The sequence below is a fragment of the Clarias gariepinus genome, chromosome 14 (assembly GCF_024256425.1).
Source record: "Clarias gariepinus isolate MV-2021 ecotype Netherlands chromosome 14, CGAR_prim_01v2, whole genome shotgun sequence".
In the NCBI taxonomy this organism is placed as follows: Eukaryota; Metazoa; Chordata; class Actinopteri; order Siluriformes; family Clariidae; genus Clarias; species Clarias gariepinus.
In genome coordinates this window covers 2,131,383-2,195,824 of record NC_071113.1, presented here as the reverse complement: position 1 = coordinate 2,195,824, position 64,442 = coordinate 2,131,383, and the positions used below count along the sequence as shown (strand labels likewise).

General features: G+C 44.3%; 2 protein-coding genes across 2 annotated transcripts in view; both read right to left on the bottom strand.

Moving 5' to 3' along the window:
- Nucleotides 1–6,858: 6,858 nt before the first annotated feature.
- Nucleotides 6,859–46,584, bottom strand: LOC128540902 (sulfotransferase 1 family member D1-like). Its single transcript, XM_053510895.1, has 7 exons — nt 46,395–46,584; nt 10,901–11,029; nt 10,683–10,780; nt 7,737–7,863; nt 7,565–7,659; nt 7,073–7,253; nt 6,859–6,971 (listed from the first exon to the last, which is right to left on the bottom strand). The coding sequence occupies exons 1-7, from the start codon at nt 46,582–46,584 to the stop codon at nt 6,859–6,861; spliced, it is 933 nt and encodes a 310-aa protein (XP_053366870.1).
- Nucleotides 46,585–58,321: 11,737 nt separating this feature from the next.
- LOC128540899 (uncharacterized) overlaps nt 58,322–64,442 on the bottom strand; it is an 8,228-nt gene continuing 2,107 nt past the window's right edge. The window contains exon 2 of the mRNA XM_053510892.1: nt 58,322–60,382. Coding sequence (XP_053366867.1) covers nt 58,767–60,044 — 1,278 coding nt within the window. The 5' untranslated portion in view covers nt 60,045–60,382 and the 3' untranslated portion in view covers nt 58,322–58,766. The remainder of the gene's footprint in view (nt 60,383–64,442) is intronic.

Here is a 64,442-nt window from a genome sequence, read left to right as displayed (position 1 = left end):
TTAAGCCAGCAACTGGTTTATTCTTTATTCTCTGGTTTCTCGGCAGCCTGCAAAATGTTTTAAATATTACTGTTATTAAAAATGTAGTTTTCGGAGATTTGAGCTTTAGGAAATCCCCCGGCGCTCTGCGCATAACACCGGGCCAAACGCAGCTTCGAAAAGAAATTCTAAACGTGGGCTATTGTTGTTTACTTACAATATTTGTTAATTTAATTTAAATGAGGTTTGGGCTCGGGATTTTGATTTGGTATATGTAACGGGTTTGAGCCTATTTGCACGGGCGGCACCATGAAGCACGGACACGAGGCGAGATCTTACAGGAAAAGGGATCATTTATTTAGGCAAAATAGAGAAGGAAAGGGTTAAAGGAGGGAGAAGGGAAAGAAAGGGGAAGGGATGAAGTGCACGAGCAGGTCCTCGGGCTGTGCCATGCTGGCATGCGGGCACACAGCTGGCAAAAGGTGGCGGTGGGCGGAGTGGCAGAACGTAGCACGCGGAGGCAGCGCGCCTGCACAGAGTGAAGGCGCCGCAAGAGCGCGAGGATCAAAGGGCGGAATTCCAGTGTCCTGTTTAAAGTCTCTGGGCCGCGGCACATCGCCCCCGCTCACATGCCACTCTGTCCTGCTCCACCGCATCACGTACTTCCCGGACTCAACTCCACGCTTTGCTTTTATAATGCAAAGCAAGCCCGAGATCCTAACGTTAATTATCGCCAGCCGGCCCGAATAGGCGGCTTCGTCCCTTTACATACCTGCCGCCTATCTAGAGAGCCTACGGAGTGAGCGAGGGGCGATAGTAGATTTGGGGGCACGCCCATCATAGGCGCACGCCGTGACATATCGTGATCCTCGTCTTTAACCTCCTACTGTACGTAGTCTAAACAGCGCTTAGACGCATGGATTAAGTTTAAAAGAAAATGCGTTGGATAAAAACAGCAAGGAGACTAACTCTGACCATTTTAATAATTAATCAACAAATTAGTGATTTCTTTGGTTTCGGCTGTAGTGATGCAGGTAATCCTGTATTCTCGTCATCTCCGCAGCAGTGAATGCGCATATAAATTACTTTCCAAATGTATTTTTTTAAATAAGTTTAAAAGGAGACATTTCAGTTTCTATAAGTGTATATTTTTTTCACGTCTGTGGGGCGAGTATACACGGAGTTTCGGTTAATTTTGTGACGCGCTCAAGTTTACCGAAAACAATACAGAACAGCGCTCCCTGTTTACTTTAATTATTTTACAAAATCATTCGATTTTTTCATTACTGTGACGCCTAAAAATAGATGCAGGATTATTTTATATAGTCTAAATAAAACTGCTTTTCTAAACGTGGGCTATTCTCTTTAATTTACTACATAGTCTTATCAGTGCACAACCGCAGGCATAAAGTTTTTCTGAGTGCGGATTAATTTTGTTCTCCAAAATAATATTTATGCAGGGGCTCTTTTGAGGTTTGTGAGCTTGTTCTTTTACTGTGTGTGCTTTACAATGGCAGGCAACATTCAAATGCAAATTATTCAGCCCTCCCCAGGTGTGAATCAGGGCCGGTTCTAGACAGGCACACATGGGGGCAGTGAGAAATGTGAAGGGGGCATCATGTGTACAGTACACATCATGTTCGAACACTTGTATTTGCTGACACAAAGATTTGTTTAATTCCCACTAGATGGCGCTTGGGTATTATAATGTCACATTTGATTTTATTATTCAGTTATTGTTTGTTTGAACAATATACAAGAACTTTGGTCTTTTATTTATTTTATTCCCATCTTGCATTTTGTATGCCACTTCCTGTTTTGTTATCGGCATAAAAAGACGAGCGTTTGTGTTGCGTGCACGTGTCGAATGTTTTTCCTGATGAATGTAAGCCATCCAACTGAGGAACTTTAAGGTAAACGCCCTCTCTTAGCTCACAAGCAGGCAAAAGTGTTCTACGGTGTCAATGAAAATAGTAAGAAAATAGTAATAATAGAAATCTGTAAAAAGAACCCCAGCCTTCGCGTTGTGGCTAAGGGCGGCATAACTGTTTTTTCCCTGTGCTTATAGTAACAGTACTGTCCAACAGTATTGTCTCAAAAACGTTTAACCTAAAGTAAGACTTACTGTAACACACTAACTAGAATATTTACAAAACTGAAATGTTGTCTTATGAATAATAAAACAACTAGGTTAAATCAGATGGGCCATAGAACAGATCATATTATGTTTTATATTTTTTTGTTTTTTTTATAGTAAAAAAAATCTCTCCAATCCACTCTAAAACAACAGTCTCCTATTTTCCTGTGCATGCGCTGCTGCCTGTGAATTCCGCATCAGCGGAGCAGCAACCTGACGGACTCTTACACCACGTTTAAATAAGAGCCATGATGCGCATCATGTGCATTCAAGTCACGCCCCAAATCAGAAAACCTACAACACAAAAGAGGAACAAAAAGAGAAACCAAAATCCTAACACACACCTCCCTTAAAAAAAATTATAACCTGCGTACATATTAAGGTAGGATAAACTCACATCAAATTGAAGAATACATCCAGTTACTCCACCACAGGGGCACGTGACAAGATGTCCGTTAAAACATTTTCAACTCCTTTAATGTGTTTAATCATCAAATTATACGGCTCTTTTTTAGTACAAGGAGTAGGGAAATCCTCTATCGCGCTCACTTTGGCGCTCAAAGGGCGCATCCTACCCTGACCTACCTCTTTTCCCAAGTAAGAGACTGTTGCCCGTGCAAAGTCACATTTCGGCAAGTTTACAGTCAAATTCTCCTCCACTAGACGCCTAAATAAATCCCATACCCGGGCCACGTGTTGATCCCAGCTAATTATAACATCGTCTAAATAAACCGCACAGCCTTCTAAACCAGAAACTAGATGATTTATTAATCTCTGAAACATAGCTGGAGCATTGCGCAAACCGAAGCTTGTAATGGAATAAGAGTATAACCCTGAAGAAGTTACGAAAGGAGTGATTTCCTGTGCACGAGGTGTCAAAGGCAACTGCCAGTATCCTTTAAGTAAGTAAAATTTACTGATACCTTGCGGAGCCTACCTAATCAACGCAATCCTCCATTCTCAGGAGGGGAAAAGCGACAGATTTGGTGATTTTGTTAATTTTTCGATAGTCTGTACAAAACATACGTTCCATCGGATTTTCTGACCAATAAACACACCGAGGGCCAACTCGAGCAAGATGGTTTTGCGATGTTATTCCCCAGCATATACTGAATCTTAGACTCCAACTTCGAACGTTTTTCAAAAGAGACACAATAAAAGCGCTGGAAGCATCAGCCACATCCACGAATACACGCAGCGGAGACATGAGGGAAATTTAATACCGTATTGTGTAGTGTCCCTTTTTCGGCGGATTTTTTTGAGACCGCAGATCATTTTATCAACTTGTAATATATTACTTTTGTGAGTATATAAACATGTGCTTTTTCAACATTTAAAAATTTAGATTTAAGGGGGCAAGACATTTATCTGAGTCTTGCCCCTGTGTAGAGCCGGCCTCCTTACTGGAATAGAAGAAATGGAGATTTTCCTTATCATAACATAAATTGTATTGGTTGTAATCACTCTATACACAATCATTTTCTTTGGTATCCTTATAAAATATTAAAAAGAAAAAAATTTGATTCCATTTGTATTTTTTATCTCTAAAAGAGCATAAAATCACAGGTTGTGTATAGAGTGATTAAAAACAACACAAGGCATGTTATGATGAGGAAACTTTCCATTCCAACGATTAAAAAGCGGTAACAAAGTCAATGTCCAAGCACAACCTCTCGCCGGCGTGCTTTTCTCTGACTACGCTGTGTTCCCGGGGGTGGGGCTAAGAAACACACATCTCAATATATTCATTTAACCCCCTTTAATTTGGGGTAAAGTGACTGATGTGCCTAACTTTTTTTAGCAGAGCTTCTGATTCACTGAATAATCCATGGCTCAACACACACACAAACACACACACCAAACACACACACCAAAACGCAAAGAAAGCAGACCATATACATCTAAACTGAGTCGTTTACATAAGTCACTGATCAATAACTCATGATACATACATTTAAACAATTTATTCATACAGATGTACCTGTTTTACATGGAAAGTTAGTGGCTTGTTACTAAATGATTTACTCCGATAAAGAGCCGTATAAGAACAGTGGCAGCTGGCACACCTAAAAATAAATGCAGAGTGCACCGGCTGAAGTAGAGTAATGACTATGAATCCGTCGGGGAAACCAGCAAAGAAATTCTCTCTAACTATTTTAATAATATATTTATATTATAATTGATGAATTAGTGATTTCTTTGGTTTTTTGAACTGTGCTGATGGTGATCATGTCATCTCATCTCCGCACCAGTGGACGCGCCTATAATTCACTTTTCACACGAATTACATAATCTAAGAATTAGTTTTTCATTAGTTTATATAAAAGCAATTTATATAATGTATAATAGTTTTTGCACATTAATCTGACAATGTTTTAATTTTATGGTGATTTAGTTTCATTTATTTCAGGTAATAAATCTACTCCAAATGCAAAGAACACAAAATATAAGATGACAAGACCCTACACGCGTAGCTTTTCTAATTACACATAATAAAATCTAAATGCTCAGTGTGTTAACGTTTATGTTGCTTAAATTCGATCCTAAAAATGTTTAATCAAATTTAAATTATAAATTTGTACTGTAATGTTACTACTATGAGTTTGTTAATTACAATGTTTCCCTTGATTTCATGTGCAACTACGTGCGGATCTAGACGAGCTGCGGCTCATTAATCCTGAAGAGAATCAACTAAGGCCTGAGGCGTCAGTCTGTAGTTTTATAGCGCCACTCAGCGGTAAAAACCAGCAAATGCACAAACCCAAATGCACTTGCCGTGCGCCGCGATGGTAAAAGTCACATACCGCTTGTCCACCTACTGTAAGTCTCCTGGGATAGGCCCCAGGCCCCCTGTGACACTGTAGAGTGTAAACGAATGGGTAATTGAGTGAGTATCACAATGTATGTCTGCAGAACACCTTTCAGTCACACGGGGAAGCTAGTTAGTTTTCTACCTGGCCATGGTTTCTTTCATAACTCTGTCCATAGAACACTCTGTCCACATAACTCTGGGTAGAAGATGTAGAAGTTTGTTAACTCCATATTTAAATGCATCCCGTCACATCCCACCACCCACTCACTTACTGAAGCGAGTGAGTGAGTGAGTGGGTGATATTACTGCGGGCTTGTATTTCAAAATACACATAATTCAAAGCAGATTCCCCTATGAGAAATAATGGAAACTAAAATTATTCGTTGAATAATAATAACATGAATTTATTAATACAAAATATAAAGTAAAAAAATTAAACAAACTAACCTGAGAACTAATCGCTAATTATGCTCGAGTGAGCACACACTAACAGAATCACTGCTGTAAACTAAAAATAAAACAAATTAATCGCGACGTGTGTGAAGGCGAAAGGAGTACACGCATGCACAGATGTTGATTATACCAGTGAAAGACAAGCACTAAGACCGAGTAGAGCAGACGATTACCCACGGCTTCCGAGGCTAGTCATTCTAATAAGCTGCACACTGTAAACCCTAATGTTGTCTTTACTTATACAATCAAGTAATGTTGACTAAACATTACTTAAAATTTTGCATTTTGGACCCATCACTTAAAAATATAAGTTCATTTAACTTATTTACCATCAAAATGCATAAACTTAAGATTTCAAGTCTTGTGAGCTCAAAATCATGATTAATCCTTTGGGGGAAAAAACATTTTCAAAACGTCAATTTTCACCAATGTGAATGTGGCGTGGGCGGGGCGGCGGCTGACGACCAGCATGCTTTGCGGGGATGTCGGTGTGTTCACCATGTTGGGGAAGGGTGTTTGGGTTAGTGGCTTCGGCTCTGTTTGTGTGCATGGGCAACGGGTGACGTGTGCTCCGGTTCATGCTGAGGCTGAATTGGATGGTGGTTCCTGTGTCAATGTGCTGCTCATGCCGTACATGCTGTGTGCCTAATAAAGTACTCTCCAACATTCTTTCCGGCGGAAAATTGTGGCATTTTGTCAATAAAAAAAATCTAAGCTTAAAAATGCTGTTCATTGTTTTATTTCAGTTCGGTGTGCACAAAGCTTGCAGTCAAATATAAGAACATTGTTTAACAGGTTTAAGTTACATTTTCATGTTGAGTTAACTTAAATATATAAGTACATTTAAAAAATGTATACCAAGTGAACGCAATTTTTTAAGTACATTAAATAAGTGCTAAGTTTGTTGAACTAAATGATTTAAGTACAGTCTACAAAACCGCCAAGTTAAATAAACTTAAATATGCAAGTTTTGGAAGATTCCATTACTCAATTAAATTGAGGCAACGAGTTTACTCAATCAAATTAGTCCAATTAACTTATTAGGGTTTTCAGTGCAGCAGAAAAAGCTCTTGGTCTTCCTTACTTGGGACGGTCCTAGTGAGAGCCAGTTTCATAATATTTTTTGATGGTTTTGATAACTGTATTTGGAGATAGATTTAAAATTCAAGATTTTTTCAGATTGAATGACCTTCATTTCTTAAAAATGTACAGTAGTTGTAGTACCACTGATTTATTGACTCACTACCCACACTTCCTCTACACAAGACAACTGACAACTAAAGCACATTAAGGCAAGAAATATCACAAATTAAATCCTGACAAGGCTTACTTGTGAGTTGAAAACCAGTCCAAGTGACTTATGAATCTAATGAGAGACACCATTATTTTGCAAAGCTGTCATCAAAGCTACTGTAAATAAAGCTATATTGGACAATCTTAAAATCAACCATCTGATGATTTTTTTTAATGACTTCATTTATATACTGGTGCGGAAGGGTATGTCAACCTCGGCCATTTGTCTGGCATAGTCCTCATCAAACATCTGGGACTGAGCAGGGGTGAAGTAATTGGCCCAGTCTCCCACCTCCCCTGTGGAAAATAAACACATTAATTTAAGACCGACTTTGACAGGACCATGAGAAATTTTATATTCATAAATAATATTAAGACCTATAAGCACAAATCCAGACCTTTTCTCATAAAAGGAGAGACGGAGTGGTCAAATATGACTTTTGGAATAGATGTGTAGTTGGCCATTGGATTTTCCTTCATGACATTAAAAGATGTCAGCTCCACAATCTTGTCAATGATGTCATCAGAAAGCAACAGGCCCAAGTATTGCATGATCCTCACTATTTCCCGACGAGGGTTCTGAATTTGAAATAAAAACCGAAAAACAATGCTAAGCTGTGAAAGCTACGCTGGACATAATCCTGCTATGTACTGCTGCTGCTGCTGATGATGACAGAATGGTCCCACACTGTTGTTATTATTCATAGAATATATTTGAATAATTTTTGGAACATTATGCTCTTTTTGGGATTAAACTTAGTGTATGAATGTTATTCTTTCATAGTTTTAAACTGTTAGCCATTAGGCCACATTGTCACCTGTTCTACATGAAAATTGTACATGAAATCAGTTGTTAAGAGACTTATTATATTAATTATATTATATTGTACCTCTTTCATGTCCTCAAAGAAAATGTAAAGGATATTCCTCTCCTCTCTTTCTTTCCAGTAACCTTTCACATGGTCGTACCAAGAACCCCAGTGCACTGTGGACATAGGTAGTAGTTAAGAACCTTATTTTAAGTAATTAATTATGGGTCATTTAAATTATTATACACCTTACATTTTCCCTCCATGAACTTATGGAAATATTCTTCCCAAGAACCTGGTTCTGGATGAATTAAATTCATTTGGTCAAAGTGGTAGTAGCTGACCAGGTTGTCTTTAGCATTTCGAGCCACATAAATAACCTGAAAAAAACAAGAGAAAGATTCTGGTAAATAATAATTTCATCACTCTGGCAGACTTTGACTTCTTCTATGATGTAAAATGGTTAAATGGATTAGATGCCACCTCTAAGATATCTTTTTTTTTTATTTAATTTGTTGGCTGGGTTATTTGTGTTTTGTAATTTCATTCTGCTTTGTGCCTTGGTGTCTATAGTTGAATGACAATAAAATGATATTTTAATAAACAAAAGAATGTATAGTATGTATGCTTCCAAGCCACAGGCTGAATAATGGTAAATTACAGCCTTACAAATGTGCCTGCTGATAACACCAAAAGCTCAAATAACAAATAGATAGAATATAATAAGCCTTTCGACCATGCTCTCGTCTCACGCTGCAGTAACTCATCTGCACATTGATTCCTCTCATTCTGCTTCACATGGTGATACACTTAGTTTGCATTAATCTTCAACCATATTGTTCAACCATACTATACTGGGATCAGCTACTCCCATTTTTCCTTTTTACAGTCACAGAAACCCCTCAGGCCTCTACCACCTCTACCAACTTACTAGTTTCAAGCTTCTTTTCCGAAGGAGTCCCTGTGGTCTGCTGGATGTACCAAGAAAAGCCTGGGAATAGCAGCCTTTCCCTTACTTTTCTGTAATAGAGTACATCCTAGATATGCAAGCTAAAATGAGCCGCCATCATGCCATTAAAACAGAGATGGCCAAAATAGAGGTGGGATCATGAAAAAGTTCAATAGCCCCTGGTCCTGCCGGATCATTGTAGCCCACCCATCATTGGGTGCACAAATAGTCTTCCGTAAGTCCACAATGCTGCAGCCAGAATCTTAACTAGAATGAGCATGACCCTGTCCCCTACATGGTACTTAGGGGCCTTGGTACAATAACCGTCTGTCTGTTTCTTGTACAAGCTGGCGGATTGTAGCAGGGTACGTCTTGCCCATAACCATGTTCATTTGCAGTGGCGGGCAAAGTGTTGGGCTGAGGGAACATTCACTTCTGCCTCTTGTGCCAGGAAGAGCGGAGGCTGGTAACCTAGGCAGCACTGGAACAGAGACAGCCCTGTGGAGGTGATGTGTGGGGACTTGAGGGCATATTTAACCCATGGGAGAAACCTGTTTCAGGAGACAGCATACCAAGTGGTCATGCACTGGAGAGAGACCTCCAGTGCCTGACTGTGAGGTGGGCCCCTTTCTGAGATGATGTCAGTGGAAAGGCCATGAAGCCAGAAGACATGAAGTTGCTCTGTCTCCTTGGTGGAGGGTAGATTGGAAAGTGAAACGAGATGAACAGCCTTAGAGAAGCGGTCAATGATGGTCATGATGCAGGTATTGCCGTAAGACTGGGGTAGGCCAGTGATAAAGTCTAGAGAAATATGGGACCAGGGACTGCATAGCACAGGTAAGGGTCTGAGAAGGCTGGCAGGGGGTCGGTTGTCGTGTTTACTTCTGGTGCAAATGTCACTGGCTGCCACAAACCTGGATAGGTCCTCCCCCACCATGGGCCACCGGAACGGTTGTTGAATGACTAAACGTGTTCTGGTGGCAGAATAGTCATGATCCGTAAGAAGAGCAGAGACGTAAGACTGACCCACCAATTGTGAAACGGGAAGCATTAGATCAGAGCTGTGAAATCTGTCTGCAATGAAACAGTGCTAAGACTTGAAACTGAGCCATAATCCTAATAGCAAAAACGTTTGGTCAGGGCCATGAAATCCGTCAGCAAGGTAGTTGAGCCAAAACTTGAAGCAGAGCTATAGTCGAGAAAGCGAGAGTTAAAGCCCTTAAAACAAAAGCAAAGCGCCAAATCCAAATCGTGAGATGGAAGGCGAAAAAACGAGGAAAAAATGCGAAATCAGCAACGTTAAAAACACGAAACAAAATGTAAGAGAATTCAGGCAAAGAAATATGCAAAAATCGGGCAAAGAAATAGTGAGCTGCGCTTCCTTATAAGCTAAAAAGAAATCAGCGCTGGATGAGAAACTGGTGTACAGACGGGGTGGTGTGAAGGTGTGTAAGGTGACATGGAAACATGGGAAAACATGACCGCGTGGTAAGGAGCATGACAGCAGGGAAAGGAAATAACAAAAGATGGAAATGGTTTTTGAACAGCATGAGTGAACTGAGAGCGTGACAACACCAAACTACTAAATAATATGCTCTAACAGATACCAAATTGCCTATGGTAATGATTACAGAAGTGTGTGGCAGTTTCATAGATTTTGTAGTCAAAGGTTTAAGCACGCAAAGGGACAAGAGGTAAAATAATTAAAAAAAAAGACAGTATATGCATGAATTTCCTGGTGTGCATTAGAAGGTTTGCAATTATAATTTATATAATAATAATAATAATAATAATAATAATTTGTTTTTCTTTCTTACATATTTAATCCTGTACACCAAAAAACAAAAAAGTTACACACAATCAAATAACTTTGATAAAAGTGTCCAATGTGGTACCCAGTTCATGTGTGAAAATAATTCCTCATGATTCACTCTTTCACAATTTAAGTTCTGTGCTATCAGGGGGAACAAACTGCATAGATGTGATAACCTGGTCATTCAGGTTGCCCTGATCAGCCGACGGCAACAGCGGCAAGTAATATCTCCCCAGGATCAGATGAAGAAAGCAACTTGGCTCAGGAAGAAAAAAACTCAAGAATTGAGTTGAGAAATGAGAAAAAAAATCAAGAATTGGTCCTGCTTTTTTTGATACTTTTTCACAGGATAAATTGAGTATTAGTGGACATATGTGTTTGGCAACTGAGATGATTTAGTAGTCCTTGTCATGACCTGCTTAAATATTTACTCTTACCTTGCATTTATTTTCCCAGAATCCTTTAGGCACCAGGTGTATGGGTAAGTGTGTCTTGATGACTCTTGGAGGTTGCATTGTTTTTAGTAGGTCCAGTCCTGGAAAAAAAAAGGGCCAGTGTATGGGTGTATGGTGTTTCTAAAGGATAACTGTTAAAACTGTTTTATCAAGCAATGCTGTAATTATATGTTAAAATATTTCCATCTGTGTGTTTGTACCTGATGGAATTGGAGGAGGATAATGAATCTCCAAAAACGGGCTGCGTACAGGAGTCGGAGCTCTCTTACAAATCTCAGTGTCTCCATTATGTAGCAGCAAATCCACTATTTCCTGGGCCCATGTAGTACCTGTTTTATGGATAAAGTAATTAATAGCTTGAATATATTCATTTATTTTTTTAGCTTAAATATATGTTTATTATAAGGTTTACATGTTTAAAGTAGGATGTAAATTTTTTGGGAGAAAAAATTAAACCTCCAGATGCACATCAAGATTTTTTTTAAAGGTAGTGTCATGATCTCTGTGTAGAAGAATTGGACGCAAAATGCAGGTATAAGTTTGCAAACACACGTGAGTCTTTTATTCAGTCTTTTGTGGGGCAAAGTCTTCCCACGATTCTCTTCTGATATGAAAAGAAACAAAACCAAAAATAAACATAAAACAAACGAACAAAAGACAGCCTCCTCAGGCTGGGTCTGCAGGCGGGCACAAAACACTACCAAGAATTAACACCACTGTCACACGGGTCCTGCGCTGCGCTCGGCTGGCGACTTAACCGTGACCTTGACCTCGCTGCCGGTTCACTACCGGCCTTACCCCGTTCCTGCAGACTCGGCTTACTCCTGAAGAGGAGATGAGGAGAGGGCGGTGAGGTGTGAGTAGCATGTAGCAAACAAAACATGTGAACAACAGTGAACGGACAAGACACTACGGGTTCAGCTGGTTTAAATAAGGACACACAGGGGAGAGACACAGGTGTACGTGATTTGTGATTAAGTGAAGACATACCAACGTAGACACACTAGGGGGAGACAAAGCTTCGGCTCAATAATCCGGGGAACCGGATCTCACTCCCCCGGACTGTGGTGGCACAGATGTGACAGTACCCCCCCCCTCAGGACCGGCCTCCCAAAGGGAGGCGAGGGCGACCCCGTCGCCTTGGGCCCTGTTGACTGGGTGGGTTGGTCGCTAAGCGGGGCGGCCCGGAGGTCGGGGTGCTGGGCGATCCGGCCTCTCCCTGTGGAAAGTTGTAACTAGTTCGGGGCTTAAGATGTTTTTAGCTGGCACCCAACTCCTCTCCTCCGGACCGTATCCCTCCCAGTCGACAAGATATTGGAGAGACCCCCCTCTCCTCCGTGAGTCCAACAACCTAGTTACCTTAAACGCTGGGGCGCCCTCTATCTCCACAGCCCCAGGGAGCGAGGGTTCGCTTGTGCCCTCGTCGAGGGGTCCCCGGACCACCGGCCTTAGCAGAGAAAGGTGAAAAACAGGGTTAATGTGCATATGGTTTGGGAGTTTGAGTTTAAAAGAAACGGGGTTAACCTGAGCGATTATAGGGAAGGGGCCGATATATTTTGGGGTGAGCTTGCGGCAAGGGAGGTGAAGATGGAGGTCCCGTGTCGAGAGCCATACCCGATCGCCTACCTGGAGCGGAGGGCCTTCCTTCCTTCGTCTGTCAGCAAATTTCTTGAAGCGGGCCACTGCTCGGGAGATTTGCGTGTGTGCGTTCTCCCAAACTCTTTCCGCCTTTTTAAACCATTCGTCCACCATGGGTACTTCGGTGGGAGTGGCATCCCAAGGACAAAGCGGAGGTTGATAACCTAGCACACACTGGAACGGCGTTAGACCGGTTGAGGAGTGGGTTAACGAATTTTGGGCGTATTCGGCCCATAGCAGGCTGAGGGCCCAGTCGTGCTGTTGACTGCTACAATATGCTCGAAGATATCTGCCGAGTTCTTGGACAGTCCGCTCTGCCTGCCCATTAGACTCAGGGTGGTAGCCCGACGTTAGGCTCACAGTGGTTCCCAATTTCTGGAAGAACGCTTTCCAGACTTTAGCGATAAATTGGGGACCACGATCAGAAACTATATCTTCGGGTATGCCATAGTATCGGAACACATATTCAAAAAGGGCTTCGGCCACTTGAATTGCTGACGGAAGAGAGCCAAACGGAATGAAACGACACCCCTTCGAGAACCTATCTACCACAACAAGAATAGTAGTGTACCCGTTTGACACCGGCAGGTCCGTCACAAAGTCCACTGCAATGTGGGACCACGGTCTGTTCGGCGTCGGGAGGGGCATTAATTTACCAACCGGTAGACTGCGCGGACTTTTTGTGCTCGCGCAGATGGCACAAGATAAAACTACTGTCTTTACGGTTTCCTTCATACGCGGCCACCAGTATTTCGGTACGAGTATTTTATGTGTACGGGCTACGCCTGGATGCCCCGAGGATCGATTAACATGAGCGTCGATTGTGAGCCGCTCGCGAAACGCTTCGGGGACATAAGTGCGTCCTGGAGGGCACCCATCGGGCACGGGGTTGTGTCGCGCCCACTGAGTGATCTCTGCGTCCACGTCCCACATCACCGGAGCGACCACGAGCGGCTTGGGTAAAATGGGTTCAGGGTTCTTGACAGGCGTTAATGCCGGATAGTACCGAGACAATGCATCTGCTTTTTTATTTTTTGATCCCGGCCGATACGTGATATGAAAGCGGAAACGCGTAAAAAACAGTGCCCAGCGGGCTTGTCTAGTGTTTAACCTTTTTGCCTGTTGGATATATTCTAAATTTCGGTGGTCAGTAAGCACTACGAAAGGGTGTTTGGCTCCCTCTAGCCAGTGTCTCCACTCCCCTAACGCCGCTTTCACTGCTAGCAGTTCCCTATTGCCAATATCATAATTTCGTTCGGCAGGTGTCAGTTTGCGTGAAAAAAACGCGCAAGGATGGAGCTTCTCGGGTTGACCGTGGCGCTGCGACAGCACCGCCCCTATCCCTACCTCGGAAGCGTCCACTTCGACTACAAACGACTTCTCCGGATCGGGAAGCCGTAAGACAGGAGCTGTGGTGAAAGCTGTTTTGAGCTTTAGGAATGCCTCCGCTGCTTCTGCGGAGAGCGCGCTAAGTCTCTTAGGTTTGCCTTTAAGCAAGGCAGTGAGTGGCGCCGCTATCGCGCTAAAGTTTCTAATGAAACGCCGGTAAAAATTGGCGAACCCGAGAAAGCTTTGTAGCGCCTTTACTGACCTTGGTACTGGCCATTGGGTTACCGCCTCCACCTTGGCCTTCTCCATCCTGACCCCCTGTGGCCCTATGCGATAGCCCAGAAATGCGATCTCACGTTGGTGAAATTCGCATTTCTCCGCCTTCGCATAGAGCCCGTGTGCGCGTAGCCGATGTAGGACGGCGATCACATGTTTAACATGCTCAGAATATGACCGTGAGTATATCAGAATGTCATCTAAATATACTATGACACATCGGTTAAACATATCCCGAAACACGTCATTCATGAATCCCTGAAACACCGCAGGTGCGTTTACCAGCCCATATGACATTACGTTGTACTGATAATGACCAGATGAGGTGCTAAACGCCGTCTTCCACTCATCGCCCTTGCGCACACGAACGAGATTGTATGCGCTGCGGAGGTCGAGCTTGGTAAAGATGGAGGCACCTCGGAGTTGGTCGATAGCGGCCGGAACCAGTGGCAGGGGGTGCTTATATTTTATTGTGACCGCATTGAGTCCCCTATAATCAATACAGGGTCTTAAGCCTCCGCCTTTTTTTTCAATAAAAAAGAAACCTGCCGAAGCCGGTGACGTGGACCTGCTGATAAGTCCCTGCTTGAGAGCCTCATCCACGTATTCCTCCATTGCCCTGGTTTCGTCCAGGGACAACGGATAAATACGTGAGTAAGGCGGTGTTTTCCCAGGCAATAACTCTATCGCACAGTCCCACGGACGATGGGGAGGAAGTCTCGCTGCTGCCCTAACACTAAACACATCCTTAAATTCCGCGTACTCTGGCGGCACACTGCAGGACACTTTATGACTCGGGCTCTCAATAGTAGTGGTTTGGACCGTTAAAGCTAACGTTTTACAATGTGTGGCGCACCGTGGGGACCAAGAGAGGATGCGCGTATTCGCCCAATCAAAATTAGGATTGTGAAAACTGAGCCATGGCAGGCCCAGCACGACGGAATGGTCCGTCTGAGGAAGCACGAAAAATTTTATCTCCTCAGAGTGACCGGGGAAAGTTAAGCGGAGGGGCGCAGTAATTAGTTTAAGTGGCGAGTGGGTGAGGGCATGACCGTCCAGAGCTTTAATAGATATCGGGCACGGAAGCTTCGACACGGGAGCTTGCAGCGAGGGAAGGACAGAAGCTGAGATGAAATTACCAGCCGACCCGGAATCTATTAGGGGAAAAACAGACAAAGTGTTATTATTAAATGAAATTTGTGCTGGCAAACAAAAAGGTGTGTGTGTGCGCGGAGGGGTGCGGCACGTTACTTTCAGCAGCGGGCAGGAGCTGACTCGATGTTTTTCCCCCCCACAGTACAAACACAGCCCCGCAGTCAGTCGCCTGGTTTTCTCGGATGCGGGGAGACGTGATGAATCCACGTCCATGGCCTCGGTGGAGGACCCTTCGCGTTCCGTTGGCTGCAGCTGATGGAGGCTCTCCTTGCGGCGCGGCTCTGGACGCTTCGGTAGTCGGAGTAGCGGTCGGCGCTGCTGGCTGCGCAGGTGTTGGTCCAGCTTGATAGCTAGCGTGATGCATTCTTCAAGTGACAAGTCAGTGTCTCGACATGCTAGTTCTAGCTGGATATCTGGTGCGAGTCCGTCTCGAAATCTTGCCAGTAAGCTTTTTTCACACCACCCGCTTTCAGCCGCTAACACCTGAAACTTTACTGCATATTCTGCCACCGGTGTGTTTCCCTGTCGGAGCCTCAGCAGCTGCTGCTCACCAGACTTTCCCTGGTCGGGGTGATCAAAGACGGCGCGAAGGGCCTCGACGTAGCGGTGGTATCGAGTGGTGATGGTGCCTCCGGTGCTCCATGTGGCTGTAGCCCAGTCGAGTGCGCGACCTGTGAGATGCTGAGTGACGAAGCTCACCTTTTGCGGATCAGTCAGGTTTGGAAAGTCCGCTAAGTACAACTCGCAGGCGAGCAGAAATCTTCGGCAGCCTTCCGGATCTCCTCCATACCTCTCCGGAGGAGCGGGGCGCGGGAGCGACGATGCTACAGGTGGCTGCGGAGCAGCCGGGGGCACTCTCGCCGTTGCCAGCTGGCTAACGCTGCACGCGAGGTCATGGACGGCGCGTGCCAGGCTTCCGATTTCCTGCTGCTGGTCTCGCAGGTAGCTATGTAAACGTGCGTTTTCGTCGGGCAGGGGAACTCCTGCTGCGTCCGGACGGGTCCGTTCATCTGTCATGATCTCTGTGTAGAAGAATTGGACGCAAAATGCAGGTATAAGTTTGCAAACACACGTGAGTCTTTTATTCAGTCTTTTGTGGGGCAAAGTATTCCCACGATTCTCTTCTGATATGAAAAGAAACAAAACCAAAAATAAACATAAAACAAACGAACAAAAGACAGCCTCCTCAGGCTGGGTCTGCAGGCGGGCACAAAACACTACCAAGAATTAACACCACTGTCACACGGGTCCTGCGCTGCGCTCGGCTGGCGACTTAACCGTGACCTTGACCTCGCTGCCGGTTCACTACCGGCCTTACCCCGTTCCTGCAGACTCGGCTTACTCCTGAGGAGGAGATGAGGAGAGGGCGGTGAGGTGTGAGTAGCATGTAGCAAACAAAACATGTGAACAACAGTGAACGGACAAGACACTACGGGTTCAGCTGGTTTAAATAAGGACACACAGGGGAGAGACACAGGTGTACGTGATTTGTGATTAAGTGAAGACATACCAACGTAGACACACTAGGGGGAGACAAAGCTTCGGCTCAATAATCCGGGGAACCGGATCTCACTCCCCCGGACTGTGGTGGCACAGATGTGACAGGTAGTAGGAGTCCTAACTGCAATTTTGTGGCAATATTTTTTAAACTCTGAATCCATCCATCTAAAGTTGGTTTGTGGAGTTAGAAGGTCTAGCAGGGAACCCCATAATTCCCTTTCCCCAGCTACCTAAGCTAACCCTGAATGGTGGTCCTATGGCAATCCCAGGCCAGTGTGGAAATATAATATCTCCACCTAGTCCTTGGTCAGCCCTGTGGCCTTCTCACAGCAGACTGTGTCAGGAACACCTCCCTAGGGAGGCATCCTGATTATATACTTACTAGATGCCCATACCACCTCAATTGACTCCTTTCAATGCAAAGGAGCAATGGTTCTACTCTAAGTTTCTCACGGATGACTAAGCTGCTATCACACACACCCGCGCCGCGACCGGCACTAGGACCCGGAAATAGTACGGTCGCAAAACAGGAAGCATAAAAGGAGACAAGATGGGGCTGCACATCACTCAGTCATTGAGTTCGCCCATGACGGTTCAAATCGTTTCTCTGCCAATTCGTGAGTACCCACTTTCTTGGGTTCACTTTCTGTTTTCGAGTGTGTGTTTATAGGACGTGGGTTAAATTTGTGTTTTTCCCTTGCTCCCCTTCTGTAAGAGTCCTTAGACTAAATCGCGTGGTTATTCTGCCTACCCGCAGCGCCGCATCATCCCTCCCCCCCCCTTCTGATGTTTTTCTCTCATTACCAGAAAAATGGAATGGCACGGACGGGAAGTGTAGTGTGTTTCTAACAGCGCTCGATCTGGTGTTTGAGTTTAATGTCATCGGTTTTACGCATCACCCTGCGGGCAAGGTGAAGACCGACACCAAGCTTTATCACCTGCGGCAGGGAGGTTTGTCCGTGAGTCGATACACAGCGAACTCCGGACATCCTATTACGAGGGACTGGCTTCGTGGATAAAGGACGAACTCGTCGGACGGGAGCTTCCAGCCACTCTGGAGGGGCTGATCCAACTTTCCCTCCGCATCGATCAGCGCTTTCTCTCTCGTCCCAAGCCAGCCCCGAGGACCCTGCTGCCTGCTTCCACCTTCCCGGACACCACGCCACGACCACCTACCATCTTCACCACCACTCCCACCGGACATGTCAGTTCTCCACCTCCTGCCGTGGTTAACACCGGAGCCGGGGAACCCATGCAATTAGGACGCGCCTCCCTGACCGCTGCAGAACGAGAACGGCGCTTCAGAGAGGGGCTCTGTGCTTATTGTGGGTCAGCCAACTTCATTGACTCTTCTTATGCCAAAAAACTGGGAGTGGAGTTGGAACCGTTATCCCAGCCTGTTCGTATCACCTCAGTAGACGGCCGGCCCCTTTTGTCTAGCCCCATCACCACCCAAACACAACCCATCACCCTAATCATTCAACAACATCAAGAACAGATCCAATTTCACCTGACTTCCATTTCGTCATAACCCATCATCCTTGGACACCCCTTGGCTTTTACAGCATGGTATCCTGATCCTTTGGTATCCTGAACCCAAAACAGGATCTTGCAGTGGGGACCGGCCTGTAACGAACTTTGCCTATCGGCTTCGGCTGGGACATGCTCTAGGGAGTCCGAGGCCATCGACGTCGACACCAATGCCATTCCTCCTGCCTACCGAGACCTGGCTGAGGTGTTCTGTAAGAGACGCGCTACCCATCTCCCACCTCATCGCTCCTACAACCAAGCTATTGACCTGCAGCCAGACTCGGTTCCCCCCCGCGGCTATCTCTACTCCCTCGCACCCACTGAGACACGGGCGATGGAGGAGTACGTTTCGAACGCCCTCCGCCAAGGTACCATCAGGCCCTCCTCCTCGCCCGCCGCCGCGGAGTTCTTCTTTGTAAAAAAAAAAGGGGGTGAACTTCGTGTCGATTATCGGGGGCTAAACAATATTACCATCAAGAACCGACACCCACTGCCTCTTACCAACTCTGCCCTGGACGCCCTCTCTGATGACCTTCGGAGCGCCTACAACTTGGTGCGTATCAGAGAGGGTGATGAGTGGAAAACGGCCTTTATCACACCCACTGGACACTATGAAAGTCTTGTCATTCCATTTGGACTCTGCAATGCCCCCGCCGCCTTTCAAAACTTCATTAATGACGTTCTTCGAGACATGTTGGGGCGATGGGCATTTGCTTTTTTGGACGACATATTAATCTACTCATGGACAGTTGAAGAACACACCCAACATGTCAGGGCAGTCCTAAAGAGATTGCTCGCTCATCAACTGTATTGTAAGTTGGAAAAGTGCGCCTTTCAATTCAATTCAATTCAATTTTATTTTAAATTTCACGAGCCTTTCACGAGCGTTACTGGGTTTTGTCATCTCGCCCCAGGGTGTGGCCATGGACCCGCAGAAACTGGAAGCTGTGCGTCATTGGCGTCAATGGCCCCTACCCAAGACCCTCAAGCAGCTTCAAAGGTTTCTCGGGTTTGCGAATTTCTATCGTCGCTTCATCCGGGACTACAGTACTGTTGCAGCACCCCTAACTGCATCTGTCCTACCGCCCGGGGTCCAAAAACACCAAGGCCGACGCCCTCTCCAGACAACATGAGGGGGACACCACCCGGGCGGAACTCGTGCCTGTCCTCCCTCCGTCAAAAATCATTGCACCTCTCCAGTGGGATCTAGAAACGAGGGTCCGCCAGGCACAGACCACGGAGACAGAACCGGCAGGTGTGGCGCCTTGGCGACTCTACGTGCCCCCAGCAGTCAGGAGCGTCGTTATGGAATGGGGCCATTCCTCACCCCTCTCTGGACACCCCGGCACCAAGCGCACCCTTCAATTTATCCAACGGGCCTTCTGGTGGCCCTCCATGACCCGGGACATCAACGAGTTCATCCAGGCGTGCCCAGTGTGCGCCAGGGCAAAGACCACCAATCAGCCAACACCTGGAGAGCTCCAATCACTTCCGGTTCCTCGTCGGCCCTGGACGCACATTGCTTTTGCATGACAGCGTTAAAAAAGACAGCACTTTCTATGCAAATTAAACATGGCACCAAATTCTTTTAATAACATTTATTTCGACATGGGTTAACTTATCAATAGCATGCCATAATAGTCAAATATATAAATGAAATCACCAAACAGTCGCTAATATTTTTATGTAACCTGTGGTGACAGTGAAACGAACAGAGTATACAATCATAGTTGATTGACAAACAGCTGACAACACTCTTCACCAGCTTCAGAAACTATGTGAAGCATGTCAGTGGTTGGGGTTGTATAGCGCACTCATGGAATGAATACGATGAGATGACAGAGTAGAGGTTTAATACCCCTATAGTATCTCATCTACACGGTTTCGCGCGGTGGCTGTAAGTACGGTTCATGATTCAGTGTGAGTTTTGGGGCCGTGGTTAAGTTTCTATTTTACCACTCAAAAAAATTAAACATGTTTCTCACAGCGAGTCAAACCGCATAGGTGAGATAGGTGTATTACGCATTACAATCACTCAGAAAAAATTAATGTATGCGAAACCTTTTTTTTTTAAATAGCGACCTCAGGGAAAATATGAAAAGGGCAGAAGTTTTGTCTAAAGGCAAAATTTACATGAATCACACGGCTCCGCGCCATCTTCAGTTTAGCAGAACATGCTGTATCGCTGCCAAATTGTTTGCCACCTCTTTAATATTAAAAGTGATCGCCAATTTTAATGCATTATCACATTAATGAAATAGGGTAATTAAAAGTCACTTTATTAGTTCTGATATCAAATAAAATAAAATTCTTAAACAGGCTTACAGTATATTCCATCATTAATACGACTTTGATAACGTGCCATAATGTGCTTACATACGCTGCTGATTTATAAAGACTGCTGCTTGAGCTGAAACTTCACTAAGAATGAGTTAAGGTTGCAGAATCCATTCAATATATTCAGACTTTTCATTTATTATATATAGAGTTTTTATTCGATGCTCTCATAAATATTTTCCTAAACGGCTTGCCATAATATCTATCTATCTATCTATCTATCTATCTATGGACATAACTTATGATCTATTTCGACCTCACTTAGACCGTCACCATGGTCTCATTGCCACTACACTGCCTTCTCAGTGCCCGCCCACTACAACGGTGGGTTAACAGGTTCAATATGTATCCCAAATTGAACAGTCATGTGGGAATAGAGTTCCACAGAAGTGTATTCAGATGCTATGCCCTTGGAAGAGCAGGAGGCTACTATCACATGTGACACCTTTAGGGAACATCCCAGCGAGATGGTCTGTGATAACAACAGACGCCTCCCTAACAGGATGGGGAGCAGTTTGGGAAGGCAGATCTATCAGGGGCATCTGGGACTGTCCCTGGACCTCAGAACACATCAATGTACTGGAGTACAGAGCGATATACCTCTCTCTGAAGGCCCTTTTTCCGTTATTACAAAACAAACATGTCCGCAGTGTATCACATCAATCACCAGTGGGGCACCAGATCAGCACGATGCCTCCAGGTGACAAGTAAACTACTTTTCTGGGCATCCCCAAACTTCCTATCTCTCAAAGCTGCATTTATACCAGGGGCGGTGAAAAAAGCGGCGGACCTGCTGTCTCAAACCGGACCACTCCCAGGAGAGTGGCATCTTCATCCCGAAACGGTGAGACTTGTATGGGAACACTTCGGTCCGGCAAAGATCGATCTGTTTGCAACAGCAGAGACAACTCATTGCGCCCAATGGTACTCTCTGAGATCCCTTGGGGATAGATGCACTCAAGAATGGCCGGAAGAGTTGTTGTATGCTTTTCCCCCTCTACCTCTGATTCCCCTGGTGCTAAGGAGAATAGCGATAGATCATCACAAAGTCCTGCTTGTGGCTCCAAGATAAAACTCTGGTTCCCAGCCCCTTTGGTTGAAGGTCACCCTTGGCAGCTACCGAAAAGAGCCGATGAGATGGAAAGCGGAAAATGCGGGAGTCTTTCTCTGGCCAAATCCGGGATTTCTACCTTAGACCTGGTTCAATAAATCAGGTTGAGCTGAATGCTTTTCACCCAGAACCCCCTTGGTCAAGTACTGAGCTAAAGAGCCCCTCCATATCTGCCGTCAGAGCATTGCGTACATACAATGAGCCTACTCATCCATTGCGGCAGTCACATACACAATTTTTTGTATGTCTTGATAAAAAGTGCGCAGGCAAGCCTGTGTCCAAGCAACGTTTATCTCACTGGATAGTGGATACAATTTCACAAGCATATTCCAGTGAAGATCTACCTATTCCCAGTGGTCTAGTTGCCCACTCTACCAGGTGTATGGCCACCTTCTGGGCAGCAGTTAAGGGAGTATCACTTTCAGACATATGTGATGCGGCCTCTTGGAGCACCCTTTGCACGTTTACAAGATTTTATAGGATTAATGTTACAAATCCTAATTCTTTGGGGTCTGCCATTTTATCTACTGTACAGTTAAGTTACCAGAGAAAAGGGGTATTATGGGTCCCTCGTGACTCTGTTGGTACTAGTTATCCAGAATGAGACCGTGGTGACGGTCTGAGTGAGGTCGAAATAGATCACAAGTTATGTCTATAACTATGGATCAATGATATATATATATATATATTCATGCTAGGGTACTTTTATTATGCTAAAGTACCATTTAAAGCTATTTATTCATTTATCTTTTATTAGCTTATTTACTTACTAACTATATATATAATAATGTCTGTGTTTGTTGCAGACATTTACACTATTTTGGGGGAAAGGGATTGGCTTGTACAGGCTACTTTACACTGTCCAACAGTCGGCACCCCGCTGTAGCCAGCAGGTCAAAGGAGCAGTTATCGGCTATGACGCGTAGCCTTCTGAGTTTGAAGGCCAGGGTTGGTTAATTGGAAGCACGTTTGAAGAAGAAGATAACGTTACAAACACACACACACACACACACACACACAAACTCTCCGTGCAGATACACCGTGCAGGGAACAACTGAACAACAGGTCTTCATTTTGTAATACACCTGCACTGTAAAAAATATCTGTAAAAAAATGGGGATTTTCTAACAGTAAGGCACTGTTCTTCAAAAATACAGTTTTCAATGCAAACCCTTTTTGAAAAAAAAAACAAAACTTTTAATCGCAAACTACTGTTTAATTCTACGGTAAAGAAAAGTATTTTTTTAAGTTTAGTCACATGTCTGATGCTGTTGCTGACGCTTACAACTCCTTGGAAGAGATTCCAGCAGGTTTAATCTGAGCAAGATCATCAAATCTAGCCTCATCTTTTCACCTGGTGTACGTAAATGTTGAAGAACGAAGGAGGAAGAGTTTTAGAACGCAACAACAATTGAGGTTTGTCCCGACTATAAACTTATTGGCTGAAGCTGAACCTGGCTTGAGGTTAATGCAATTTTATCATTTTCGTTGTTACACTGTACTAGCCTTTATTATATTATTTGCTAATAACGATCTAATAAAATAGATTTTTCTAAGTATTATGTACTGAATTAGCAATGTAGTAACTACGTTTGCATTGCCAGTCAACGTAAGTTTAGTTTATTTTTAGCTCAAAGAGGGCTTGTGTTAAACTATTATGGTTACTTTGCCATTGATATTTGCTGACTGCAGGAGAAAATGTTCATTTGCAATATTTGCAATAAAACCTGCAGTAATTCCTTTACGCATGTGAGGCACATGCAGATGCATAGTTTTTTGCCTAATGCAAAGTTTAAGTGCGATTTCCTCAGTGCACAGGAGTTTTTTTTTTTAAGTTTTCAACGTTTAAGTGTCACACATATGGTCATAAATTTGGTAAAAAGTGTGAGGCCTAATCTTACACCTGAGAAACCACATTACCGAAGGTAAGACTGTTACATGCCGATTCAGAAGGTGTAACCAAAAATTTACAATCAAGTCTACATTCACATCACATGTCTCAAGAAAGCATAAACACTGTTCTAATGAAAGTTTACTTGACTCAGTTGCAAATCCTGCCAGTACTAGTGATGGTAATAATACAAGTTGCGTTATGCAAACTGACGATTTAAGTCCGGAAGAAATGGTTGTGTGCCCAGAAAAGGAAGATGAAGGAGAATTTATAAGACATTTAGCCTTGGTTTAACTGAAACTTCAATCTAAATTGCTCCTTCCATCCTCTACTATTTAAACAATCATTAAAGACTATCAGGAAATACATGAGATAAATCAGTCACACCTAATTTCCAAACATGTAAATAAATTGACACTGTGATTGATACTGTGAGAAGTGAGGATCTCCACAGGGCTTGTAATAACCATGCACTTAAAACTGACCATAAAAGAAAAACTTTTAAAAAAAATAACTTCAGTTATGTAGAGCCAGAATCTATTTGTCTTGGTAAAAATTAGTCGGGCAACGAATGTTTTGTGCAATATATTCCTGTAAAATACACAATTGTGTCCCTTTTGTTCTCAGAGTCAGTGAGAGACCAGCTTTAGCAAGTACAAACTAGAGTCCAGCCTCATAATATTTTTCAGGATTTGTGGGATGGCACAAACATGAAACAGAACTTGCTACTCAAGCACACATCATGTTTAATTGCCATAATCTTTTATCAGGATGCCTTTGAAGTAGTAAACCCCCTAGGGTCAGGGAGGAAAAAGCACAAGATTTTAGCCATGTATCTGACACTTGCAAATATTTTGCCACACAACCGATTGAGTCTTGATCAGATGCAACTTGTGCTGTTATGTCGAGAAAAAGACTATAAGCATTTTGGACAGAATCTAGTGTTTGGCTTTCTGATAAAAGATTTAAAGGATTTTGAGACAAATGGAGTAACATTGCCAGATGTCCAGCTTTTCAAAGGAACCATTTATGCAATTTCAGGTGACAATTTGAGTTCACACAATATTGGGGGCTTCACAGAAAGTTTTAGCAGAAGCTTAAATTTTTGCAGGTATTGTGAGATTAATCGGGAAGCATTTCTGGCAGACCCTCTGTCCAAGGGTCCCGACTGCACACCAGAGTCATTTCGAAAACATGTCGAGGCCCTGAGTTGTAATGTAGAATCACGTGACTGTGGTGGTGTTAAATTTGACTCCATATTCAATGAGCTCACATATTTTCATGTAGTTCAGCCCGGATTACCTCCTTGCCTTGGTCATGACTTTTTTGAGGGCATTGTTTCAACTGATTTGACATTATACCTCAACCACCTTGTGTCAAAAGAAAAAAACTTCACTTATTTTTGTCAGGAAGAAGAGACTCTTGGGCTTAGTGGATGGATCCAGAAGCAGTTGCAGAAGCAGCACGCGAGTGGCTTTGGTCAAAGTCTGTACGGGCGTGATTGTGTCAGCAGGTGCGCGAGCTCAGAGCCGTGAAACCCATATGCGTGGGGTAAATGCAGAGGCATGGAGATGTGCCATAGTAGAGAGAGCGTGAGCGTGGTTAGTGGACAATTTATGATGGATCGTAGCTGGGAAACGTGGAACGTGGGGTGGATTCGTCGCATGGACGAGGGGAGTCCTCTGCTGCTCCCCTCACTTGTGGAGTGGCCCAAGGCTCTATTTCGGTCTCACTCCTCTTCTCCCTATACCTCCTTCCTCTCGGGGCCATTCTTCGCAAATACAGTGTTTCTTTCCATTTTTATGCGGACGATTCACAAATTTACATGCCCTTAAAACAAAAGCAAACTCATTCTGTTCAACAACTTTTAGACTGTGTTGAGGAATTCAATCCTGGCTGTCAGCAAATTTGTTACACTTTAATAATATTCAATTCTATTCAATTTTATTTATATAGCGGCTTTAACAATGGCCATTGTCTCAAAGCAGCTTTACAAAAATGAAAGAAATTCATAAAAAAAAAAAATAATAATAATAATAATAAAAAAAAATAAAATAATAATAATAATAATAATAAATTGTGTATGAAAATGTAACAATTTATTATTTGAAAGAAAGATTTGTCTAGATAATAATGAGATGAATGAATGAAATGTCTCTGATGAGCAAGCCAAGGGTGACGGCGACAGTGGCAAGGAAAAACTCTGAAATGGCAATAGGAAGAAACCTTGAGAGGAACCAGAATCAACAGGGAACCCATCCTCATTTGGGTGATAACAGATAGAGATGATATAACATTATGTGTATTATGCAGCTGAAAGTACAATATAACAGAAATTCTTTGAATTAACATGAAGTCCAGTTCAGCATAGGGATGAGTCAATAGGTGCAGAGGGCAGATAGGGTCTGGATCACTGGGAGCACAGGAGCAGGATGTGTAGCTCTAATCATCATAAAGCAAAATCCAGCTGGAGCTGATCCTTCTCTGGATGCCCCAGGTTCCTCGCAGGGTTGGCCTTTGTCTACTGAAGCTGGTACAATCTCCAGATGCCTCGGGATGGGTAGAAAAGTACAGAAAAAATGGAGAGAATTAGCGTAGTTGCCATTCAGGATACATGTACTGAAGTATGAAGTTATGGGATGAGTTACGCGTATGCCAGATTAAAAAGATGCGTCTTGAGTCTACTCTTAAACTGGGATACAAAGACAGAGGTCATACTGTTTGTGCCTAGTGGTGCCTCTGTTGCTGATGTAGATTTGGGTGCTTTAACACAATATCAAAAGTCCATTGTAAGTACAATTGGACTAAAATTTGAAACTTGATGCTCAGATCAATGCAGTTGTTAAAACAAGTTGTTTTCAACTGAGACAACTGGCCAAGGCCAAACCATTCCTTTCTTGCCATAATTTTCATGCTTTTATTACGAATTGCTTAAATTATTGCAATGCACTTTATTATGGGCTCAGCCAGGCGTCACTTGCACACTTGCAGCTTGTACAGAATGCTGCTGCACGGCTTTTAATTTTTTTAACTAAAAAATGAGAGCACATTACTCCGATTTTAAAGTCATTCCACTGGCTTCCAATTCGTTTTCGTATTGATTTTAAAATTCTCTTATTTGTTTTTAAATCCCTACATGGTCTTGTCCCTCAGTATATGTCAGACATGCTCCAGCCCTACAGCCCTGCTCGCTTTTTTAGGTCAGCTGCTCAGTCTCGTTTGGTTGTCCCCAAAACACTGAGAAAACCCAGGGGGGACTGTTCCTTTTCTGTCGCAGGTCCTTAACTATGAAATGATCTGCCGTTGCATCTTAGACAGATTTAATCTTTTATGGTTTTTAAGTAATCACTCAAAACACATCTTTTTACTCTTGCTTTATATATTTCTGTGTTTTATTAAAACTGATACAATTTTTTTTTGATGTAACCTATTCTTGTAAGGCTGTGTACAGCACTTTGGAGTCTCCACCTCTAGTTCCTGGGCTGGGAAGAGTGGAGGTTGGTAGCCTAAGCAGCACTGGAACAAGCCTGTCGACGAGGAGGGTAGAAAGTTGTGGGCATACTCGACCCAAGGGAGGAATCTGCTCCAGGTGGTCGAGTCCTGAGCCACTCTAGCACTTGGTTCATCTGCTCGGTTTGTCCGTTGGACTGAGGATGAAACCCAGACTGGGAGTCGCCCCGATGAGTCTGCAAAACGCGCCCCAAAAGCAAGATGTGAACTGGGCGAAATACGTTAAGGACTAACTGCTCCACAGTCTCTTTGGCGGAGGGCAGCTTAGGGAGTGGGATGAGGTGCACTGACTTCGAAAAGCGGTCGACTATAGTCATGATGCAGGTGTTGCCATCAGACAGGGGCAGGCCGGTGACAAAGTCGACGGAGATATGGGACCAAGAATGGCGGGGAATCGGTAGGGGTCTGAGAAGGCCGGCAGCTAGTCGGTTGTGAACTTTAGCTTGGGCACAGATGTCGCAGGCTGCCACTAAGCAGGTCCAGGCAACCCTCTGGGTGGCAAGACAAACGGGAACCATGGGCCCATTACAACACCTGAGAATGTAGACAGATGGGGACGAAGAGGCGATTTGGGGAACAATGCTTGGGCCGGGCTCTTGGGTCAGGGCCTGATGGACCTTGGTCTCGATGTCAAATCTCAAGGCTGCAATGAGATAGGAGGGAGGTAAAATAGTGTCGCATGGAGTGGGGTCCTTAGAAGAGGAAAACTGCGCGATAGGGCATCTGGCTTAACGTTCTTTGAGCCTGGTGGATAGGATAGAACAAAGTTAAAACGTAAAAAAAAACAACGACCATTGAGCTTGATGGCGGAAGTCTTTTGGCGGAACGAAGGTACTCAAGATTCCTATGGTCTGTCCACATAAAAAATGGAAGCTGATGGCCAAGAGTTCTGTCTCCTACGTCGTAATTCCTCTCGGCTGGGGATAGGCGATGGGAGTAGTATGCTCAAGGGTGCAGTTTATTATCCTGGGCGGATCTTTGGGAGAGAATACCCCCTGACACCGGTGTTGGAGGTGTGGACCTCCACCACGAACTGGCGAGAAGGGTTGGGGAAAATGAGGATGGGAGCAGAGGTAAACCTCATCTTAAGTTTAGCGAAAGCCTTCCCGGCCCCTGTGTTCCAATAGAAACGGGTTTCCGTAGAGGTCAGGGAGGTGAGTGTGGCGGCAACAGAGCTGTTCTTGCACTCTGCATTGAGAAAAAGGTGGTTCTCCAAGAGTCTTTGTAGAACCTGACGAACATGACGCCGGTGTTCCTCCAGGCCTTGGGAGAAAATTAAGATGTTGTCTAAGTAGACCAACACAAAGGAGTTCAGGAAGTCGCTCAGGACATCATTAACGAGGGATTGGAAGACGGCGGGGGCGTTGGTCAGGCCAAAGGGAACGACCAAATACTCGTAAGTCCCCGTGGGGGTGTTGAAGGCCGTCTTCCATTCGTCCCCTTACCTGATACGGATCAGGTGATAAGTGTTCCGTAGATCTAACTTGGTGAAGACGCCAGCCCCCTGGAGAAGTTCAAAGGCGGTGGTCGTGAGTGGAAGTGGGTAACAGTTCTTTACAGTGTGTCATGATTTATGCCCGGTCTGCCTTGTGCTCCCTTTTTCCCACGCTGTCACTTTGTCCATGTGCTCATGTTTACCTTAGTCTGTCTGTGTCCTTTCCCACGCCCCTGTTTCCGCCCCGTCTGCACACCTGTCTCTAATCCCCGTCTGATTACTCCAGCATTTAAGCACGCGCTGCGCGCTGCTTAAATCGCTGGATTATCTTGTGTATTTTGCCTCGATTCTCTCGCGTTATTTTTGTTCCTGCTTTCACGTTGCCAAGTCTGCTTTGTTTCTCGTTTTTGCTTTCGGTTTCTCGTCTCGGTTTTGTTTGCCTCGCTCTTTGATCTCCCGGTTTTGACCTCGCGCTTCCTTGCTTTGACCACGGCTTTTGTCTCTCGTTTTTTGGTTGTCGCTTCGCTGATTGATTTCCCGGTTACCGATTAAACGCCTCCCCTTCTGACTACTGCTCTCGTTTTACGATTTGACTTAAACGCTGCGCTGATTTATCTCCCGGTATTGACCTCCGATTCCGCTTTCCGACCTCGTTCTTGTTTTCACGTTGCTGTCACTCATCTGCGCCTGGATTCACCTCGTTCCGCTCTGCACCGTGACAGAATAATCCAGCCACGAAATGAATCCAGCAGATATCGACCGCCTAAAATCAGCGCTGGGGAGTCAAGGTGCACTTCTCGGAGCTCACCAGCAGGAGCTGCTCAACACCAAGCAAACCCTCACTGATGTCATGAATCAGCTCCAACGGCTCCATCTCTCTCCGGCACAAAATGGGGGTCTCTGCACGCAACGGGAGCCACGACTTCCCGCGCCCCCCACGTATGAAGGAGATCCAGGCACCTGTCGCTCCTTCCTCTCTCAGTGCACGCTGATATTTGAACTCCAGTCATCCACATTTCTCACTGAACGCTCCAAGGTCGCCTACGTGATAACTCTCCTCTCAGGACGGGCTAGGGAGTGGAGCACTGCACTCTGGGATGCTCATGACCCCTGCTGCTCCAACTACGAGCACTTCGCTAAGGAGATGAAGAGGGTGTTTGATCGCTCGTGTCACGGCAGGGAGGCAGGTCACAAACTGTTAACACTCCACCAAGGTTCACGTTCAGCCTATGACTACGCCATAGAGTTCCAGACCCTAGCTCTCTCCAGCGGGTGGAATAGTCGGGCCCTAAGTGACGCCTTCTTTGAAGGTCTAACTGAGACGCTCCAGGATACCTTGATCTCCCAAGAACTTCCCTCGTCGCTCCAAGATCTCATGGATCTAGCCGGCCGAGTAGATTCGCACCTCCGCCTTCGAAAGCCAACTGGACTCTCGCCTCCTAAAGACCTCCCGCGACCTCACTCCCCTCAAACTGTTCCTCAGGAGAGACCCATGCGACTGGACGGGACCCGCGTCTCCCCTGAAGAACGACGACGACGCAGAGTAGATGGTGCCTGCTTCTACTGTGGGAGATCTGGTCATCAGCTCAGGAACTGTCCTGTAAAAAGGGAGCGTCTTCTTGTACAGCTGGGAGGATTGGAGGGTGTGACACCAGAAAAATTCTCAAATCAACGCCGCCTGTTTCCAGTCTTCCTCATCCACGAGCAACGGACCCATCTGGTGCAGGCACTGATTGATTCAGGTTCAGATCGCAACCTGATCAATGCGACTTCTGCCAAGACCCTAGGAATCCCCGCTCTACCCTTGGAAACCCACCTCAAGGTTCAGGCGCTCGACGGTAGCCCGCTCCCACCTATCACGCACAGAACGCCCCTCATCGGGCTAAGGGTCTCAGGCAACCATTTTGAACAGACTTCATTACTTATCATGGAGGGATCACATGCTACTGTTGTCCTGGGCCTGCCCTGGCTAACCCGTCACAATCCTCAACTCGATTGGGTCAGAAACACAATCATAGCTTGGAGCCCGTCATGCGCCACTACCTGCCTGCGAGCTGCAGCCACGTCTTGCCTCAGTCCTGCATCGGTGAAGGAACCGCTGGATCTCACAGACGTCCCGTCAGAGTACCATGATCTCAAGGAGGTCTTCAGTAAATCTCGTGCTGTCTCCCTGCCCCCCCACCGACCATATGACTGCGCTATCGACCTGCTCCCAGGCACCACGCCCCCCAAGGGCCGCCTATATTCTCTGTCACCCAGGGAACGTGAAGCTATGAACCATTACATCTCGGAGTCCCTCGCGGCAGGGATCATTCGCCCCTCCTCCTCCCCGGCGGGAGCCGGCTTCTTCTTCGTGGGCAAAAAAGATGGGTCCCTTCGTCCATGCATCGACTATAGGGGCCTGAACCAGATCACAGTAAAGAACCGCTATCCCCTTCCATTAATGACAACCGCCTTTGAACTTCTCCAGGAAGCAAAGATCTTTTCCAAACTGGACCTTCGCAACGCATACCACCTCGTCCGAATCCGAGAGGGTGACGAATGGAAGACTGCTTTTAATACTCCAACAGGACACTATGAGTACCTGGTGGTCCCGTTTGGCCTGACCAACGCCCCGGCCGTCTTTCAGGCTCTCATCAACGATGTCCTCAGAGATTTTCTGAATTCATTTGTATTTGTGTATTTAGATGACATTTTAATCTTCTCCCGAGACCTAGGGGAGCACCAACACCATGTTCGACGGGTGCTACAAAGACTGTTAGAAAACAATCTCTTCGTCAAAGCAGAAAAGTGCGAATTTCACACAACAACCACCACTTTCCTGGGATTTGTTATTGGCCCCTCAGGCATCGAAATGGAGCCTGCCAAGCTCCATGCAGTCACAAACTGGCCCACGCCCACCACAAGACAGGAACTTCAAAGATTCTTGGGTTTTGCCAACTTTTATCGTCGGTTCATCCGAGGCTACAGCTCCATCGCTGCCCCTTTAACGGCCATGACTTCTCCCAAGATGTGTTTCCGTTGGGACATGACCTCTGAAAAAGCCTTCTCGGAACTCAAGAAACGCTTCACGTCTGCCCCAATCCTGACTATTCCAGATCCGTCACGCCAATTTGTTGTGGAAGTCGACGCCTCCAGCACAGGGGTAGGAGGTGTCCTTTCCCAGAGAGCTGCACATGACAACAAGCTACACCCGTGCTCTTTCTTCTCTCACCGCTTAACTCCTGCTGAGGTGAATTACGGCATCGGCGATCGAGAACTGCTGGCCATCAAGCTGGCCCTAGAAGAATGGAGACACTGGTTAGAGGGGACGGAGACCCCATTTTTGGTCTGGACCGACCACAAGAACCTCGAATATCTGCAGAACGCCAAGAGGCTAAACTCTCGCCAGGCTCGGTGGGCACTGTTCTTCGCCAGATTCAACTTCGTTCTCTCCTATCGTCCTGGGTCCAAGAATTCCAAGCCAGATGCACTCTCCAGGCAGTTTTCTCCTACTCACGACTCCACTGCCAACGAAACCATTATTCCCCCGTCATGCTTGCTCGCAGCTGCTGAGCTTGATATCGAAACCAAGGTCCAGCAAGCCCTGTCTCATGAACCCGGGCCAAGTAACGTGCCTCCAAACCGCTTGTTTGTTCCACTTCCCCTACGTTCTCAAGTTCTGGAATGGGCACACAGCTCCAAGCTTTCCTGTCATCCTGGCTCAGCTCGAACTCTGTCTCTAATCCAACAACGTTTCTGGTGGTCCACGGTCAAGGAAGACACCTCCAGCTTTGTGGCAGCATGTGACACCTGTGCTAGATGCAAGCACACCAACACCGCGCCGGCAGGCCTCCTCAGACCATTACCTATCCCATCTCGTCCATGGTCTAACATTGCCCTGGACTTTGTCACAGGGTTACCCTCCTCCAACGGCCACTCATGCATTATGACCATGGTGGATCGGTTCTCTAAGGCCGCCCACTTCATTCCGCTACCCAAGCTTCCATCCGCCAAGGAAACCGCTGATCTCATGATAACGCACGTTTTTAGGCTGCACGGTCTCCCCAATGACATCGTCTCTGACCGTGGGCCCCAATTTACATCACAATTTTGGAAGGCGTTCTGTAGACTCATTGGAGCCACCCCCAGTCTGTCCTCAGGCTTTCACCCCCAATCCAACGGACAGACGGAAAGAAAGAACCAGTCCCTTGAGGTAGCCTTAAGGTGCATGACCTCCCGAGATGTCGCCTCCTGGAGCAAGTTCCTGCCTTGGGTGGAATACGCCCACAACTCCCAAGTATCGTCATCTACTGGTTTGTCTCCCTTCCAGTGCTGCCTGGGCTATCAACCACCCTTATTCCCGTCTCAGGAGGAGGAGGCCAGTGTCCCATCAGCCCAAGCTTTTGTTAGGCGCTGCAGAAAGACCTGGCTGCAAGCGAGGAGAACACTGTTACGGGTCGGCAGAAGATATAAGACACAGGCTGACCGCAGACGCTCTCAGGCTCCCAAGTACAGGGTGGGGCAGAGAGTCATGCTCGCCGCCAGAGATATTCCCCTAAAGACCACCTGCCGCAAGCTTTCCCCTCGTTACCTCGGCCCCTTCACCATCACCAAGATAGTCAACCCCTGCGCTGTTAAACTCTTGCTCCCCTCAACCATGCGACGAATCAATCCTACGTTTCACGTGTCCCAGCTGCGCCGTCTCGTCTCATGTCCATTAAGTCCCCCCACCCACCCTCTACCTCCTCCCCGTATCATTGACGGCAGTGAAGCCTACACTGTCCGCCGACTCCTGAAAGCTCGCCGCCAAGGTAGGGGCATTCAGTTCCTGGTGGACTGGGAGGGCTATGGACCTGAGGAGAGAAGCTGGATCCCTGCCAAGTTTGTCCTAGACCCCAAGTTAATTTCTGACTTTTATAAATGCTACCCTGAGGCTCCGCGCTCTAACGCCCAGAGGCGTTCATAAAGGGGGGGGTACTGTCATGATTTATGCCCGGTCTGCCTTGTGCTCCCTTTTTCCCACGCTGTCACTTTGTCCATGTGCTCATGTTTACCTTAGTCTGTCTGTGTCCTTTCCCACGCCCCTGTTTCCGCCCCGTCTGCACACCTGTCTCTAATCCCCGTCTGATTACTCCAGCATTTAAGCACGCGCTGCGCGCTGCTTAAATCGCTGGATTATCTTGTGTATTTTGCCTCGATTCTCTCGCGTTATTTTTGTTCCTGCTTTCACGTTGCCAAGTCTGCTTTGTTTCTCGTTTTTGCTTTCGGTTTCTCGTCTCGGTTTTGTTTGCCTCGCTCTTTGATCTCCCGGTTTTGACCTCGCGCTTCCTTGCTTTGACCACGGCTTTTGTCTCTCGTTTTTTGGTTGTCGCTTCGCTGATTGATTTCCCGGTTACCGATTAAACGCCTCCCCTTCTGACTACTGCTCTCGTTTTACGATTTGACTTAAACGCTGCGCTGATTTATCTCCCGGTATTGACCTCCGATTCCGCTTTCCGACCTCGTTCTTGTTTTCACGTTGCTGTCACTCATCTGCGCCTGGATTCACCTCGTTCCGCTCTGCACCGTGACACAGTGATCTCGTTATAATCATATAATCGATACAGGGGCGTAGGGACCCATCTTTTTTTTCATAAAGAAAAATCCTGCCCCCACTGGAAAGGAGGACGGGCGGATGATTCCAGCGGTGAGGGCCTCCATGATGTATGTGTCCATGACACCTCTCTCTTGGTGGGTTAGGGAGTATAAGTGACCCTTCAGAGGTGATAATCCTGGGAGAAGGTCGATAGGGCAGTCATACGATCGATGTGGTGGAAGCGACATGGCGCCGGTCTTGCTGAAATCCTGCTTGAGATCATGATACTCAGTCAGTCTCCTCAGGTTTGGCTGGGGTAAGGAGTGCGTGATGCGTGGAGCACCCTCTAGGGCTCCCTGACTAGAGGGCGTTTCCTTTTACCCGGCAGTTCCGGAGGATGTGATCGGAACTACCACAGTATAAACAGGTTCCTTCCAGGTGGCGTCTCTCCTGTTCAGAGATGTGGGTTCTGCCCAGCTGCATGGGCTCCTCCTGATTGCTCTGAGATGGGGGAGAAAATGGGCGAGGCGCTCTGGGAGGAGGTGATCTCCTAGCAGGGGGTGACCTCCGGGTAGGGCGTCTAGAACGAAGACGTGAGTCAATCCTCCCCGCGAGGACCATAACTAGCTTGTCCTTAAGTGCCTTTGACAACCCTTCCAGGAAAACGTCTGCCTGGGCTCTGTCGTTCCATCCACTCGAGGTGGCTAGTGTCCGAAACTCAATGGAGTAGTCTTACGCGAAGCGTGACCCTTGGTGATTGCGCAGTAGTCTGGTCCCGGCCTCCCTGCCGATGTGGGAGTGGTCAAAGACCCTCCTCATCTCCCCCGAAAAGTTCTTGAAGCTCTCGCAGCATGGGTCGCGAGAGTCCCAGAGGGCCGTACTTCACTCCCGGGCTCTCCGGGTGAGGAGCGTGATCACGAAGAGACGTGATCAGGATCTTTCTGAAGAGAAGGTGAAGGCTTTCAGTTTAAAGATCAGCAAACATTGGGATAAGAACGATCTACAGGTTCCCGGTTCCCCCCCGTAGGTGGAAGGGGCTGGTAGGCGCGGCTCTCGCGGGGACTCTGGGGTTATGCCCCGAGCTGTAGGCGTCTGGAGGTGCTGCACGCAGGCCGTGACATCAGCTACTCCTGGTGTTTTCAAAGGAGCTCGCCTTGAATCTCCACTGCTTGTCTTATTCTGTTCAATCCTGCTGGATCCACTATGGCTGGATTATTCTGTCAGGAAGAAGAGACTCTTGGGCTTGGTGGATTGATCCAGAAGCAGGTGCAGACGAGTGGCTTTGGTCAAGCTCCGTACGGGCGTGACTGTTTCAGCAGGTGAGCGTGGTGTCAGTGCCGAGTCGTGAAGCTGGGCCGTAGTCGGGAAACGGAAGCGAAAGTTCGAAGCCGTTAAATCTAAGAGTAATAACAAATCCGAATCGTGAGATGAGAGGTAAGGTCGAGAAAACAGGCGAGGTTGGCAACGTGAAACTAACATGAACAAAAATGCGAGAAATTGCGCTGCGCTTCCTTATAAGCTGGATGAAATCAGCGCCAGATGAGAAACCAGTGTGCCGGCGGGGCGGTCCGGGAGGGTCAATGACAGCGTGGGAAAGCATGACCATGTGATAAGAGCCTGACAGCGTGGGAAAGGAAATGTCAAATGAATGACGCGGTCTTCGATCAGCGCGTGACAATTTTCAATAGAATCAGCGCATAAATCATTTTAAATATCTAGCCAATTATGCTAACAACAACCTTTTGAGGTTAACCCTGGGGCTGAAAACTCTCCGGACATGCAGTTTAAAGTGTTTCCTGCGAATGTTGCCAGTATTAATTGGTGATAAAATAAAATGTCCCTAAGATAGTGTGGCATGGCAATTTATCTTACAGCTAAGAGAAATTGTAGAGCTTGTTTGTGCATTAGCAATTTCCACAGGTCAGGTAGCCTATTTACGAGTTCTGATAGATGAATATTTGCATATCAGAAAACAGAGTTTTGGGGAACATCACGTAAGCCTAAGCATTACTACCTAAGTCATTATCCAGAACTTATCACTCAGTTTGGGCCACTCATCCGTTTATGCACATTAAGGATTTGAAAGTAAGCATACTTACTTCAAACAATGTGCAAGAAAGCTTCATAACTTTAAAAACCTCTGCAGAACTCTTGCTGAAAGACATCAACTTTGAAAATCTTTTCTAAGTGCTGGGACACTGTTCCTACCCTCTTTTTGAGTCGTGCAGCACATGTATGAGAGCTGTAAGTCAGTGGTGAGATGTGCTGTAGGTATGACAGAAGAGTTCAAGGTGAAGGTGGGTCTGCATCAAGGATCGGCTCTAAGCCCCTTTTTGTTTGCTCTGGTGATGGACAGGATGAATGGTGAGGTTAGACAGGAGTCTCCATGGACTATAATGTTTGCGAATGACATTGTGCTTTGTAGCGAGAGCAGGGAACAGGTGGAAGAAAATTTGGAGAGGTGGAGGTATGCTCTGGAAAGCAGAGGAATGAAGGTTAGCCGCAGTAAGATGGAATACATGTGTATGAATGAGAGGAACCCAAGAGGAATGGTGAGGATACAGGGAGCAGAGGAAAAGAGGGTGCAGGACTTTAAGTACTTAGGATTAACGGTCCAGAGCAACGGAGAGTGTGAAAAGGAGGTGAAGGGGCGGGTACAGGGAGGTTGGAATGGGTGGAGAAAAGTTTCAGGTGTGTTGTGCGATAAAAGTGTATCAGCGGGAATGAAAGGAAAGGTGTACAGGACAGTGGTGAGACCAGCGAGGCTCTATGGCTTAGAGACAGTGGCACTGAAGAAAAGACAGGAGTTGGAGGTAGCAGAGCTGAAGATGTTGAGGTTCCCCTTGAGATTGACAAGGATGTATAGGATCAAAAATGAGTTCATCAGAGGGACAACCCATGTTAGATGTTTTGGAGATAAAGTCAGAGAGGCCAGATTGAGGTGGTTTGGACATGTTCAGAGGAGAGATGGTAAATATATCGGTAGAAGGATGCTGAGGTTTGAACTGCCAGGCAGAAGGTCTAGAGGAAGACCAAAGAAGAGATTTATGGATGCAGTGAGAGAGGACATGAAGTTAGTTGGTGTTAGAGAAAAGAATGCAGAGAATAGGGTTAGATGGAGGCAGATGATTCTCTGTGGTGACCCCTTAAAGGGAACAGCCCAAAGACAAAGAAGAAGTTCTGTTATACCTTAGATAATGTAGCTCCAGTTAAAAGAAAAAAAAATATTAGAGATAAGAAACTTGCTCCCTGGTATAAAGACCACACACGTCCTTTAAAACAGACAGCTCGGAAATAAAAATGAAAATGGCGTCGAACTAAACTGTTAGTATTTCAAATGACATAAAAGGAGAGCATTAGTGAAATATAATTAATTATAGAAAAGCTCTTAGTGTAGCTAGATCAACGTATCTCGAAAATAACAAAAATAATTCTAGATTCTTATTTATACGGTATTTATTTAATACTGTAGCCAAATTAACTAGAAATAAGACCACTTTAGAAATCTCCACAACAACATCATACAATAGTGAGGACTTTATGAACTTTTTTTAAATAATAAAATTGTAAATATCCGGCATAAAATTGAGGCTTTGAAACCGGACAATGCAATTGATGCAGATTTTAAACTAACTATGTCAGATCAGAATCTAGAATACTTTACTCCCCTTGAAGAGAATGAACTAATTTCACTTATCTTTTCTGCAAATTTATCAACCTGTATCTTAGATTCTATACCGACACATTTTCTTAAACAGATAGTACCAGTAATAACAGAACCCCTGTTGAGAATAATTAATTCCTCACTCAGCATTAGGTATGTTCCAAAATCTTTTAAATTAGCAGTTATTAAACCGATTAGTAAGAAACCTGACCTCGACCCCTGTCAGCTGTCCAATTACAGGCCAATATCAAACCTCCCCTTCATCTCTAAGATTCTCGAAAAGATAGTAGCGGAGCAGCTACAGTATACTCATATCTACATAGAAATAGCATACATGAACTGTATCAGTCGGGATTTAAGCTCCATCACAGCACAGAAACAGCACTTGTTAAAGTAATAAATGACCTCGTATTGGCCTCTGATCAGGGTTGTGTAACTATGCTTGTATTACTCAACCTCAGCTTTTGGCACCATTGATCATGGTATTCTTCTTCACAGATTAGAAAATGTAGTGGGAATTAAGGGTACAGCCCTCTCCTGGCTCAGATCCTATTTGACCGATCATTATCAGTATGTAGACTTAAATGTTAATTATTCTGCATGCTCTCTAGTGGAGTTTGGAGTTCCACAAGGTTCAGTTTTAGGCCCATTGCTTTTTTCCCTATACATGCTTCCTCTAGGCAACAGAAACCGTAAACATGGTATTAGTTTCCCTCTCTTTTCGTCGAGCTACACAAGTCGTTTCTGAGCTGCCAGTGATCCAGACTCCATCTGCCCTCTGGACCTGTCTGACCCATCCTGGTGCTCCTGGTGAAAGTACTTTACAAAAGACAGACAGCTTTATTTCAGTCATAAATTCACAATCACATTACATACCAGCAATTATTTCCAGCCGTGGTTAAATAATAGATGAAATAATAATTTAATGCTGGACACAAACAGCAAAAACCATGAAAGATCTGTTGTAAAACAAAATAAAATTCTTGTTTGCTTTAGCATGGGAAAAAATATTATTTTAGGCTAACCAATTATACACAATTCTTCAGTGTACCTTGTCTGGCTTTTAAAGAAAAGTCCTTCCATGAACTATCTGGCGGATATTCAGTGAAGCACAACACATTTATTTAAATTCTCGAATGTTGCTTGGCCCAGTAGTTGGCACACACCCTTTGGTCCCCCTTTTTGAAAAGGGAAACCACCATGCCAGTCTGCCACTCCTTAGGCCCTACTCTCATGCCATGTTAAAGAAGCATGTCAACTAAAACAGCCCCTCAACACCCAGAGCCTTTAGCATTTCTGGATAGATCTTTGTCAATTATCTGGGCTTTACCACTGTGGTGTTCTTTGACTACCTCATTGACATAACTCAGAGATCAACGTCGCCTCCTCCATCATTCTTCAACTCTGCAGTAGAGGGTGGATTAGTTGGGTTAAGGAGTAAGTTTAAAGTACTCCTATCACTGCCTGATTAACTCTTCAGTCGAGGTCAACAGTGTCTCATCCCTGCTGTACATAGCTTGGGTGATTTCCACAGTCCCCCCTTCTCAGGTGCTGGATTGTTTTCCAGAAAGCACCTTGGTGCCACCCAAAAGTCCTTCTCCATGTCTTCTCCGAGCTCCTCCCACACCTAAAGCTTTGACTCTGCAACTGCTGCAGTTGCTGTCCTTCGTGTGGGCCTTGCAATTGTCTCCAGAATCCTCCGGGATAACATATCCCTGAAGACCTCCTTTTTCAGTCGAATGACTTTCCTGAGCACCTGTGTTCACCACAATGCTCGATGGTCGCCACCCCTTAAGGCACTCATGACTTTAAGACCACAGCTCACAGCTGCAGCCTTAGCAAGAGATGCTTTAAACATTGAACACTCTGATTCAATGCAGGCTATGTAGCTTATATAGTTTTACTATATAGTTTTTGCACTCTAATTTATTATTTTTTTATTTTATGGTCATTTAGTTTTATTTATTTCAGTTAATGAATACACTACAAATTTAAAGAACACAAAATATGAGATGACACAAGACCCTACACGCGTAGCTTTTGTAATTACACATAATAAAATCTAAAGGCTTAATGTGTTAACTTTTACGTTTCTTAAATTTGATCCTAAAAAATTTAGATTTAATTTAAATTATAAATTTGTACTGTAATGTTACCACTGTGATTATGAATTTGTTTAATTACTGTACAATGTTTCACTTGATTTTATCTAAAACTATGTGTGGCTCTAGATGAGCTGCAGCTCATTAATCCTGGAGAGAATGAACTAAGGTCTGAGACGTTAGATAGCGCCACTCAGAGATAAAAGGCAGCAAATGCACAAAACCCAAATGCTATTGCCGTGCGCTGCGATGGTAAAAGTAACATACCGCTTGTCCACCTATTGTACAGGAATGCAGGAAAACCATGAATAATGACAGTGCCAATAATGTGGGAGAATGAATATAGGGCTTTAGATGTGGACTTAAAATATGAATCATTAAAACCTTATATGTTATATTTATTATAAAAGAACAAGTGAAATTTGCTGTCTAGATTTCTGGCTGCAAAATGTTATCCTTTTTATTCTTTATAATTACTGTACCCAATATAACTGTAACGGTTAACCCCTAGAGGGCGCCAAAGTGCCTGGGTATGTTTTATGTTTGTAGTTTTGGTTAGTTGGACTTCAAGTCCCAGACTGCACCTCGGTCAGGTGACACAGACATTCACCTGAACCGAGGGAAAGTAATTAAATTAAGGATTATAAATAGCCTGACTGAACTTCAGTCAGGCGTCTAGCTTTGGTTCAGATCGTATGGTTTATGTCGGTGTTTATTTAAGTGTTTTATGTGTTGTTTATATTTAATAAAAACCTTATTTGAACCGCCATCTCGCCTCCAGCAATTATGCCACACACGCGCCGATTGAGGAGCCCTGACAGAAAGCTAGACCGTCGTAGTGGCATAGCGGAGGTCGCTCCCCCAGACGTTTTTTGGGGGGGCGCTATCACCATCTCGCCCGAGCTGGCGGAATGGCTGGAGGACAGCGAGGAGCAAGGGGAGAGAGAGCTCTTGCAGAGCTGGGAAGGCTGCAAGCTGAGCGAACCGGCGGACTGGCTGGAAAACAGCGAAGAGCAGCGAGAGAGAAGAGCGCGGCACAGCTGGGAAGGCTGCAGACTCGCCATTCGGCGGACGCCGTTCAAGGGTGAGGCAGCGAGGAGATACACGGTCCCAACCACCATCCAAGAGGCGCGGGCCGAGGAGGTCTGGCAGGACGGTGGCGAGGATCAACCGGGAAATGACTACGCGGTTGTGGCGCAGCAAAATAGGGAGCGCATTTCAGACCTGCGGGAGCAGGTAGCGCAGCTCCAGATGCTGCTCATCCAGGTTCGGGAGAGCCACGCAGTAGTCCCGGAGGTTCTCCCTCTCCCTAATCTGGAAGACGCGCTCCCTCTCCCGCCCCCGCCTGTGGTCGACGCGGATGTCTACGCGCCGCGGCTGCACGGCGACGAGGACACGTTTCCTCCACCGCCGCCGCCTCTGCCTCTGCCCGACATGGGGGACGTCGCTCCAGCTCCTCAGCCTGGCTGCGAGGACGGCACACTTCTTCCTCCACCTCCCGGCTTTGAGGACGTCGCTCCAGCTCCTCAGCCTGGCTGCGAGGACGGCACGCTGCTTCCTCCGCCTCCCGGCTTTGAGGACATCGCACCAGCTCAGCAGCCGCCGATGGAGACAGCGAACGACGCTCCGGCTCCTCGGCTAGACTTCCAGTCCGGCCTGCTGCTTCCTCCGCCGCCCGGCTTTGAGGACGTCGCTCCAGCCGCCCAGCTCAGCGAGCGGCGCTTCAGCTCCGCCGCCGCCCACCTCAGCGGGCGTCGCTTCAGCTCTGCCGCCGCCCAGCTCAGCGAGCGTCGCTCCAGCTCCGCCGCCGCCGCCGCCCAGCTCAGCGAGCGTCGCTCCAGCTCCGCCGCCGCCCAGCTCAGCGAGCGTCGCTCCAGCTCCTCAGCCGCCGCCGAGCGTCGCTCCAGCTGCTCAGCCGCAGCCGAGCGTCGCTCCAGCTGCTCAGCCGCCGCCGAGCGTCGCTCCAGCTCTTAAGCCTTGCATGCGGGCGTGGATGACGCAGGCTTGCCAGCCCTGCTCGCAAGAGGGGATCGACCGCCTCGGTGTTGGGGGTCCGGACTGGGACCGCTGGGGGGGGAGTCCGGGTCCTCCGGGAACGCTCCGGAGGAGCGTTTTTTAGGGGGGGGTACTGTAACGGTTAACCCCTAGAGGGCGCCAAAGCGCCTGGGTATGTTTTATGTTTGTAGTTTTGGTTAGTTGGACTTCAAGTCCCAGACTGCACCTCGGTCAGGTGACACAGACATTCACCTGAACCGAGGGAAAGTAATTAAATTAAGGATTATAAATAGCCTGACTGAACTTCAGTCAGGCGTCTAGCTTTGGTTCAGATCGTATGGTTTATGTCGGTGTTTATTTAAGTGTTTTATGTGTTGTTTATATTTAATAAAAACCTTATTTGAACCGCCATCTCGCCTCCAGCAATTATGCCACACACGCGCCGATTGAGGAGCCCTGACAATAACATTCTGCTTTTGAACCAAATGTAGATGGTGCAGATGTGAGCCTAACACTTCTCTGACAGCTGGCGTAGTGTAATTGTTGTCTGAAACTTTCCCTAAATGGTGTTAACTTTCCCAGCTTTCTTTATTGTCCACCCTATTCTTTATATGGCAATACAACCTATGGTTCTTTTGTTTCTTTTAAGTCCCCAAAATTCCATTGAACATGCAAATGGATTATGCTCTTTTGATGTTGCAAAGCGATAGATGTGCCAAAACAAAGAAAAACAGTATAACAGGTGCAGTATTTGCTTTGAAGGATGCTGGTGGAGAAGTACAAAGAAGACACTTTACGTATAACAGGGTGCTAGAAAAAGGAACTTTGGTATTGTATGAGGAAGTCTGGAGTGGCAGAGGAGTATGTTAGAGTGGTGCAGGACATGTACGAGAGCTGTAAGACTATGGTGAGCTTCTTCTTCTAAAACTTCTTTTTTTTTAAATAAACTAGATCACATTTAACACTCCATTGTGTGGGTGTCCCTTGCTAGGTGTCAATCAAGCGATTTTGTCTCTCATCAATATTTAAACCTAAAACATAATACTGCAAATAAGCCATGGCGAGCTTTATTGCAAAAGTCCTAGGGAGTTTGTGCTCATAAGGATGTTTTATGTAAGAGTGTACAGTAAATGTTGTATTGCAGTTTTGTCATAATTAATGAACCTCAGCATCTTTATCTCTGCTACCTCCAACTCTGCCTCCTGTCTTTTCCTCAGTGCCACTGTCTCTAAGCCGTAGGGGATCACTGATCTCACCTCTGTCTTGTATACCTTTTTTCATTCTTGCTGATACTCTTGTCACATAACACCTGACACTTTTCTCCACCCATTCCACCCTTCTGTACACGCCTCTTCATCTCCTTTCCACACTATCCATTGCTCTGCACCGTTAACCCTAAATACTAAAGTCCTGCACCTTCTTTACCTCTGCTCCCTGTAGCCTTACTGTTCCACTTCCTGTCCATCACCAAAGCAAACAAGAAGGAGCCAGTCCTTGATGCAGACACACCTCCACCTTGAACTCTTCTGTCGCACCTACAGCACATCTCACCATAGTCTTACAGCTCTCGTACATGTCCTGCACCACTCTAACATACTCCTCTGCCACTCCAGACTTCCTCATACAATACCAAAGTTCCTTTTTCTAGCACCCTGTTATACGTAAAGTGTCTTCTTTGTACTTCTCCACCAGCATCCTTCAAAGCAAATACTGCACCTGTTATACTGTTTTTAGGCATGAAACCATATTGCTGCTCACAAATGCTCACCTCTGCCAATAATCTAGCTTCCACTACTCTTTCCAAAACCTTCATTGTATGGGTCATCAGATTTATTCCTCTGTAGCTGCCACAAGTCTGTACATCCCCCTTGTACTTAAAGATTGGAATTTTATATGCCATAGTTGAGTAGAAACCTCTTCTAAGCACTTTCATACCTCCACAGGTATGTCATCAGGACCAACTGCCTCTCCACTTTTCATCTTTTTTAACATCCTACTCACCCCACTCTTACTTATTTTTGCTACTTCCTGCTACACAACAGTCACCTCTTCTACTCTTCATTCTCTTTTATTTTCCTCACTCATCAACTCTTTAAAGTACTCCTTTCATCTTTCCAATTCCCTCCCGGCACCTGTCAGTACATTTCCATCCCTATCTTTAATCACTCTAACATGCTGCACATGCACCTCTATATCCTTGTCTCGCCATCCTGTACAGATCCATCTCTCCCTCCTTACTGTCCGACCTAGCATACCAAGTCTTTATATGCACTTTGTTTAGCCTTTGCCACCTCTACCTTCACTTTACGCTGCATCCCCCTGTGCTCCTGTCTACTTTCTTCAGTTCTCTCAGTGTCCCACTTCTTCTTAGCTAGCCTCTTTCTCTGTATACATTCCTGCACTTTCTTGTTTCAAACACAACAAGCTAAAACTCTTCTTCTTTTAGCTTAAAACTTATCCCGGGCACACTTCTTCTTCATTTAAACCCAACAATTTGGGGGCTTTATTCTTTGGTCAGAGAAGATTTTTTTCTCGTGAGGTTTTTTTTACAAAATACATAAGTTAAAAGTAAAGTTTAATGCACATAGTTTTCTAAATATGTTTTTTTCACTATTATTAATTCTAATCATGTTGTTTGTTATGTCATGTTTAAAGAAACATCAGCCTTGTTCATTGTTTAACTAAATTTATTCCATGTCTCGAGTCGCGCTTTAAGTCTCAGTCAACTGGAAGCCCCTCCTGACAACCCAGTGCCTGTCTCAACTCCTCCCTGAAAACTGCACAATATTCTTTCTTTTTCAACTTCCACCACTTTGTCCTCTGCTCTTCCTCACCACCAGGTTCATTTTACACAACACCATCCTGTGTTGTCTGGCTACATTCTCCCCTATGAATACTTTGCAGTCACTGATCTTCTTCAGATGACAATGTCGACATAAGATGAACTCCACCTGAGTGCTTCTGCCTCCACTCTTATAGGTCACCCAATGTTCCTGCCTCTTCTAGAAGAAAGTATATATATATTTACTACTGCAATTTTCATCCTCTTTGCAAAATCCACCACTAACTGTTCGTCTGCGGTCCTCTTCTGAAGACCCAACCTGCCCATCACATTTTCATCACCACTGTTCCCTCCTCTAACATGTCCATTCCAATCTGCACCAATCACCACTCTCTCACCTCTGAGGATGCTCTGCATGACTTCATCTATCTTCAGAAATTTTCCTTCTCTTCTAACTCACCTCCCACCTGTGGGGCATAACCACTAACAACATTGCACATCACACCATTAATTACCAGCTTCAGACTCATTAACCTATCACATACTCTTTTCACCTCTAGAACATTCCTTGCAAACTCCTCTTTAAGGATAACTCCCACTCCATTACTTTTCCTATTCATTCCATAGAAAAACAATCAGAACCCTGCTCCTAAGCTTCTAGCCTTGCTACCTTTCCACCTAGTCTCCTGGATACATAGTATATCCACTTTTCTACTCTGCATCATTTTAACCAACTCTCTTACCTTCTCTGTCATTGTCTTAACATTCAAAGCCTTTACAGTCACTCCTAAAAACTTGTCTTTCCTCTTTTCTCTCTGCCTATGAACACGCCTTTTTCCTCTTCTTCTTCGAACAGTAGCCCGATTTCCACCAGCACCCTGTAGGTCAACAGCACCGGTGGCGGTCGTTGTTAACTGGGGCCATGATCGTTCCGGTATGGAAGCTCTGGTAATGATTTACATCATTTGATTTGGAAAATGTTATACGTTGGAAGCCCTTCCTGACACAACCCTCTGCATCTATCCAGACTTGGGACTGGCACAAAAAGACACTGGATTGTACCGCCCTATAGTTGGATTACGTGTATAGTAAGATTTTTGCATATTTGTTGAAAAAGACATTTGAAAAAGTTTTTCTGCTACATATAATACATACATTCTGCTACATATAATACATAGAAATTTTATGGGTAAATCAGAAATTGCACTTGAAAGGTTACATGGCCCAAGGGCATTGGTAAATATTGCACAAATTGCAATAATAATACTGTATTATTGTTGTTCCTGACAATGACTCTCTCTATAGTGTACACGTTACAGAAAAGAGTTGTATAATTTCTGCCTCCTGCCTCAAGAACACTTGATAAGAACCAGTTTCTGGCTAAATTCAATCCTTTGGTCAGAGAGAACACAGGTGAGAAACGTTATTTAAAATGGATTGATTTTTGGACAGAACCATTCTCTTTGATACTATATCCACAGAGATAAGCTTCATGCTTCCATGCTCTATTTGCACAGATCCGGCCCTTTTAATTACTTTGTCCAGTCTATTTCTGTCTGACACTTTCATGTTACAGCCCCAACAGACCACGGCATATGAAATGACACTCTCCACAACAGTTTCATAAAACATCCAAACAATGGTGTTGCAGTCGTTAAAAGACTCGAACCTTCTTAGAAAATACACATGATCAAGATAGCAAAACAAAGAGTTTAAGATAAAAACACTTTTTAGAATATAAAAACACCTACAGTACACACACATGCACACAGTACATGACAGTACATATGCATTAGGTTTTAAATTATCCTGTATTAAAAAAAAAAAAGTTTTAATGGCACTAATTTGTTTGGTCTTGAATTGTAATGACTGAGTGTTTTACCTGCTTTCGGGTAGGTGGAGATGAGCAAATCTGATGGATCTGGACAGAAAGCTGAAACAGAGCTCCAGTTTTGAGCGATCCAATTTCTGAGCGGGACACCTTGTACCTCGATCATAGGAAAACGATGCATTGTGCTGGCTGCCTTGTTCACGGCTTCATTAAAACCCTCAGGTTCTTCCTTTTTGTCCATTTCATATCCCTCTGAGTGCTCCATTGAATACTTAACTGTACCAGTGTGTGCTGCAAGACAGCCTTACACCCATTTGTTTCTCCTTCCCATGGCATGTATTTTTTAATTGCAGGACTGTTGTAAAGTAAAGAATATATTACTTCTCCCAAGACCACAAGAGGCCACTCAAGCTCTAATTTTTGCATTTCTTACTGGTCTCGTGTGCTGTATTTGTGCACAATTGTTTCTGATCTCTCATTTAAATAAATACATTTAAATCAAAATTTTCCATTAAAAAAAATGAATTTTTATATTTTTAGCAATTACATTTTAGCTAATGAACATGCAAGTCAGATAAATCTAAAAAAAAAATCTTAAGGAATTTATGAACAATGTAGATAACATTCTGTTAGTAGCTTTAGAATAAAAGATTTACAGTAAATGAACTTTAACATTGAATATAACTGAATACAGTTTTATTGTTTAATTACTCTTGTTAAAGGTTTTATTTTACATGATAGATTTACAGGATAAAATAAGTTCTAAAACTGAAGACATTATTAGTTTTGTATAAAAAGATGAACTAAAATATATTCATAAGCATACCGTAAATGAAAATGACAGGGAGAAAAAGGCTTTCTGGAGAAAAGTGGTGGAATGTTATCAGCACCAGTAACAAGTGTTCAAAAAAGCTTAAAAGAAGGTTTTAGCTTTGTCTTGGAACGTCATGTAAAATTGCACTCAATCTGAAACGATTACACTGAATGATTGGCCTTGAAACCTGTTACAGTTATCTGAGTTAATGGAGTTGGACAGAGGTACAACACAAAGTTCAGCCACATGTATAAAAAGATACAGTAGTCAGTCCAGGCATTGATAAAAGCATGGACAACCGTAGGCTGTGAGAGCCAGAAATCGCTTGTTTGTAGGTGACCAAATACTCATTTTACAGAGAAATTTACCTATAAATTCATAAAAAATCCTACAATGTGATTTTCTGGATTTTTTATTTTTATTTTGTTTCTCATAGTTGAGGTATACCTATAATGAAAATTACAGGCCTCTCTCAACTTTTTAAGTGGGAGAACTTTCACAATTGGTGGCTGACAGAATACTTTTTTTGCCCCACTGTACTTTACAGCAATGTTTAAGTTTGTAAAAAAAAAAAAGAATGTTTTACATACAAAATGGTCTAAATATTTCAATTTGTTCTTTTTTATTTTAGGATTGTAAAACTGAACTTCTTTTTATTGTATTTTGCATCATACTTTTACTATACTGTGTCACAGTTCTACAGTCCTGCAGGCTATTTTATAAATATTATAATCGTGATTTTGTGTTTAAATATTTGTTGAACATGTGTGTTCATAGAAATTTGTAAAATAACAGGGTTTTTTTGTGTTGTTGCTTTTTTGAAGGTGTTTGATCTTCGATTTCTACATGAAATCAGTTGTTGGGAGACTTATTATATTAATTATATTATATTGTACCTCTTTCATGTCCTCAAAGAAAATGTAAAGGATATTCCTCTCCTCTCTTTCTTTCCAGTAACCGTTCACATGGTCATACCAAGAACCCCAGGGCACTGTGGACATAGGTAGTAGTAAAGAACCTTATTTTAAGCTATCAATCATGGGTCCTTTAGATGATTATACACCTCTTATTTTTCCTCCATACATTTATGGAGATATTCTTCCCAAGAACCTGGTTCTGGATGAATTAAATTCATTTGGTCAAAGTGGTAGTAGCTGATCAGGTTGTCTTTAGCATTTCTAACCACAAAAATAACCTGTAAAAACAAGAGGAAGATTCTGGTAAATAATAATCCCATGGCTCTTACAGACTCTGACTTCTTCTATGATGTAAAATGGGTAAATAGATTATAAGCAACCCCTATGATATCTTGTTAATTTGTTTAATTTGTTGGCTGGGTTATTTGTGTTTTGTAATTTCATTCTGCTTTGTGCCTTAGTGTCTGTAGTTAAATGACAATAAAGTATAACCTTGAACCTTGATCCTTGAGTCTTGATTAGTCAATTATCAAAACTTATACAGACTTTACAAACTAGCAGAATTTACACATTTTATTTCCACTTCCAATTTACCGCCTTAGAAAAATACAGGTAAACATATTTTATAGTTTTTTGTAATATTTTTATAAACAAAAGAATGTATGGTATGTATACTCCCAAGCCACAGGCTAAGTGATGGTAAATCATAGACTTACAAATGAGCCTACTAAATAGTTTAAATAACAATTGGATATAATATAATAACTAAGCAATTTTAAATTATTTTTTTTGTTTTTACTATAAACCCTCTACAGAATATTGTCATTTATTATATTAGCTATATTTGAACTTCATGATTTGTCACGACCCAGTTTCCACACCGTCTGTGCACTGATCTCACTTTCCATGCTGATTACTCCAGCACTTAAGCATGCGCTGTTTTAGTGCTAGATCATTGTGTTCATTTCTCACCTTAATTCTTTCATGTTTTGTTTCATAGTTGCCAAATTTGCTTTGTTTGCTTTTTTTTTTCTGCCTCTCGATTTTGACTGTCACCTCACTCTTTGTTTTCTTGGTTTTAATCTTGCACTTCCCCTTTTGACTATGGCTTTTGTTTCACACTTTTAAATCTGTTGTCTCGCTCTTTGATTTCCTGGTAACTGAACTAACGATTCCCCCTTTTGACTGTAGCTCTTGCTTTGCAATTTGGCTCAGACACTTTGCTGACTGACTCCCCAATTTTTGATCCTTGCTTTCGCCTTTCGACCACGCTTTGTCTCACGCTGCAGTCACTCATCTGCACTTGGATTCCTCTCATTCTGCTCCACCCGGTGACACACTTAGCTTGCATTTATATTTAACCAGATGGTATAGCCATGCCATAACTGAGATCAGCTGCTCCGTTACAATATGTCCTCTTTGCGGTCGAAAAAAACCCACAGGCCCCTACCCAGCCTTATTAGTTTTAAGCTCATTTTCCGAAGGAGTCCTTGTGGTCTGCTGGATGTACCAAAAGAAGCCTGGGAAGAGCAGCCTTTCCCCTTTCCTTTCTGTAGTGGAGTACATCCAGGACATGCAAGCTTAAATGAGCTGGCGTCATGCCATCAAAACTGTGATGGCCAAAATAGAGGTGGCACCATAGAAAGGTTTACTAGCCCCTGGTCCAGCCGGATAATTGTCGTCTTTATAGTCTTTAGTAAGTCCAAATAGTCTTTAGTAAATCCAGAATGCTGCAGCCAGAATCACAAGTTTTAGTAGCAAAACTTTGTTTAGAAGTTTTTATGATTGTATTTCGTACTTGATTTATGGGAATATATTTGGTAAATATGTAATTAGGTATGTTTTACCTAAACACATGCTTACAAAAGTTCACCATCATGAAAAGACTTGTTCTAGTGTTGGGGCGTTTTTACACTGGAACAATTGTCCTGTTCTGTCCTGATTTCTCCCAATCCCTAATTCCCCCATAGGTTTGTGTAACATTGTAACATTGGTTCTGATCCCCAGAACACTTGTGTGTTTACATAACTGGAAACAGTAGGTGGCGGTAGAGACAAATTTTGTTTGTCTTCTTTCCAAAAAGAGAAAGAAGAAGAAAACGCAAGTCATGAACTGTGTGACACCTGTTAATGCTCTGAGTGGATGTTTTTATTATTGTGACAAAAACAACAGCACATTCAACAACATTAGGTAAGGTAAGTTGAGTAACCAGGTGCTGTCTACATTCTCTTCAGATTTTTATAGTGAAATTGAGAAATAAGTGATAATTAAACATTGATTTCTTGGTCATAGAAGGTCATACAGTAAAATACAAGGAATGCTACAACAAAATATAATGCCTGCAATAATAAAGTTTAACAAATAGCATAGATACATGTAATAAATAATAAATATTGATGTATTTATGTAATAAGTAATGATGTATTTTCTGTTATCCCCTGAAGCATCTCGGTTCAACACACTCAGGGGACAGCGCTATCCGCTCCTTCTGCTTGCATGAGCTCACAGATGCCCCTTAATTGCTGTAGAGCCGTGATTAATGTGGGAGCACTAAGTACCTCTCGTCCCTCCCCTCTAAGAGAGCTCAGCCAATCAGCTCTCTCTAGACCTCCGGCTGCGAGAGGTTACAGCATCTCCTGGGAATCCAACTCATGATCTCCAGATGATAGGGATGGTAGTACTTTACCACTGCGCCACTCTAAGGTCCAATGTGTAGATTTTTAACCTTAGCTGAGGTGCTGTATGCTGTAAAATCCAAGATGAATGTGGATATTTTGGAACAGAGACAGAATACTAATTAGAGTACAAAATATTTTATAGAAAATTATATAAGTAAAATATTATTCAAGTAAGTGTAGCTGTCAAATATAAGGAAAGTGTAAAGTATAGCATTAAAATGTAACATATTTCTATATTTGCTTGTTTGCAGCAAATTGCTTATTTGCTTGCATAGCAAGAGAGTGTGTGTTACTGAAATAAAGACAATGACACCATGACTTTAAACAGTCCTTGATGTTTCTTCCTCTATATCTGTAGTCAGCGCTCCTCCATCTAAATTTAAGATTTCATCCAGGCTTTAAGAGTCTCCTGCTCTTGCACATCACATTCTGCCTCTTTCTTCGGTTGTTAGCTGGTCTTGTGCTACTGTCAGAGGTCTCAGTCTATGTTTCCTCCAGTGCCTGTCGGAAAGAAAGTATAAAAGCAAGAAGCAAGAAATTACCTGAAGGTTGCATTTATAACAGTTTGTACAAATGAAATTCTTTTAACATTAATATTTTGTCACAGCAATCACAGATAACCTTAAATTGTGTGTGAAGCGTATGTGGATCATAAGCATCTCAATTTTCATGAGTGTCTCTAAAATGAGTTAGAGTATATACATAAAGGTTATACATAAAACAGAAAAGTACCTGTAACTCTTATAGCTACATGAGCACAACACTTGAATTTATCACATTCTACTCTTTTGCATTTTGAACAAGGAAATGATCTGGTGCCTTAAAGTAAGCAGACATGAGCAGACATTTACATTGAGCTAACATAAAAGAATCATCCTATTATATGCATTTAAAATGTCACCACAAGATCCACAGACAACTACCAGGAGATGCCGTGAGAATGTGTGACTTTAACAGCATTAATAACATTATTATTTAATATTACCTTACCATTTTGTAACAAACTCGCTACTGTTATTAAAACAATAAATAGCCGTTAAGAGAAATCAGGGAGTAGGATAAGGACCACCAAAGACAACAATATATAATCAAAGTGAATTTACATTTAATATTGTGCTGTACAGAATACCATTCGCACACGCCGGCCACTCACACCACACACTCACTCAGTCCGTGTTCGTGATTATATGTATAGAGTCCTTTCTCTTAATCAAAAAGTCCGTAAAAGTAAAATAATAGAACCAGGGAACGTTGTTTACGGGTTTACAAAACCTTTTGCATCTAGCTTTTTGCATCTAGCTTTTAGCATCTAGCTTTTAGCGTTAGCTCAGGCAGTCAGAAGGTTGCTGTCCTCTAGGCCCAGTCTCTCTTCCTCTTTTATTAAAATTACATAATTAGCGGCTGCAGCGCCCACGCTGGCAGGGAGCCCGTAACTAGGCCTGTTACACCCCCTCCCCCTCGGAAAAAGGCGTGACTTCGCCATAGAAGGGTTTCACGTTGGCCACATGGACCGTGAATGGCCCAGCCTGATTAGTCATTTGCACCCGACAGTTTACCTTGTTGAGGACTGTTGATGATTTTGGCAGCTAAAATTTAAATTTTGGAGCTAGCTTCGCCATGTGAGAATCCTCTGCCCGAGACTGAGGAAAGCACGAACCCAGACAAGGTCGCCTTCATGGTATGTGACAGCCCGTCGTCTGAGGTTGTAGTACTTTGCCTGCCTTTCCTGGGCACGGGCCACATTGCTCCGGACAGCCTGGAACAGAGCTTCCTGCCGATCTACTGTGGAATAGACTGGATAGTCAGGTGAGATGTTTTGATGCAGCATTCTTTCCAGAGATCTCTTTAGTTCACGTCCCAGTGCTATCTCAGCTGGGGTATGATCAGTGCTTTCCTGCCAGGCTGTGTTGATAGCAAACCAGAACTCTGGTAGCCATTGGTCCCACTGTTTGTGGTTTTCTTTGACGAATGCTGCAATCATGAATTTTAATGTCCGGTTAGTACGTTCTGTAATGTTGGTTTGAGGATGATAAGCGGTGATGAGCTTCTGGGTGACACCCCATTGCCGGCAGATGGTATTGAGCAGCTGGGAAGTGAAATGTGGACCCCTATCAGAAACCAGGTAAGCTGGTGTGCCCCACCGTGTGAAAATCTCCTTGATTAAAACGTTGACTATGTTGTGAGCCTTCGCTGTTCTCATAGGGAACATCTCGACCCATTTGCTGCAGTAATCTACGACCACCAGCAGATGTTCGTTAAGCCGGGATGACCGTGGAAAAGGACCCATGAGATCCACTCCCAACATAAAACCAGGTTCCACCACAGGTGTGCTTTGTAGTAGACCTGCCAGGTTTCTTATGCGGGGTTTGTACTTCTGGCAGGTGGTGCAGTTCTTACAATGTTCGCAGACATACCGCCGTATCTTAGGCCAGTAGGCGACCTCCAGCAGCCTCCGCAGGGTCTTCATCCACCCTAGATAACCACTAAGAGGGTTGTCGTGGGCGTACTGCAGATACTGAGGACGCAGAGATGTTGGGATAACCAGCTGGAGGAGATTACACCCAGCCTGTTTGGGGACCTAACGATACAGGAACTGGTTTACTATACAATAATGTATTTTTTTTCACGTCGGGACCTAACCTTGCCTCTTTCCATAGTGTCTGAAGCGTCTCGTCCGCCTTTTGGGCCTTCTCCAGCTCCTCCCAATCACAGGGCAGACCCCACTGCAGATCATTGCCCTTATACACGGCCAGAGGGGCATTCATGGTTTCTTCCTCACAGCATTGTGACAGGTAGTCAGGTACGATGTTACACTGTCCCTTTCGGTATTGAACCACAAATTCAAACGCCTGTAGTCTGAGCATCCATCGTGTAAGGTGTGAGAAGGGGTTTGGATGATTAAAAACCCAGGTCAAAGCAGGATGGTCCATAATGATAGTAAAAGCTTTTCCCTCCAGGTACTGACGCCACTTCTCCACCGCCCACACCACAGCCAGACATTCCTTTTCTGGTGCCCAATACCTGGTTTCGGCTCTGTGCAGCAGCCGGGAGGCATAGGCGATCACATGTTTTCCTTCTTCATGATCTTGGGTGAGCACCGCACCTAGGCCGATGTTGCTGGCGTCTGTCTGCACCTTGAAGGGGCGGTTAAAGTCTGGAGCCGTTAAAACCGGTGAGTGTTGCAGAGCAGTTCTCAGATCTTCAAAGGCTGACTGGCATTCGGGAGTCCACACCCACTTGGCTCCTTTCTTCTTCAGGGCATGCAAAGGGGCAGCACGCCCTGAGAAGTGGGGTATGAACCGGTGGTACCAACCAGCCAGCCCTAGGAAGCGCTGTAGCTCCTTCAGGTTGCAGGGAACGGGGTAAGTTTGGATTGCTGCTACTTTGGCTTCTTCTGCTGATATCATGTGTCCCAGAAAAGAGAGAGATGACTGATGGAAGTTGCACTTTTTTAGGTTGAGTGTGAGATCAGCAGCATCGAGGAGTGAGAATATCTTTCGGAGATGATCAAGGTGAGAAATGGTATCTTTTGAGTAAACAACAATGTCATCAATAGAAACAAAACAGTATTTCACAATAGAACAGAGAACAGAGGTCATAAGTCTCTGAATAGTTGCTCCTGCATTCTTCAGGCCAAAGGGAAGACAGAGAAACTCGCACTGGTTGCTCTTTGTGATGAACGCTGTTTTTGGGATGCTGTCTGAATGCATTTCCACCTGCCAATAGCCGCTGCGCAGATATAATGAGCTAAACACAGTAGCCCCATAGAGTGCCTCCAAGATTTTGTGGACCTGGGGCATAGGGAAGCCATCCAGCGGTGTTTTGCTGTTGAGGGCTCTAAAATCCATGCAAAAACGAGTCCCACCGTCCATTTTTACCCACCAGCACGACAGGGGAAGCCCATGGCGAGGTAGATGGTCTAATGATGCCTGCCTCTAGCATCTTGGCAACCTCCTCCTCCACAATTAGCTGTTTGTAGACAGGAACAGGGTATGCCTTCTTTCTGACTAGTCTTTCATCAGTGGTGTAGATGTGGTGGGTTATGGTATGGCCAATTCAGTCTGTACACACAGTCGACCACTCTAATAACAACTCCTGCAACTGATATTTGTTTTCTAAAGACAGGGAGGCGTTGCTTACCAGGCTGGAGATGGCGGAGTTGGTGACATCAGACACTTGGGGCAATGGATTGGCCACATACATGGAGACTTGCTTTACGGGTGGTTTGGAAGTAGGAGGGTGTGAGCAGCTACTAGGAGGGAGAGGATGAGGAGTGGAGGTAGCAATCGGTTGGGCACTCACCATGGCTTTTAACTGTGAGTCTCGCCTCTTCAGGCACTCCACCATGGAACGGCCTATGTTGTTTACTGTTCCTCACACTGCTTTTTCACTGCCTGGCCCAGTTGCTGCATCTTTACCTGGGCATTCTCCAGTTTACTTTGGAAGGTTAATACCTCTGTGTAGTAGATGCGTTGCAGCTCATATACCCCATCCGACAGCTCCTCTATTCGCCAGGTGAGCTTGTCTCCTAGCGCCCGCAGAGCCATCTCTATCTGGCCGAGGCGGGTTGCCAGCACCATGGAAATGAGGCTTTGGTCATCTTCAGCGTCGACGGAGGAGGAGGTGGAGGCAGTTCTTCATCAGTGAGCGGTTGCTCTACCCCATTATCACTTTGTGGGCCCTCATCTTGAATGGGCTCACGAAGCGCCACGAAAGGGCCTGCTGTGAAGTCATGAGCTACCGACCCTTCCTCAGCTAGTGCATCCGACTTGCCCCAATTTACATTTAATAAACAGAATGTTTAACCAAACCCTGAGGAATAATAATTTTCCCTGAAAAATGAACTAAGAGAAGGCTGGCTAGGTAACAGCTAACAGCAACAATAAAAATGCATGAATGTAAAATACACATAAAACATATAAACTCTGATGGCCCCACGTTGGGCACCACTGTAACAAACTTGCTACTGTTATTAAAACAATAACTAGCCATTAACAGAAATCAGGGAGTAGGATAAGGACCACCAGAGACAACAATATATAATCAAAGTGAATTTACATTTAATATTGTGCTGTACAGAATACCATTCGCACACGCCGGCCACTCACACCACACACTCACTCAGTCAGTCCGTGCTCGTGATTATATGTATAGAGTCCTTGCTCTTAATCAAAAAGTCCATAAAAGTAAAATAATAGAGCCAGGGAACGTCCCGCTTCGGGTCCGATGTCCTTGCCGTGATCGATGTCCCTTCTACGATTGCGCCGGAGCAGCCAAGTCCTCGGCACCGCGCGCACACTGCCGCTGACGTGTTCAATCCCGAGGGATAGCCGACATTCCAGCTCCCAGGCAACACATAGACACAGAGCGACAGCAGAAGAAAACAAAAATCCTCCTGCATGATCACAGCAGGAGGAACGCCATGAGTTCTCAAAGCATAAACATACAATATACGCCTCGGCGGGCTTTGCACAAATAAGATAAATATATATTAACACTAGAAGCGCCGCGCTAGTGTGACCTACTTATAATGCGGTTCAGCGGTCATTTGACCGCCTATTGTTTTGAATGGGAAGCTGCTGCTGACACACAATGATCGCTAGATGGCGCTTTCACCCAAAGCAAATAGTTTAGCTCCAAGATCAACTTGCACTTGGACAATGCGCCATTCATTCCCGCGTTGATAATCAGCGGTATCTTTTTTTTCATATTTAACTGAGAAAACCTACTACAGAGTTTCTAAGGGGACAAAGGAAGAGGGAAAAAACGTCAGGAAAAAAAAAAAGTCATGTTTTGCATTATAACCCAAAGTTTTTTAAAAGAAAGGAAAATGTGGAACTGATGTGTGGCCACTTAATGAGAACTAAACCAAAGATTTCGGTAACTACACTGAGTGTAACATCTGCAAAGTGAGACTAAACAGCTGAACAACTTCACTTTTTTGTTTACCTCTGAGAAAAAAAAAAGCTGTATTTTGTGTGTTTATATTTAGAATGTTTATAAAAGTACACAAAGTAGGCGCGCACACACACACACCCCTCCCCTGAGCCCTCGGTCAACAATCTAATGACCGTCGGTATGCAAATGAGTCAAGACATAGCCTAACGTGGTGTTGTGTCGGATTTCAGCGGTCACGGAGAGGAAAGACTTTGAAGCAGTTGCAGCGTTTTTTCAGTTACAACAAGCACAGCGATAAGTCCACGTTGTTTCACTGTTTATGACATAGTGACACTAAACAGCTGAACAACTTCACTGTTCCGTTTACCTCTGAGAAAAAAAGCTATATTTTGTTTGTTTATATTCAGAGTAACACCTTCCAACCACCTCTCATAGTCTATTGTTAGTTTTAATGATTTGGCAGAAACTAATTATCACTACATAAGTACCCCAACACCATTGATCATGAGTTTCAGCTGAAATGTAGATGCAGCACAAACTAACAGAATCACTGCTGTAAAGTAAAACAAACAAACAAATGACCCAGCACCTCACCTTTGAAAAGATTTGCGACAGAGTTTTATTTGGAGAGCAGAGTGTGTGTCTCTTGCCTTCATTTCTGTGCGCGCGTGTGTCTGTGTCTCCACGATGAGAAAGAAAATAGATTTTTAACCTCTGTATTAAGAATTTCTTTTGCCTTACTCGCGCGCACACACGTGTGTTATAAGAAACAGTATGCGCGCTGTACGCACACACTTCCGAACACAAAATAAAATATGTTTTACACACACGTAGTCACAGTGTTATAGTAAACAGTACACGCGATGTTGATTATACCAATAATGTTGATTATACCAATAAGAGACGAGCACTAAGACCTAGCAGGGGAGAAGATTCCGCAGCGCAAGAGAGAGAAAAACATTTGGCTCAGTTGTGATCATGTGACGCTAGGCGTCAAAACAAGAAGCGCATGCGTGAAACATGATACTCTGTGCTCGTAAACCAAGAAAATGCTTGTTTTTTTAAGTTACATTTTATTAAAAATCTTTGCTCGTCTTGCAAATTTTAGGGTAGTTACATGAATATAAACCTCTTAACCTTACAGGTTGATCTTTATTCTGTGTAATATTAATGATCTAATCCTCCACATACACTACCATTTCAATGTTTTGACACCCCTTCGAACTCCATGGCCTTTTCTGATGTTTATTTCTTTTATTTCTGCACTGAAAAACAATTTGTGGCGTTGGATAAACAATTCGAGGGAATTTATCCAAAATAAACAATAATCTCCTTTGAACAGTTGATATTGAGATGTACAGTGGAACCTTGGATTACGAGCATAATTCGTTCTGGAAGTGGGCTCGTATTCCAAAACACTCGTAAACCAAATCAAATTTTCCCATAATAAATAATGGAAACTTAGATTATTTGTTCCACAAATATATATTATTAAGTAAAAATAAAACAAATTAACCTGCACTTAAAAAAAATAATAAAAGTCCCGATAGATAAGTGTAAGGATTTCTTGAATTTTGGTAGACCTCCTTTTGTCTACTCAGTGCTCAGCCTGTATTCTGCTTGTCCCGCCTGGTACCAGGGAACCCCTCAATGATACACACAAGTCAGTGCTCAGTGAGACGTTCAAAGTTTATTGTGGGAGACAGGAGTATATATACGCACACACACAAAGAACCAAAGAAAAGGTGGATGCAGAAGTGTTTACATCCAGTCTGGAATGCTTTTAACAGATAAGGTAAGGAAGAACATAAATTTAGGAGTAGCTCTCAATTTACGAGCGTTTAACAGTTTTACGACCTTTAACATAAACTTCCATAGGATGTGTTTTTTGAAAGCACAGCTTATGTCGTGAGAACAGGACGAAAATCACTCTGTTCTCATGCACACAGAATACAATGAAACATACTAAAAATCAAATATTCCCTACAATTCCCCCCTTTTATTCATAAGAAATATCGTTGAATAAAACTCAGAGCTTTCAAGAAGTCGCTGGCGGATAATAGGTCATCGGACGCGGCGCAGGAACATAACCTGAAACATACTTGTACAAAAGATTTTACACACAGCGAAAAATACATGGACCTAAAAGACATAACAACAATAAAATAAACAAAACCGGTACGACAAGGGAGAGATAAGGAGCCCATTGACCAAACAAAGTATACCAAACTCCCCAACCTACTTGACCCTTTTCATCATCCTTTAACTGAGAAGCAACCTCGCGCATCTTTTCCAAAGCAGTAGAAATTTTTCCATGTTCATCATCATTAGCTGGAATGTATGTACAACAACTATCACCTACCATAGCACAAACACCCCCCTTCTCTGCGAGGATTAAATCAAGGGCCATTCTATTCTGTACCGTGGTCAGTCGAAGAGCAGTTAATTCCCCTTTAATACCTTCTACAGCAATATTAGTGGCATTAACAAAAGTAGCTAACCTGTAATGTGTTACCTCAATCTGATTCCATAATTGAGTCACACCATATTGAGGAAAAAAAGCATGCCAAAATTTAACTGCCTTAATCTGTAACTGATGATCAGGGGGAGGGAATGGATCACTATCTCGCTTAAGGCGAGCATGATGTTGGGTTCCACGTGGGTTTCGTGTGACCAGTGTAAAAGAGCCTCTAAATTGAGAAGGGGCACAAATTCCAGCCCAGTTAGCAGGGAGGAAAATGTAAACAGCCTTATCACAAACCCAATACCAATCTGAATAGTGATTAATGGTCCCACGGGGGCCAGGGTGGATTACTGAGCAATTACCTTCAGGACAAGAACGATCTGGAGAATAGGGAAAATATGCTTCACTACACATATCTAGATGCATGTTTCCAAGAAATACAGAGCCATTTCCTATAAAGCAGTAAGGATATTTAAAATTGGGCAAAGTGAAGACCTGGAAAGCAGTGACGAGAGCTCTTTTCCTCGTGCTGAAGCGGAGAAGGCTAATATCTAAAGCAGTAAGTGAATAGTCACAAGGGTTTGAGAAATTATGATCGTAGTGCATCAGTCTGCACCACCAGTCAGACCCTGTTTGATTCAAAAATAAGCTATGTGTCAGGTTAGAGTTAATATACTGAGTACCATTTCGACAGTAGGAACTAATACAAACTCGTGCAGCTACTAAGAGAGCTGATTCATTACCAGGTAGGGGTCTCAGTGACGTCTGTCCTACAGCGGAAGGGAAATGTTGGCACACATAACAAGACTCATTGGTATATTGCTTAGCGGTCCAATTAGCGAATCTCCAAAAAACATTATCATGTGGATGAGGTTGCACTATGTACAACAATCCCTTGTTCAAGATTAGGAGGACAAAAAGAAACTTCATCTCAAGGCAGGAGAGGTTTCCACTCCTAGTGCTGTTCTACAAACTCTACAGGATGGAGTGTGACCAAAAGAATACACAGAAATATAACAAGTTGAGTGCAAACTCATAAATAACTACTAGTGGTGAACTATTGCCTTTCTTGACGATACAGTGCTCAGAGTGCGGGCACGCCCAATCTGCACTCGTCCCACCTTACGAGGCGCTAAGACACCACCAGAAATGCTACACTAATAGCAGAAGTAAAGTCATTCAGTGGCAATCCCAGGCGATCCCTCTGTGTCACGTCACTCTCTCTATGTCACATCACGGGTTGGACATCACTGCAGCACGTCTTTAGTCTAGGAAACAAAAATCACAGAGACAGAAAGATAATAATACACACGCATTTATTCATCCTTTGGTCTCACGCCGACAGGACATCTCTTCAGCCTAGTAGCATGGACCCACTGTGGAAAAAGATCAGTTAAGACAGCAGTACGAGTAATTGCGATTATTTCTGCTGGTCCATCATATTTACAATCTCCCAGTTTTCTGGGGGTCAAAGATTTTACCAGAACAGTATCTCCCACATTAAAAGGATGTGTGGGTTTTGTTGAGGGTATTGGAGTCACATTAGCAATTTGTTCATAATGTTTAGTTAGAGTATCTATCAGAGCAGCAGAATATTCAGCAATATGTACATCAAGATCAGTTGTTCCTATCGCGGGTTTACCTTTCCTCCATGGCACGGGAAAGGGTCTGCCAAATATAATTTCATGTGGGGACATGTGCACGTCTTTTCTTGGTGTCATTCTCATTTCAGCTAGAACAGCAGGTAACAGATCAACCCAGTTTTTACTTCCCATGGTTTGCATTGCTTTAGTCAATTTTTCTTTCAGTGTCCTATTTGTTCTTTCTACTATACCTGATGACTGTGGATGATAAGGAATGTGAAAATACCAGGACAGTGAAAGATATTTACACAAATTCTGTGTTAACTGAGATGTAAAAGGTGTTCCTTTATCTGAGTCAATAGCATGAGGCACGCCATAACGAGGTATTATTTCTTTCGCTAAAACTCGGGTCACCACCTTTGCATTCTCATGAGCACACGGGAAAGCTTCCACCCACCTAGAAAACTTGTCTACCAAAACCAGAAGATATTTGAATGTGCCACATGCAGGCATATGCGTAAAATCAATTTGCCACTCTGCAAACGGGGCAGTAGGTAATAGAAGACTTTCGTGTTTACCTAAACCCTTTGTCACATTATTCTGAGCACACACCAAACATCTAGATATTAATGAATCAATTGTTCCAAGCATGTTGGCTATGCAAAAGAGTTTTTTCATATCTTCCTTAACCCCCCTTCGCGCGCGATGTGTAACACCGTGGAACTCGCGCACGAGGAACGGAAGACAATGAGATGGCAGGCACAAACGACCATCAGCACAATACCATAAACCATCAGAAGCAACATAGGCACCTTGAGCTTGCCAAAAAGAGGAATCATTTGGCGTGGCTGAAGCTTGCAAAGACCATAAATCTACATCAGGAATCAAAGAGCTAGCAAGAAAGGATGTATTGATCAAATCAGAACCAGAGTCAGGAAAGAAAATCTGTTTTTGAGCTGCTTTTTTAGCAATACAATCAGCTAGAGAATTACCTCGCACTTCCATAGAGTCCCCAGAAGAATGACCCTTAGTTTTTACAATAGCGAGAGTACTAGGTAGATGACATGCGTCTATCAAATCCTGAACTAGAGAAGAATGAGAAATTGGCTTACCCTCAGCAGAACGAAAACCCCTGGATTGCCAGATGCGGCCAAAGTCATGAGCGATACCAAAAGCGTAACGAGAATCAGTGTATATAGTGACATCTTTTCCCTCAGAAAGAACACACGCACGAGTTAGAGCAAAAAGTTCAGCTGCCTGAGCAGATGAGAAAGGGAGAGAGTAAGCTTCAATGGTTATATCTGGCAATGCACACACAGCATAACCACAAAGAAATTTCCCATCATACGGTTTTGAACAAGAACCATCTACAAACAGAGTGTCACCAGTTGCTAATGGAGTAGAAGACAGATCAGGGCGTATACTAGTGGAGTGAATGATCTCTGAACAGCAGTCATGATCTGTATCTACTAACGTGTCGTCCTGTGCATTGATCAAGCGTGCCAGAGCATATCCAAGGGTGTCAAAAGAAGAGGTGGATTTTATCTCTAAGTTACTTGTAGAACAAAGGATAATCTCATACCCAGACCTTCTCTGAGCCGTCATATGTTGTGTTTGAAGGTTCTGTAGCACTTGTTTAACTTGATGTGGAGAATACAAAATTAAAGGATGAGAGAGAACAATCTTCTCAGCATCTTGTACCATCACCGCACAGGCGGCCACAGCCCTGAGACAGGCAGGCAAACCTTGTGCCACAGCATCTAAAGTTTTAGATAAGAAAGCACATGGTCTCATCCCCCCCCATGCTCCTGTGCCAATACAGCAGAAGCGGTGCCCCCGTGCTCACACGCATATAGATGGAACGTTTTCTGATAGTTAGGCAGGCCCAGTGCTGGAGCGGAACATAGGGCCTTTTTTAGTTCCTTGTAAGCCTCAATCATGTCAGCAGTCCATGTCAGAGGTTGTTGGAGCGGATCGTTATGTGAGATAGCCGTCCTGATGCGTTTATCATGAAATGAGCAGTCAGGAATCCACTGACGACAGTAGTTGATCAGTCCCAGGAAAGCCATGAGAGCATGTTTAGTGCTTGGACGTTTAGTGTCGAGAATAACCTGGATTCGTTCCTTTGAGAGCCTTCTTTGGCCTTGGGAGAGCTCAAAACCCAGGTATTTTACAGTGTCTCTGCAAAACTGTAATTTAGTCTTTGATACCTTGAAACCCTTCTGTGCCAGGTGTTTCAGGAGACAAATGGTGGCTTCTTCGCAGACAGCAGGCGAAGCGGCGGACACCAGTAGATCATCCGCGTAAGATAGGACAACAGAATCAGTGGGGAGAGTTAGATCACCAAGTGCATCTCTTACTACAGCCGAAAAAACAGCCGGAGAGTCAACACAGCCTTGAGGAAGACGCGACCAGGTGAACTGACGCCCCCTGTGGGTGAAGGCGAACAAGGGCTGTGTCTGCTCTTCCACAGGAACACTGAAGAAGGCAGAGCAAAGGTCAATAACAGAAAAATGTGAATGATGACAAGGTATAGAGGAAACAATGGACAGCACATCAGGCACAACAGGTGCTACAGGGATAATTATGTCATTTATTTTTCTTAGATCTTGTGTAAATCTCCACGTACCATCAGGTTTCAAGACTGGGTTAACAGGTGTGTTATAAGAACTTACACATGGTTTAACAACACCCTGCTTGAGCAGTGAGCCTAAAATCTCATCTATTCCTGAAGCCTTGGCCTCGGAGAGTGGATATTGTTTGATGTACACAGGTTGCAAGTGTTTTAATTTAGCTTTATAAGGCACACAGTGAACTAACCCCACCTCATCCTTATGTTCAGCCCACAGACTGCTTGGCACACATTCAAGGGCAGCAGGAAGAGAGCTGTTCTGTGAAGAAAGGAAACAATTATTTACACGCATATTTGTAAGGTGGGAGAAAGAAACTGAATCAGGCACTTCAACAGTGAGTTTCGCTCCAGAAAAAGTCAGGGACATGTGTAGCCTACTCATTAAATCACGACCTAACAGATTAAAAGGACAATCAGGCATGCAAACAAAACGATGAGAAAGATGAATTCCCTTATCTAAAGGACATGTTACAGTTAATTGGGGAGTAAAATAATTCCGTTGAGAAACCCCTTCAATTCCCACAGAGCTGATACTTTTATTCGAGAGCGGCCCCTCGTAATCACGACCCAAAGATGACATTGTGGCTCCCGTATCAACCAAAAAAGAGAATACGGAACCATCTATACATAATTCTATAAAGGGCAACTCATTAACCTGAGGTGACTCGAAAGTACAAAGTAACATTGCGGGGCTGGAACTCTGCGGGCATCCCTATGCATCATATGCTCCTACCTGCATCCCTGAGAAGGGATTGGGTCTATATTGCTGTTGTTGTTGTTGTACTCGCTGTGGTGGCTGCTGGGAAGGATTAGGAGAAAACACCTCATTAGCATCATTCAATTGATTATACACATTTTGTCCACTACGTCCCTCATCTCGGGCCTTCGTGTGACATTCACGAGCCCAGTGACCTTCTTTATAACAATAATAACAATAACCAGATCTACGGGGTACACTCTGACCCTGCAGACCTCCTCTACCTCTTCCACGGCCTCTTCGGCCTCCTCTACCTCCCTTTTTTCCACCTCTGTATCCTTCACTTTCCACAAACAAACATGCCACTTGTTTATTTTCTAAAATACCATCTCCTTCTAGTGTTCTCACACGCTCAC

Coding starts and splice junctions, on each gene's coding strand:
- LOC128540902 (XM_053510895.1), bottom strand. CDS start 46,584: ATGGACAAAAAGGAAGAACCTGAGGGTTTTAATGAAGCCGTGAACAAG. Junction 7,254..7,564: donor TCTTTGAGGACATGAAAGAG/GTACAATATAAT, acceptor TTTCAAATTCAG/AACCCTCGTCGGGAAATAGT. Junction 6,972..7,072: donor CTCTCCTTTTATGAGAAAAG/GTCTGGATTTGT, acceptor TATTTTCCACAG/GGGAGGTGGGAGACTGGGCC.